Here is a 72089-nt window from a genome sequence, read left to right as displayed (position 1 = left end):
AAAAAGATGAAGAAAGGAAAAAAAGGCTAGTTTATAAAGTGGGGGGCTCGAGTGGGCGTCGAGGTGTTTTAATCTTGACCCCTTCTATGGTAGATACACGGGGGTAGGACAAAGGCAAATGTCTTAGCGTTGGGCAAAGGGCACAGCGACTCTACACTCTCGACTTTTTGTATGGGAGGGTGCATCACGAGTTGGCATTACAGCTTTCACACAAAGGGTGTCGTGACATCGTTTTGATTTTTTTTTAATTAAGTACTTGCAAAACAAAAGACAAAAAAAATAAAATCAGGAATTAAAACATAAAATGTAAAATAAAATTTCAAGTAAAAATAACACTAAATAAACTTACAAAAAAAATATACTTTAGTTTAGAAAACTTGGGTTGCTTCCCAAGTAGCGCTGGCTTTATAATCATTAGCCAAACTTCTTTCTAGTTCATTTAGGGTCGGAAAGGTTGATGGAGGATTGTTGACAATCAATGTCATCTCCCCAATAATCCTTTAACCATTGCCCATTCACTTTGAATGTTTCATTTGTTATACCATCCATTATCTCCATTGCACCATGTGGAAACACCATTGATACAATGAAAGGCCTCGACCATCTTAATTTAAACTTGCCCGAAAATAGCTTCAAGTGTGAGTTCAACAATAACACATGTTGACCAAGCTCAAAATGATGCTCAACAATCTTTTGATCATGCCATCTCATTGTCTTTTCCTTGTAGATCTTGGCATTTTCATAGGCATCAAGTCGAAATTCATCCATCTCATTTAGTTGAGATAGATGTTTCTCACTAGCAACTTCAAGATCAAAACTCAATTTCTTGATGGCCCAATACGCATTTGCTTTAACTCCACTGGAAGATGACATGCTTTACCAAAAACCAATCTATATGCAAACATACCAATTGGTGTTTTATAGGCAGTCTGATATACCCATAATGCATCATTCATTTTTAGCCCAATCTTTTCTTGAGAGAGAAACAATCTTCTCCAAAATCCTCTTTATTTCTTTGTTGGGGACTTTAACTTGTCCATTGGTCTATGAATGATAAGCACTTGCAACTTTGTGTTTAACTCCATACTTAGCAAGAATTGCTTCCAAATAATTGTTGTAAAAGTGGTTGCCTTCATCGCTTATAATTGCTCTTGGTGTGCCAAATCTAGTGAATATGTTATTTTTTTAAGAATTTCAACACCACCTTAACATCATTCGTAGGCAAAGCTGAAGCTTCCATTCACTTAGAAACATAGTTCACCACCACCAAAATGTAACGATTGTTGAAAGAAAAGATAAATGGTCCCATGAAATCTATACCCCATAAATAAAAAATCTCCACTTTGAAGATGCTATTGAGCGATATCTCATGTCATCTATAAATGTTCCTTACTCTATCACAATGCATAACAAAATTGTGAGTATCCTTAAAAAGTCTAGGCCAATACAAACCTAACTGAAGAACTTTCGCTATTATTCTTTCTCCACCAAAATGGCCCCTATAGTCTAAAGAATGACAATGCTTCAAAATGCTTTCAACCTCTTCGTTTGGGACACATCTTCTCAAAATTCTATCTTCACATTGCTTAAATAAAAATAATTCATCCCATACATAAAATCTTACATCATGAAGAAATTTCTTTCTTTGATGGCTATTCAGATTAGGAGGCAGAAGTTTACTTGCAATATAATTTACGTAGTCAGCATATCAAGGTAATTTCCCTTGACCAATAAGCAATAATTGTTCATCAAGAAAAGTTTCATTAATCAGAGTTAAGTCCTTACCTTGGTTGTCATTCTCCAACCTTGACAAATGGTCTGCTACCTGATTTTTCATACCTTTTCTATATCTAATTTTGAGATCAAATTCTTGAAGTAATAGAATCCATCATATCAACCTTGGCTTGGCATCTTTCTTAGTAATCAAGTACTTAATTGTGGCATGGCCAATGTACACAATAACCTTTGTGCTAACCAAATATGAACGAAATTTATCAAATGTATAAACAATAGCTAATAATTCTTTTTCAGTGGTGGTATAATGCATCTGAGTTTCAATCAAGGTCTTACTAGCATAATATAGAATGAAAAATGTTTTAAAATGCTAAACTTTCAAAAGTAAAACAATGGAAGTTTGTCTTCCAATTTCAATTCCAAAGCAATGTTTGATACCTTTTTTCTCAATAATCACCTTCTTCTTCCTTGCAGATTTTTTAGCTAAGCGATTTATAAAACCTTCCAACACCATCATCGTTATTTAGCTTAGTTGTTGGCTTTCATTATTAGTCACTGCTTCAATCTCTTTCTTCAATTTCTGCCACAAACCACTATCATCAACATTTTCTAACTCTTTTAACATTAACATCTTTGATTTTTTTTCAACCTTTCCAAGAACTCAAGAATGGCAAATTTGTTGAGAAACACTATGAAAGATATAATTACTGTGAATAATTTCTCTAAAATCGCTTGTTAATATGAATATATAAAGGTTTTGATTCCTAATTCTAAATGGAATCAAATTACTTTTGAAAGTAGCTTGGTAACAAAGTTTGATTATCTTGACTATTAAACAGTATTGATTTTCTAAGTTTAGTTGGTTCAAGACATATTAGTTTCCCAAGCTTAGTGCATGTAAGAAAAATATATTCATCTATTTAATTTTTTATATAAAGGGTTTTCTCTAATTGCTTATGATATAAAAGCCAGAAAAACAAACCTTCAGTTTTTTTATTAGCCATAAAGTTTTTATTTAAAATAATTTGTAACCCGTTTAAGAAACAAAAGTGTGAATGTCAACTTATATTCCTATATAAATCGCCCTTAGCAATATAGACCTTGCACAAATTATCTTATGTTCTTTCTTTACAAAAAGAAACCAACAACCCTATACAATCCCAAAAGCAACCACATTAATCAACTTAGAAGTAGTATTAAGAAGCAACTGATAAACATGCTAAGCACATCCCTCGAACCCCGCATACAAAAGTAGTGCAAATAATTAATTAAACCTAAATAAAGAATTAACACAATCTTAAGCCAAAATCAATACCAAACATTATAGACTTCTAGCGATAATCACTCACCTAAAAACCCATTAGAGCCCATGTTATATAATTAGAAAGCAACTTTATTCACTGTACCATATCTCCTAGGCACTATATTTATGTGGAGATTACCAAACCGACTAGATACTTTAACCATCCTTTGCCCATCCATCAATTCACAAGTTAGTTGGCATTTCCTTGTTTAATCCATTTTTACTCGCCCTTCTTACCTTCTATTGACTTTTTTAGCTTTTTCAGCCTTTGAAGCTCTCTCCACCACCTCCATGACATTCTTAAACTCCTATAAATCACCTTCCATTCAAAACATCCCCGTACATATTATTGGGTGAGGGCTGATCATGCATCAAATATAAATAAAATGCAACAGAAATAAATTTAAAATTAAATTACGCCTCATTTTCCTAGGATCTCTTTCATGCCAAGTTCAGTACAGAATTAAATTAAAAAAAATAAAATATATATGATAATATGAAGTTTACCTAAATAACAAAAGTTGATGAATCTTTTGTTAAATAACCAAATCAGCATTTAAAAAGCTTAACCACTTCAGCTCGGATGTTGCAAAGCAAAGCTGTCCGAGGAATCCTTGTGCAGCCTTTAATGGTGATCCACACTATTGAATTAGAAAATCCTTCTTTAAGGATTGAGAGTGCTATGCCTTGATAATGTGCTAGCAAAGATGAGTTTCATAAACTCATAATCCACACAAAATTGTGCAGTTAAACACACAAAAGAAATCAAGTGATTGAAAAATTATTTTTCTTCACACAAGGAATGGCAAGACGAAAGGAATTTCTCATGTGCCATTCACTTAATTTTTCAACCGTTCTCTCTCATTTTGTTTGAAGGCTATAGCAAGGTATTTATACCTTGGATTAATTTTAAAACCTAATTACAAAACTATTTTGTAATTGCCAATTAATCCAATAATTTGAATAAATAATTTAATTAAGTCCTTAAGAAGACCAATTAACTTAATTGTTTAATTTAATCAAATAGGTCCAATAACTTAATTAAATAATTTAATTAATTAAGCTCAACAATTTAATTAAATAATTTTAATCAATTAGGCCCAATGACTTAATTAAAATAATTTAATCAATTAGGCCCAATGACTTAATTAAAAAAATTTAATCAATTAGGCCCAATAACTTAATTATTTAATTTAATTAATTAGGTCCAATGACTTAATTAAATAATTTAATTAATTAGGCATAACATAATTAAACAATTTTATTCAAGTGCTTGAGAAGCTCATAACTTCTAATTTGATTAAGTCCAACTTAATTATGTCAAACCCTATTCTTAAAATAATTACGACGTCATTTACATGCTCAATAGAATGTTTGCAGATTTAGAAAGTTCGAGGAATCGTTAAAAGACGATATTGCCCCTAATGGTACTATTGAGTCGATTAAGCCTCGAACTAGTTCAAATAGGAATTTTAAGGTGCAATTAAGAGTTTCACAGTTCATGGATGACTCAAAATGGTAATTCGGAGTTCGAGGATCAATTTGGAGTCAAACCAAAATTTTCACTATCCAGGGGTAAAATGGTCATTTGCCACTTGGGGACAAAATGGGAATTTTTAGAAAAGATTTTTTTTGGTCCATTTGACTTATTGGAGTATTATTTAAGTATTGGAGTATGATTTGAAGTTTAGAAGTGAAAAATTTTAATTCCGGTATAATTTGGAGTATAAGGGTGAAATGGTAATTTTGTCACCCCGGGGGTAAATCAGTAAATTTTCACCCTCGACACTTTTCAAGACCAAGGGATTTTATTCATCATGGAAATGGATAAACATGAGAAATTTGTGGTGGAGAATTAAAGAATTAAAAGTCAAATATTTAAAATTTGAGCCAATAAAGAAATGCCATGTGTCATGTTTTTATTATTTTATTATTTCTTTATAAAAAGGCAAAAATATCAGCCCATTTCTCCCATAGTGATCAGCCAAACCAGAAGAGAAGAGAAACCAAGGAAGAACAAACCCTAGGTGGGAAAAATCAAAGAGAAAGTGTTGGAATTCAAGGATTTGATCAAGCAAAGGTAAAATTTCTTTGATTTTGCTAGTGATTTACCTTACCCATGCATTTTTCCTTAATTTCCATGGTTAAATTACATGTTTTCATGATGAAATTATGGCTGGTCAAAATGGGTGTGGAGAGAGAAAGATGTTGGAATTGTTTGATTTTGAGTTATGTTGGTGTTTAGAGTTAGTTAAACATGTTTAGAAACAAAACAACAAGAAAAGAATCCATTTTCCCCATGAACCTTCAATAGCCGAAAGTTCCAAGAAGAAAAGTGAAGATAAATTTGCCTAATTGTGTGTTAATTAGTTGTGCTTGGTGAATTGAGGGATTGAAAAAGAAATGGAGAAAGTTGGAGTGAAATTGGACGCATTGGCTAATTTATTGGATGAAAAATCGACTTAGGTCAATACCTGGTCTAGATGGCTACCTGTGCATTTTTCATTTCATATCATGCATATATATCGAGCCTGAAATAGCTTATGACTGTTAGACACAATTTAATTGAAATATGTGCCATGGATTATGGCTAGGTGGTGAGCCATTAGATACGGTTAAAGGACTGTACTCGCGGACTGAAAATAGGAGTATATCGACTTCTAGAACAGTGAGTAAACTTACTATCGTCTTAATTATCTAGAGTAGATTTATTTAATTATGTGATTTTATGAAAAAAATGGTTTAATTGGAAAATTATTGTGTTTTATGGGAAAATGGGATTTTATAAAATTTTTGAAAATTTAATAATGATTTCAAAAATAGAGTAATTGGAGACCTATACTATGATTGTGTTGTTTATCCATGATTTTACATTAAATGGCTTATGATAAATGTGGGTATGACTGGTTATTTTTATGATTTTAAGAATATGTGAACTGCTTTGATTTACCTTGAATGTGTTAAGTGAGCCATGTCATATTATTGTGATTTTATTGGTTGGTGGATTATAAAGTGGGCACTGTAGTGACGGGGGTTCAGTGGGCCAGCCTAATTAGAGGGGCACGGTTCCTAATTATTGAGCTTACCTCGATTGGAGAGGCGCGTAGGATAACTCCCGAGGTAGGATTTGAGTACACTTCACGCTGGCCACCACGTGAAACTGGGACTCAGCCAACGCCGAGGAACGGCTGTGTTGTTAGAGGTGAAATGTGTTTGTGTATGTGACAATAAACAGCTTTGGCGGTCTCGATAAGATGCCTTCGCGGGGTATCCCCGAGAATGAATTTTTGGCAAAGGCCAAGTTTTTGAAAAGTGCATAAGCCATGTTGAGTAATTTGATGAAATCCAATTATTTATATGGGTTGGGATGAATTATTTTAATTATCTCCTATTACTCGACTTTAGATTATTTTGATGATGTCTGTCTACTCACTGGGATTTTATAATCTCACCCCTTCTTCCTATACATTTTTCAAGCTCAGGACAATTTGTTGATAGTTGATTAAGATGAAAATTAATCTCGGAGTTGCATCTTAGAAAGTAAGGGTTCGTAACCCTACATTTTCTTAGTCAGTTGGGGGTCCACGTGTTACTGTAAAAGTAATTTTATTCTTCAGTTATTTAATTTAAAATATGTATGAATATATTTAGCTTTTACACCATGTTTTTGGCGAGTTTCGGTATTTTCGAAGAAAAATGACGAAAATGCCCCTGTGAGCCAGAAAGTAATATTTTATTGTTTTGATTTGGAAATGACTTATGATTTTTTTTTGAAATGTGAGATTTAATAACTGTCGCTCACTGGGGAGATGCAGAAGCTGATGCTAAGCCTTGCGGGGTTTCGATCGACATTCGGGGTAATCAGTGCCTATCGGGACGCCGCGGCGGTTGTCACGGGCTCGATGGGAGTTCCGGGTCTTGACAAATTACCTCTGTCATTTTATTTTCAACATTCATTTTAGGTGTGTGACCCATTAGGCTTCTAACATGTTGGCAATGAACTCAACATATAATTCTTAAGTCAAACTTAGAATTAGATAAATTTAAACTACTCTAAATTTATCATTAATTAGGTTAACTACCTTAAGTCCATAGACCAAGATTGGGATCTAGCAATCTATCATGGCCACTCAAATGTTAGAAGAGTCAAGATAGTTTGACTCAGCCTTTCAGTGATCAGCCTTTCAGTGTAATTCATCCCCTTATCATATATCCTAGAGATGATAAGAGCATGGTGCAGTGTCCACTCTTATTGATCTCCATATTCGTTGTCACGACCCGGTACTCCCCTCGAGCCCGTGACAACCGCTGCGGTGTCTCGGTAGACACTCATTGCTCGGAATGTCAACCCGAAACCCCGCAAGGCTTTACTATTAGTTTCTCATTTCCCTTGTGAGCAACCATTGTCAAATATCGTGTTCTAAAAGATTTTAAACTGTTTCCAACTAAAAATAAATAAAATATTAATTTTTATCTCATAGGGGTATTTTGGTCATTTTTTCTCAAAATTTTCGAAACTAGCTAAAACGTAATACACAAGTACAAAACACATAATTCATATTCAAAATGAGTTTAAAAGTCTAAAATATTCATTTAAAACGAAATTACAGTTATTTGAATATAATAAGAAAATAAAAGAAATATTAAGTAAAATATTCTATTTTCTTATAAAACAATATTTATAGAGTTATACGTGAACAATTTTTATAGCGTAAAAGCTAAATAAATTTATACATATTGAAATACAGTAAGCCAAAATATTTAATTTAATTTACAATAACAAGAGTGCCCCCGAATAAACAAAAGTAAAGAGGACTGTGAACCTACGATTTGGAAAATGCAGATCCAACAGTAGTCCTTGATGAGATCAACTATCTACAGCCTATACTGAACCTGAAATGGGTGGAAAGGAGGGTGGTGAGATTATAAAATCCCAATGAGTAAACAGACATCATCATAAATATCTAGAGTTGAGTACATGGAGACAATAAAATAAATCATCGTAAACTGGGTCACAATATAAGAATACATTTCATTTAAAATATGTAAAGAGGCTTATGAATCTCATAAAAACTAGACTTGTGCCATAAATCCATTCTCGGGGACACCTTGGCCGAGGCATCCTACCGAGACCGCCAAGGCTATTAAAATTCTCATTTCACATAAATCATGTTTTTGTTTTGAAAACATAGCCATTCCTTGGCATTGGCTGAGTTTCCCCTCATATGGTGGTTTGGCGTGAAGTGAACCCTAAGCTTTACCTCAAGAGATACCCTACACGCCTCTCCGTTCGAGGTAAGAATATAATGGGGTTTACCGTGCCTTTCTAAAAGGTTGGTCCACAGAAACCCCCTACTGTAGTGATTAATTAATATATATAATCCACCATACAATAAAACTCAATAACATGATATGGTAATTTTGTAATTCACAGTCTTTCAAGGCAACCAAACAATTTGCATTTCAATACAATTGCTAACTAGCCAATCATGCCCGATTTATCATAAGCCAATCAATTTAAACAATCAAATTGCCACAATTAACAGTCTCCGTGTACTCTATTTTTCAAAATCACTATTAATTTCAAAACAATTTATAATTTAATTTCATTGAAACACATTTATTCATAAAACATGAAAATTTACCTTTTTAAATTCCTTTTTCCATAGAATTCATGAAATCATCTAAAAACCACCCTAGATAATTAAAATGACAGTAAGTTTACTCACAATGTCTAGAATGCAGACTTTTGACGCACTCTGTCTACTAGTCCTTGGATGCAATTTCCTTGCCTTTATCGGAGGACTCACCACCTTGACACAGTACAAAATCGAGAAATTCACTACATTGGTACTAAATTGAAATTAAACTAATTTAGACTATTAATGCATAATATGGAATGCAAAAATGCACTGGTAACTATCTAAACTCGGTATTGACCTAATTTGTCTTATCACCCGATTAAATTACTAACGCGTCCAATTTAATCCCAAATTAATTTTTTTCAGTTTCTATACCTCAATTGGACCCAAATTGACTTAATGTCCCTCAGTGTTGTGCAAATTATCAGTCTCGATGGCAAATTACGAAAATACCCCTAATGGGTAAAAATTCATATTTTTGCTCCGAAAATTTTCATTATTTTTCTAGGCTCATAATTCATCATTTCTTAACCAATTCTCCTAGAATAAAAATCAAACTCATCCTCACTCATACATGGTAAATTCGGCCATTAATGGTTGTGTCAAACCCTGCTTTGTAAAATAATTATAATATCATTCACATGCTCGATAGAATGTTTGTATATTTAGGAAGTTCGAGAAATCGTTAAAAGACGATATTGCCTCTAATGGTATCATTAAGTCGATTAAGCCTCGAACTAGTTCAAATAGGAATTTTAAGGTGAAATTAAGAGTTTCACAGTTCAGGGATGACTCAAAATGGTAATTAGGAGTTCGAGGATCAATTCGGAGTCAAATTGAAATTTTCACTATATAAGGGTAAAATTGTAATTTTTCCATCTGCGGATAAAATTTGAGATTTTGAGAGAATTTAGATCACATTTGACAAATTGGGGAATGATATGAGTATAAGGGATAAAAAATATGTCTATGGACAATTTTTCAGTTTTTGGGGTAAAAATGTAATTTTTGATTTTTACGGGGGCAAAAGTGTAAATATAAAAAATTACTTCACCAAAACTTTGGAAAAATCTGGAAATTTCACTTAAGACTTGGATAAGTCAAAGGGAATGCATGGTGGAAAAAGTAGGACAAATGGATGGCTAGAAAAAAAAATGAATTAATAAAATATTTAAAATATGAATAAAATAATATTATTTCATTAAACAATAAAAAAGGCATAAAAAAATCAGCCCACCCATTCTTCTTCTTCAACATTCGGCCAAGCAAGAAACAAGAGAGAGAAAGGAGAAAATAAAACCCTAGCTAAGAAATTTAAAGGGAAAATAGGTGGAAATTCAAAAATCAAGTGAAAAAAGGTAACATTTCTTAAATTTGTCTTGTGCTTTACCTTTCCCATGCATTTTCCATCATTTTTCATGGTTGAATCATGTGATTTGAGGATGATTTGAATTCTGGTCATATGGGTTTAGAGAGAGAAAGTTGTTAGATAAATTTGATTTTGAGCTATGTTAGTGTTTAGTGTTAGTTTAGCATATTTAGGAACAAAACAACAAGAAAAGAATTTATTTTCCTCCATTACCATTATTGGCTGAATTTTCTAGGGGAATATTGGCTGATGATCTTGATGTTTATTTGAGGAATTATGATGAATAATGATGAATTATGAGTCTAGAAAAATAATGGAAATTTTTGGAGCAAAAATATGAATTTTTACCCATTAGGGGTATTTTCGTAATTTGCTATCAAGACTGATAATTTGCACCACACCGAGGGACATTAAGTCAATTTGGGTGCAATTGAGGTATAGAAATTGAAAAAAATTAATTTGAGATTAAATTGGACGTGTTAGTAATTTAATCGAGTAATAGGCCGAATTAGGTTAGCACCGCATTTAAGCGGTAGTCGGATAAGTTGCATGTCATATCATGCATATATACCGAGCCTGAATTGATTTTATAATGGTCAAGCATTGATGTGGTGAATTATGTATTGTACATTGTGGATAGGTGGTGAGCAAATTACACTGGTAAAAGTACCAACATTGTGCTTGAAGACTGAGATTAGGAGTACATCGACTCCTAGAACTGTGAGTGGACAATTTATCGTCTTAAATATCTAGAGTTATTATACTTGTTTGATGCTTTTATTGAATGGTGAATTTAAATTATAAAATATTATGTTTTCCAATTAAAATGTTTTTTAATAAAAAATGAGATTTATACTGGTTTTGAAAACTAATATTGTTTTGGGAAAATTGAGTATATGGAGACTGTGTTGAAATTTATGATTTTATATGTTATTGAAATTGTGGCTTATGACACTATGATAGCATGATGACTAAATTTTTGAGGTTGGCATGAAATACATGAACAGTTTTGGATTGGTCTTGGTAGACTAGATTACATTTTATTCGCCATATTATGCTACTGAAATTTTTATGGGTCTGGTGGTATATTAAACGGTCACTGCAGTGGTGGGGGTTTCCGTGGACTGCCTATGAGAGGGGCACGGTAACTCAATTATATACTTACCTCCAGGGGGAGATGTTGGGTGAAGTATCTCCTGAGGTATGATTTGAGTGCACCTCACGTTCGGGCCACCACGTGAGAGTGAGACTCAGCTAACGCCAAAGAACGGCTGTGTGTCAGATGTGAAAACATGTTTATGGGTATGGGTCATTGAACAGCCTTGGCGGTCTCAGTGGGATACCTTGACGAAGGTACCCGCGAGAATGATATTGGCAGGGGCCAAGTTTAAAAAAAAAATTCATAAGTCGGGGAAATTTTGATGAAAAGAAATTATTTGGTATAGATTGAAACGAATTTTGTGTTATGAACATTATTGAGATATAACGGTTTTATATTGTCTCCATCTACTCGGCTTTAGATGCTTTTGATGGTAATTGTTTACTCACTGGGATTATTTAATCTCACCCCTCTTCCTATCCATTTTTCAGGCTCAGGACAGTTTGTTGATAGTTGATTAAGACGAGAATTAATCTCGAAGTTGCATCATAGGAAGTAAGGGTTCGTAGCTCTACACTTTCTTGGTTAGTTAGGGGCCCACGTGTCACTGTAAACGAAATTTCATACTTTAATTATCTTTATTACTATATAACTAAATTTATTTTACTTTTATGCTACAAAAGTTATTTTAGGAAGACTTTGAAAATATTGTGTTTTAAGAAAATAGAATATTTTATTTAATATTTTTATTATATTCAAATAGCTATAATTTTACTTTAAATGAATGTTGTAGACTTCAAAATTTAATTTAAATCATGAAATATGTGTTTCCACTTACATATTACATTTTTCGGATTTCGAAATTTTTTAAAAAAAAATTGACGAAAATGCCCCTGTGAGCTAGAAAATAATATTTTATTGTTTTGAGTTGGAACCAACTTATGTTTTCTTGAAATGCGAGATTTATCTAATTGTCGCTCACCGGGGAGATGCGGAAGTTGATGCTAAGCCTTGCGGGGTTTCGATCGGCATTCGGGGTAATGAGTGCTTATCGGGACGTCGCGGCGGTTGTCACTGGCTCGATGGGAGTTCCGGGTCGTGACAGGTTGTGGGAGAAAATAAATTCTTTTCTTGTTGTTTTGTTTCTAAATATGCTAAACTAACTAAAAACACTAACATAACTTAAAATCAAATTAATCTAACAACTTTCTCTCTCCTAACCCATTTTGATCAGCCAATAATTCATCATAAAAACATGTAATTTAAGCATGGAAAATAAGAAGAAATGCTTAAGGAAAATAGATTTCAAGCTTAAGTTGAAAAATCCTACCTTTTTCACTTGTTTTCCTTGATTTTTCACACTTTTTCTCTTGAAATTCCTCACCTAGGGTTTGTTCTTCCTCTCTTTCTCTCTCTTCCTTGCTTGGCCCAATATTTGGAGAGTAATGGGCTGATTTATGCTGATTTTTTAGTTAAATAATAAAATATCCTAAGCTTGACACATGGCATTTTCTTATTGGTCTATTTTTAAAATTTTAAAAATTTAAACATTTTATCTCCACCACATGATTAGTCAAGCGTCAAAGATGAAGATAAAGGAAGACCATGTGCTGGAAAAAATATCCTGATGGTGAAAAATTACAATTTTGCCCCTGGGGTGGCAAAATTACCATTTTACCCTTTTACTCCAAATTATACCGAAATTAAACTTTTTCACTTCTAAACCTCAAATCATACTCCAATAAGTCAAATTATACTCTAATAAGTCAAATGGGGTCAAAACAATCTTTTCTAAAATTTTCATTTTGTCCCCAGATGGCAAATGACCATTTTGCCCTTGGATAGTGAAAATTTCGATTCGACTCCAAATTGATCCTCAAACTCCGAATTACCATTTTGAGTCATCCATGGACTGTGATGATCTTAATCTCACCTTAAAATTCCTATTTGATCTAGTTCGAGGATTAAATCAACTTTGTTGTACCTTTAGGTACAATACCGACTTTTGTAAATTTTTCGGGACTCTCCTAGCATGCAATCATGTTATCATCACATGTACGTCATGAATAGTATTTTATAAGGTCGGGCTTTACATTCGTTCTTAAAGTTTGATCATCAGCTTTATAAAGACTTATGAAACTCATTTCATAATCTTCAAGTCACCTTGACCAAAGAGTTAAATAAGCTAATATCAACCAAGAACAGTTAAGATATGTCCCTTGCATCACTTGGGGTGATGATTCCTATCTTGACCACTCATTTACCCTCACATGCTTCATGCTATACTCAAAATCATCTTGTTTTGGCATCCTTGGTTAAGCACCCATAAGGATGAAATCAAAGCATAGCACTCCACACATAAGACAACCTGGTGTCTCAAGTCTAGGGAGTATTTACACAACTGACACATGAGAAGTATTGCATAGACGCTTGAGTAAAATACCAAATGCACTTCTCATGGTAGGTCATGTTTAGTGAACTTGCTCTCCTAGGCAAACACCTACATTCTGGTTCCAAGTATCTCTATACTTCAACCTATGAGATCGGTTGCTTACTTCTCAAGTAAGGAACATAGAATGTACCAGTCTCTAAGTATCATTGATGTCCAATCTCAATGATACATTGACCAAAAATATTTTGAGATTATGCTTTGATGCATAAGGATCTCATAACTGTAACCCATTACAGTTCCCTTGCAAGGTATATTAATCTCATGGACTTCATCCAATTAGACTTTAACTTGTTGTAATTGATGTCTTATTGCTGAAGGAAAACCTTGAATCATTCAACATGAATGATGTTGTTGCATGATTGGAATCAAGCCTTAACCAGTCCTAATTGGCTACAGGGCTCATCCCAACATCTCCCATTAGCACAAAGCTAATTGTTACCTCATCGTATGTGGATTCAAATCCATCTAGTAATCATGTCTCCATGTAGACTCGCTTGTGCCCTTCAATATGGTTAATTGTTTTTATCTATCTTCGAAATGTCTATGCATCACATCATGTCATATTACTATATCTAGATCCAATGAGACCCAAGTTCTACTATTATGGCTCCATTGTTACATTAACAATATTTAGAACACTTTATTATTTCCATGAACTAATGATCTAAATATCTTCATATTTGAGTCCTTTATAATAGGATGTAGATGACTTTATTTATATACACGTATAATCCTTTTTGCACCTTGGGACCATTCCAACTAAACTATTTTGTATGCATCATATGCATGTGTCACTTAGTGTCATGCCATTTGGCTCTTTTTTATATATATATAGGTCATTGTGCTCCCACTAAATCCAAGATCCTTTGTGAGAGTTGTCACGACCCGATACTCCTCTCGAGCCCATGACGACAACCGCGTTGTCCCGATCGACACTCATTACTCAGAATGTCAACCGAAACCCCGCAAGGCTTTAATATCAGCTTCTCATTTCCCCTGTGAGTAACTGTTGCCAAATGCCAAGTTCTAAAAGATTTTAAACTATTTCCAACTTAAAACAAACAAAATAATAATTTTCGTCTCACAGGGGTATTTTGGTCATTTTTCTCTCAAAATTTTGAAACTGGCAGAAATGTAATATACAAGTAAAAAACACATAATTCGAAATCAAAAATAAATTTGGATGTCTAAAACATTCATTTAAAATGAAATTATGACTATTAGAATAAACTAAAAATAAAAAATAAAATATTCAATTTTTTAATAAAATAATATTTTTGAAACACTACGTAAATAAATTTTTGTAGCGTAAAAGCAAAATAAATTCATATATACTGTAATACAGATAACCAAAGTATAAAATTTAATTTACAGTAACAAGTGGAACCCCCGAATAATCAAAAGTAAAGAGGACTGTGAACCTACAGTTTGAAAAATGCAAATCCAATGGTAGTCCTCGATGAGATCAGCTATCTACAGTCTATACTGAGCCTGAAATAGGTGAAAATGAGGGTGGTGAGATTATATAATCCCAGTGAGTAAACAAACATCATTCAAAATATCTAAAGTCGAGTAAAAGGAGACGAATAAAATATTGCATTTAAATATGTATTTCATAACATAGATATTCATTTCATTTAAATAAACAATATGGCTTATGAGTACCTTAAAACTTGACTAATGCCAAAATCATTATCATACTCAGTTATCAAGGATAACTTGGCCGAGGGCTATCCCAACTGAGTCCGCCAAGGCTATTAAAAAATTATGTATGCATAAATCATGTTTTTATTTTAAAAAATATAGCCGTTCCTTGGCATTGGCTGAGTTCCTCCTCACGTGGTGGTTTGGCATGAAGTGAACTCTAAAAGTTATACCTCGGGAGTTACCCTACTCGCCTCTCCAATTGAGGTAAAATATATCAGGATTCCGTGCCCCTTTAATAGGCTGGTCCACAGAAAACTCACCCCTTGCAGCAGGTTAAACCCACCATACAATAAAATTTTGACAGCATGATAGGGCTAATATATTATTACCCAGCCTGCAATGGTAAAATAAAACAATTCACAAAACACAGCCCAGCTAGTCATGCCAACACAATAACATAAGCCATCAATTCAATCTTAAATTTACAACATATCAGTGGTCTTCAATTACTCTATTTTTAAAATCGTTATTTTGTTTCAAGACAATTTATAAAATCTTTTCATGTAAACATATTTTATTTGTAAAATACAAAGATTTACCATTTAAACTCATTTTCATAAAATTCCACCAAAACCAAATAAAAACATACTTTAGATAATTAAAATGATGATAAGGTTACTCACAATGTCTAGAATGGGGATTTTCGAAATACTCAGACTACTGGTCTTCGAGTGTAATTCCCTTGCCTTTATCGGAGGACTCACCACCTTGACACAGTACAAAATCGAAAAATTTACTTCATTGGTACTAAATTGAATTTAAACTAATTTAGACTACTAATGCATGATATGGAATGCAAAATGTTTGATTAATCGCTTAAATGTGATATTCGACCTAAGTCACACTATACTCGATCTAATCGGCTAAAATCTCCAATTTAACTCCAAATCAATTCTTCTCACTTTTTACACTCCAATTATACCTAAATTACCTCGGTGACTATGAATGAGATTCAATTTATCAGTCCCGAGTCAATATCACACACGTCTATACGTTGAGCAAAAATTCAGATTTTCACACCAAATTTTCCCATTTAATTTCTAGCCTCACCAAACATCAAATATCACCAAAATATCATGAAATATCATCAATTTCAGCCACAATATCCTCCCTAGAAAATTCGACCAATGAAGAATACATAAGGAATGGGTGATTTTCAAGCTTGATTCTTACACAAAACACCATAAATCATTGAAAACATCCATATAACTTAAAATCCAACCAAACCATCACCAAACTCTCTCTCTCTCTCTCTCTCTCTCTAAAATTCAGCCTTCATGGGTTTCATCATGCCAACTAAATTTTCAGCCATGGAAATAAAAAAATAAAGCATGGGTATGCTAGATCTCAAGCAAAAATTGAAAAACCATACCTTATCTTGCTTGATTCCTTGAAATTTCCACAATTTTTCTTGAAATTCTCTTATCTAGGGTTTGTTCTAGTTTTTCCTTTCTTTCCTTTTGTCTTGACCGAATATGGAGAAGAAGAATGGGATAAATATGGGCTGATTTTTATAGAAAATAATAAAATATCCTTGCTTGACACGTGTCACATGCTTATTAGTCCATTTTTCTTTTTATACTTTAATAATTATGCTTCCATTCTCCACCACATGATTAGTCAAAGGTCAAAATGAGGATAAGAGAAGACCATGTGTTGGACAAGTGTCTTGGTGGTGGAAAATTATTGTTTTGCCCCTAGGGTGGCAAAATTACCATTTTACCCCTATGCTCTAAAAAATACCAAGATTACAATTTTTCACTTCTCAACATCAAATTATGTTCTACATAGTCAATCTTGATCAATCTTAGTCAAAAATTTCATCCAACACTCACATCTTAACCTCGGGTGGCAAAATGACCATTTTCCCCTCAGGTCATGAAAATTTTAATTTGACTCCAAATCGATCCTCGAACTCCAAATCACCATTTTAAATCATTCTTAGACTGTAAAATTTTCAATTTCACCCTAAAATCTTTATTTGATCTAGTTCGAGGCTTAAATCAACTTTGTTATACCTCTAGGTACAATACCGACTTTTGTAAATTTTTCGGGACTCTCTTAGCATGCAAATATGCTATCCATCACATGTATGTCATGACAAGTATTTTATAAGGTCGGGCTTTACAAGAGCAATATCCAAACTCTTTTGAATATGCCATTATGTATATACGTTTCAATGTATGCTTGGAATTATTTTGGTTTGGAATATCATAATGGGCTTTTATGTTAGAGAGATATGGACCAAATCATATTGCAATATGAAGTTGCTTTCTTTCTTGAACATTCATCTTTATGTTTTGCTCTTAAGAAAGTTCCATTTTATATGAATCAATATTCAACCTTTGGATCAATTGAACATAATTCATAATTGATCAAATATCATTGCATGGATAATTAAATATGACATAATTATTCCAAATAATTAGTCAAACTTGAAATATATAAGCTTCCACATCCAAATGCTAAAGACAAATGTTTCACTAGCCATTCCCATGGCAATCACATAATTAATGTTTTAAAAACATCCAAATAAATTATTCAACATGTTGAGAAAAATAGAAGTGTAACCATCTAATGTAACATTTAATATTTTAAGTAGTCCATCCATATGGTCACCTTCTCAGCCAAGATCCTACTCATCTTTATCTTTGGCCCCTGCAATATGTCAAACATATGAGAACCAACTTTGAGGTATCATATACCTTTAATATATAAAGTAGAATCATTTAGCAAATGGTACCTGAATAAGAAACTTCAATAAGTTTCTTTTTCTTGCTCACAGTAGCTAGGTACTCCTTGCAGTTCCTCCTCCAATGCCCAAGTTTGCCACAATTATGGTAAATGTCCTTCTCTTTGTCCTTTTTGACACCTCTTTTAGGCTTTAGTGCCTTTTCATTTTAAGAGTTTACCTTCTTCCCTTTTGGGGCTTTCTTCTTCTATTGCTTCATATGAGCCTTGGAAGAAGAAACAAAAAGCAATGATCCCTTATCTTTCCTGATGGACCTTTCTGCCATGTCTAGCATATTCAGAAGTTCAAAAAGCATGGCTTCCAATCGATTCATATGGAAGTTCAACACGAACTGACTAAAGCTGTTAAGAAGAGATTGTAGAACTAAGTCTATACTTAGCTTATGATCCATTGCTGATCCCAATTGTCCAAGTCTCTCGATGAGTCCAATCATCTTTAGTACATGGGGTCTAACAGAACTACCTTCTGCCATCTTGCGTCGGAATAGTTCTTTAGAGATCTCATAACTTTCAATGTGCCCCTCCTTATCAAATAGTTCTCTAAGGTGAAGAATCATGGATTGGACATCCATGTGTTCATGCTACTTTTGGAGCTCAGGGGTCATACTAGCTAGCATCACACATGCTACTTGATCATCGCCATCTTTATGACGTTGATATGCTTTTTTATCCTTAGCACTAGCATCAGCAATAGGGACTGGTGGAATAGGAGTGTCAATGACATAGGATTTCTTTTCTTATTTCAAAACGATCTTGAGGTTCCGAAACCAATTGAGGAAGTTTAAGTCAGTGAGTTTGTTTGCATCCAAGATACTCCACAGTGACAGATTATTAGCCATATATATATAAATTATGCCTAAATAGATAAAATAAAGCAACAAGTAAAAATCATGCATAAACTATTTAAAACAAGATTTTAAAATTTTAAATAGTTCTCCCGTTATTTTCTACAAGATGATAACCCTCTATATCACCTTGAGAGATCTCTACTAGGATTCTCTTAGTGGGCTAGGATCTCATCCATCTAGTCATGGCCTTGAGTGTGCTCAACAAACTATAATAAGTGGATTAGGTAGGTAACTGAGCTTACCAATTATATCTCTATACAACTCTTATATCAGCTAGCTGACAACACATTGCCTAAACATATCATATATGTTTCGCCTAACCTTGGCCTCTAGTTTTCATAATAATCAAGTTTTCAAGCATCCAAATTTTATGAAACTAGTTGAGTAAAACTCACTAATAGCTCAAACATACTCATGTAAAAGTGTGGCCTTGAATGTGCTTAACAAGCCTCCAATTAAAAGAGCAACTAGGTTTTCTTGCTATATGGTAGAAGGTAACTTAATCATACGTGGTATGTGACTCAATATTTACTGAGGGATTTTATCCTTTTCATTTTATTAAGGTCTCATTTGATTAGCATGCATAACATTTAATATATCGCATAAAATTAAATCTATCACATGCTGTTCTATGAAGATGGTTACGAACTTTTCTACTCTAGTTTCCTTGAGCCATAGAAGGAACCGAGTTGGTCAAATCTTAAGGGATAGCATACATTAAGCACTTCATGCCTTAGCTTGCATCCACCTTTAGCTCTTCATGGCATCTTTGATTTCTTTCTTCTGATTTACAAATTTTTTTTCCTAATCTAATCCTATTTCTAATTACAAATGAATGTAGAAACCTTGTCACGACCCGGAACCTCCCTCAGGCCCATGACAATCGTCGCGACGTCCCGATTGACACTCATTATCCGGAATGCCAATCGAAACCCCGCAAGGCTTACATATCAGTTTCTTTCCTTTCCTGTGAGCAATCGTTGTTAAATATCGAGTTTTTAGAGAATATACATTATTTTAGATCAAAAACAATCAAAATAAATTTTCGCCGCATAGAGGTATTTTGGTCATTTTTTTCTCAAAAATTTCGAAACTGGCTAAAACGTAATATACAAGTACAAAATACATAATTCATATTCAAAATGAGTTTAAAAGTCTAAAATCTTCATTTAAAACGAAATTACGGTTATTTGAATATAATAAGAAAATAAAAGAAATATTAAGAAAAATATTCTATTTTCTTATAAAACAATATTTATAGAGTTATACGTGAATAATTTTTATAGCGTAAAAGCTAAATAAATTTATACATACTGAAATACAGTAAGCCAAAATATTTAATTTAATTTACAATAACAAGAGGGCCCCTGAATAAACAAAAGTAAAGAGGACTGTGAACCTACGGTTTGGAAAATGCAGATCCAATGGTAGTCCTCGATGAGATCAGCTATCTACAGTCTATACTGAACCTGAAATGGGTGGAAAAGAGGGTGGTGAGATTATAAAATCCCAATTAGTAAACAGACATTATCACAAATATCTAAAGGCGAGTAAAATGAAGACAAGTTTAAACAACAAATTTCAACCCATTTCATAATGTTTCCAATTTATTTCTTAAACTATAAAATATTTGTAATTTACCAAAACAGTTGTTAAGGCTTATGTCTTTTATTAAAACAAGTCTCAAGCCAAAACTAATCCTCGGGGATACCTTGGTCGAGGCATCTAACCGAGTCTGCCAAGGGTGTTAAAATATTCACACGTGAAACACATTTTTATTTTTAAAATAAGTCGTCCCTTGGTGTTGGACGAGTTACATTTCACGTGGGGGTTCGACGTGAAGTGAGCTCTAATACTACCCTGGGAGTTACCCTCCTCACCTCTACAACCGGAGTAACTATATAACTGCGTTTACCGTGCCCCTCCAATAGGTAGTCCACGAAAACCCGTCACTGTAGTGACTAACCCACCAATTTTAATAAAATTTTGACAGTATAACGTGACTTTTATTTATTTATCCAGCCTGCATAGTAAAAACAACTTACATAAATTTCCCAATGCACTCACAAAATATAGCCACATATACTCATTTCTCATAAGCCATTCCTAGGAAAACATATATTTTTCAAGTCAATTTGCAGCCTTCAATTACTCAATTTCATAATCAATACAATATATTTTTATTTGTCACATTTATTCCTAAAACATCAAAAAATCTCGTTTTAATCTCGTTTTCATTTCATAAAATACATAAAGGGTATTTAAAAATAAACTCTAGATAATTTACAATAATAATAAGTTTACTCACTGTTTGTACAAAGTAAAAGCTTTCTAAGCGCCCTGATCACTACTCGTCGGGTACGACTTCTTTGCCTTTTCCGGAAGGCTCTCCTCCTAGACACATTACAAAAATTTACACAATTCATCACATTGATCCTAAATCACTATATAATTAACTTAAATCCTATACTAATGCATGGTATGAAATGCAATAGCCTAAAACGGCTTAAACGCGGTATTAACCTATTTTTGGCACTTTGCCCGATAAATTGCTAACGCGCTCCATTTTAGCCCTAAATCATCCCATTCTCTCCAACATTTCTAACCATTAAATATCAGCCAATAACCTTCTAAAAACAACAAAATCAGCTCACTCCCTTCCTTGGAAAATTCGACCAAAAATGGGACATTAACTCGGTAAATTTTCTACTTTGTTTTTCTATCACGTTTAATCGTTTTTCATCATTTTCTCTTCATTTCCCTTAGAATAAAATCAATTCATCATCATTGTAAAGCATTGAGCATCCAGCCAAGAGTGGTTATTGTGAAAATTTAATGATTTCTTGCCCAATTTAATTTCTAAACACATTTAACTAACTTAAACTATCAATTTAACTAAAAATCAAAACCTAAAAATTTCAATTTCTCTCCCCTAGAATTTCGTCCAGCCCTTGATATCACTTTTTGATCTCTCTCCTCAAGCATGCTAAATGGAAATAAAGGAATAGGAAAGGTAGAAATCAAGCTAAAATCGAAAAATCTTACCGTTAGACACGTAAACGGTCGAAAATCGCGAATTCCCCTTTGAATTTTCTTGTTTCTCTTTGGTTTTTCTTTTTTTCTTCCTTTTCTCTCTATTTCCTCTCTTGTTCTTCCTTATGGCCTGCCAGCACTTAAAATGGGGTTTAAATGGGCTGACTTTTCATTAAAATAATATTATTTTATTAAAAATACCACGTGTCACTTTCCCATTGGCCCATTTTTAAAATTTCATCCATTTGTTTCCAAATTTTCACCATACACTTATCCCACATATGCATAGCTTAGATAAAATTCTCAGACTTATCCAAAGTCTCAGTGGAGTAATTTTTGAAATTTACACTTTTGCCCCCATAAAAGTGAAAAATTACATTTTTACCCAAAAAATTGAAAAATTGCCCATAGATATATTTTTCATCCCTTATACTCATACCATTCTCCAATTTGTCAAATTTGATCTAAATTCTCTCAAAATCTCAAATTTTATCCACGGGTGGTAAAATTACGATTTTACCCCTACACTCCAAAAATCACCAGAATTAAACTTTTTCACTTCCTATCATTAAATTATACTCCAAATAGTTAATCTTGGTCAATAATTTCACTCCATGATCAAATTATTATCTTAGGTGACAAAATGACGATTTTACCCTTGAACATCAAAATTTCCAATTTTACCCTAATTGAACCCTCGAACTCTGAACAATCATTTTTAGTCATTCCTGGACTATAAAATATTAAATTTCATCCTACAATTCCTATTTGAACTAGTTCGAGGTTAAATCAACTCAAGTGTACCGTTAGGTACGATATCGGGTTTCGTCTTTTCTTAGGTGCTTTCCTAGCATAATAACATGCTACTCAGTGCATGTATGTCATGACATGTGTTTATAAGGTCAGGTTTTACGAACCTCGTACAAAGTCCGACCCTATAAAATACTATTCATTACATACATGTGATGATAGCATGATTGCATGCTAGGAGAGTCCCGAAAATTTTACAAAAGTCGGTATTGTACCTAGAGGTACAACAAAGTTGATTTAATCCTCGAACTAGATCAAATAGGAATTTTAAGGTGAGATTAAGAGTTTCACAGTCCAAGGATGACTCAAAATGGTAATTCGGAGTTTGAGGATCAATTTGGAGTCAAATCGGGATTTTCACTATCTAGGGGCAAAATGGTCATTTGCCACCTAGGGACAAAATGAAAATTTTAGAAAAGATTTATTTGGCCCCATTTGACTTATTGGAGTATGATTTGAGATTTAGAAGTGAAAAATTTTAATTTCGATATAATTTGGAGTATAGGGGTAAAATGGTAATTTTGCCACTCTAGGGGCAAAATTGTAATTTTCCACCACTAGGATATTTTTCCAGCACATGGTCTTCCTTTATCCTCATTTTTTACCTTTGACTAATCATGTGGTGGAGATAAAATGTTTAAATTTTTAAAATTTTAAAAATAGATCAATAAGAAAATACCATGTGTCAAGCTGTCACGACCCGGTACTCTCCTCGAGCCCGTGACAACCGCCGCGGTGTCCCAGTAGACACTTATTGCCAGGAATGTCAACCCGAAACCCCGCAAGGCTTTACTATCAGTTTCTCTGTTCCCTTGTGAGTAACCATTGTCAAATATCGTGTTCTAAAAGATTTTAAGCAGTTTCCAACTTTAAACAAATAAAATATTAATTTTTCGTCTCACAGGGGTATTTTGGTCATTTTTTTCAAAAATTTTGAAACTGGCTAAAACGTAATATACAAGTACAAAACACATAATTCATATTCAAAATGAGTTTAAAAGTCTAAAATCTTCATTTAAAACGAAATTATGGTTATTTGAATATAATAAGAAAATAAAAGAAATATTAAGTAAAATATTCTATTTTCTTATAAAACAATATTTATAGAGTTATACGTGAATAATTTTTATAGCGTAAAAGCTAAATAAATTTATACATACTTAAATACAGTAAGCCAACATATTTAATTTAATTTACAATAACAAAAGGGCCCCCCGAATAAACAAAAGTAAAGAAGACTGTGAACCTACGGTTTGGAAAATGCAGATCCCACTGTAGTCCTCAATGAGATCAGCTATCTACAGTCTATACTGAACTTGAAATGGGTGGAAAGGAGGGTGGTGAGATTATAAAATCCCAATGAGTTAACAGACATCATCATAAACATCTAGAGTTGAGTACATGGAGACAATAAAGTAAATCATCATAAACTGGGTTATACAATTAGAACACATCTCGTTCAAAATACATAAAAAGGCTTATGAATCTCATAAACATTTAGGTTGTGCCATAAATCCATTCTCGGGGACACCTTAGCCGAGGCATCCTACCGAGACCGCCAAGGCTATTAAAATTCACGTTTCACATAAATCATGTTTTTGTTTTGAAAACATAGCCGTTCCTTGGCGTTGGCTGAGTTCCCCCTCACGTGGTGGTTTAGCGTGAAGTGAACCCTAAACTTTACCCCAGGAGATACCCTACGCGCCTCTCCGTTCGAGGTAAGAATATAATGGGGTTTACCGTGCCCCTCTAAAAGGCTGGTCCACAGAAACCTCATACTGCAGTGATTAATTAATATATAATCCACCATATAATAAAACTCAATAACATGATATGGCAATTTTGTAATTCGCAGTTTTTCAAGGTAACCAAACAATTCGCATTTCAATACAATTGCCAACTAGCCAATCATGCTCGATTTATCATAAGCCAGTCAATTTAAACAATCAAATTGCCACAATTAACAGTCTTCGTGTACTCTATTTTTTAAAATCATTATTAATTTCAAAACAATTTATAAATTAATTTCATTGAAACTCATTTATTCATAAAACATGAAAATTTACCCTCTTAAATTCTTTTTTCCATAGAATTCATGAAGCATCTAAAAACTACTCTAGATAATTAAAATAACAGTAAGTTTACTTATAATGTCTAGAATGCAGACTTTCGAAGCACTCTGTCTACTAGTCCTCGGATGCAATTTCCTTGCCTTTATCGGAGGACTCACCACTTTGACACAATACAAAATCGAGAATTTCACCAAGTTGGTACTAAATCAAAATTAAGCTAATTTAGACTACCAATGCATGATATGGAATGTAAAAATGCACTGGTAACTATCTAAACTCAGTATTGGCTTAATTCGTCTTATCACCCGATTAAATTCCTAACGTGTCCGTTTAAACTCCAATTTAATTCTTTTCAGTTTCTATACCTCATTTGCACCCAAATTAACTTAATGTCCCTTAGTGTGGTGCAAATTATCAATCTCGATAGTAAATTACAAAAATACCCCTAATGGGTAAAAATTCGTATTTTTACTCCGAAAATTCCCATTATTTTTCTAGGCTCATAATTCATTATTCCTTAACCAATTCTCCTAGAATAAAATCAAACTCATCCTCACTCACTACATGGTAAATTCAGCCATTAATGGTTGGGGGAGAAAATAAATTCTTTTCTTGTTGTTTTTTTCTAAATATGCTAAACTAACTAAAAACACTAACATAAATTAAAATCAAATAAATCCAACAACTTTCTCTCTCCTAACCCATTTTTTCAGAATTGAATTCATCATGAAAACATGTAATTTAATCATGAAAAATAAAGAGAAATGCTTGGGAATAAGAAAACTCAAGCTTAATAGAAAAAATCTCACCTTTTTCACTTAATTTCCTTGAAAATTCACACTTTTTCTTTGATTTTCTCTCTCTAGGGTTTTGTTTTTTTTCTCTCTCTTCTTGCTGGTTTGGCCGGCCATGGGGTGGAAGATGAGCTGATTTTTGTGCCTTTTAAAAAGGAAAATAATAAATTAATAAAGGCATGACACGTGGCATCATGTCATTGGTCCGTTTTTAAAATTTTAAAAATTTAAACATTTTATCTCCACCACATGTTTAGTCAAGGGTCAAAGATGAAGACAAAGGAAGACCATGTGCTGGAAAAAATATCCTGGTGGTGGAAAATTACAATTTTGCCCCTAAGGTGGCAAAATTACCATTTTACCATTTTACTCCAAATTATACCGAAATTAAAATTTGTCACTTCTAAACCTCAAATCATACTCCAATAAGTCAAATGGGGTCAAAAAATCTTTTCTAAAATTCTCATTTTGTCCCCAAGTGGCAAATGACCATTTTACCCCTGGTTCGTGAAAATTTTGATTTGACTCCAAATTGATCCTCAAACTCCAAATTACCATTTTAAGTCATCCATGAACTGTGAAACTCTTAATCTCACCTTAAAATTCCTATTTGATCTAGTTCGAGGATTAAATAAACTTTGTTGTACCTCTAGGTACAATACCGACTTTTGTTAATTTTTCGGGACTCTCCTAGCATGCAATCATGCTATCATCACATGTATGTCATGAATAGTATTTTATAAGGTCGGGCTTTACACAAGCTTGGGATAATTTAATATTTAACAAAAAAATCAGCATAAATCAGCCCATTACTCTTCAAATATTCGGCCAAGAAAGGAAGAGAGAGAAAGAGAGGAAGAACAAACCCTAGGTGAGGAATTTCAAGAGAAAAAGTGTGGAAAATCAAGGAAAACAAGTGAAAAAGGTAGGATTTTTCAACTTAAGCTTGAAATCTATTTTCCTTGAGCATTTCTCCATATTTTCCATGCTTAAATTACATGTTTTCATGATGAATTGTTGGCTGATCAAAATGGGTTAGGAGAGAGAAAGTTGTTGGATTTATTTGATTTTAAGTTATGTTAGTGTTTTTAGTTAGTTTAGCATATTTAGAAACAAAACAACAAGAAAAGAATTTATTTTCTCCCACAAACATTAATGGCCGAATTTACCATGTATGAGTGAGGATGAGTTTGATTTTTATTCTAGGAGAATTGGTTAAGAAATGATGAATTATGAGCCTAGAAAAATAATGGGAATTTTCGGAGTAAAAATATGAATTTTTACCCACTAGGGGTATTTTCATAATTTGCTACCGAGACTGATAATTTGCACCACACTGAGAGACATTAAGTCAATTTGGGTGCAATTGAGGTATAGAAACTGAAAAAAAATAATTTGAGATTAAATTGGACGTGTTAGTAATTTAATTGGGTGATAAGACGAATTAGGCCAATACCGAGTTTGGATAGTTACCAGTGCATTTTTGCATTCCATATTATGCATTAATAGTCTAAATTAGTTTAATTTCAATTTAGTATCAATGTAGTAAATTTCTCGATTTGTACTGTGTCAAGGTGGTGAGTCCTCCGATAAAGGCAAGAAAATTGCATCCGATGACCAGTAGACAGAGTACGTCGAAAGTTTGCATTCTAGACATTATGAGTAAACTTACTGTCATTTTAATTATCTAGGGTGGTTTTTAGATGATTTCATGAATTTTATGGAAAAAGGAATTTAAAAAGGTAAATTTTCATGTTTTATGAATAAATGTGTTTCAATGAAATTAAATTATAAATTGTTTTGAAATTAATAGTGATTTTGAAAAATAGAGTACACGGAGACTGTTAATTGTGGCAATTTGATTGTTTAAATTGATTGGCTTATGATAAATCGGGCATGATTAGCTAGTTGGCAATTGTATTGAAATGCGAATTGTTTGGTTGCCTTGAAAGACTGTGAATTACAAAATTGTCATATCATGTTATTGAGTTTTATCGTATGATGGATTATATATTAATTAATCACTACAGTAGGGGGTTTCTGTGGACCAGCCTTTTAGAGGGGCACAGTAAACCCCATTATATTCTTACCTCGAACAGAGAGGCGCGTAGGGTATCTCCTGTGATAAAGCTTAGGGTTCACTTCACTCCAAACCACCACTTGAGGGGGAACTCAATCAACGCCAAGGAATGGCTATGTTTTCGAAACAAAAAACATGATTTATGTGAAATGTGAATTTTAATAGCCTTGGCGGTCTCGATAGGATGCCTCGACCAAGGTGTCCCCGAGAATGGATTTATGGCACAAGCCTAGCTTTTATGAGATTCATAAGCCTCTTTACGTATTTTAAATGAAATGTATTCTAATGCTGAGACTCAATTTACGATGATTTACTTTATTGTCTCCATGTACTCAACTCTAAATATTTATGATGATGTCGGTTTACTCATTGAGATTTTATAATCTCACCACCCTCTTTTCGACCCATTTCAAGTTTAGTATAGACTGTAGATAGTTGATCTCATCGAGTACTACCGTTGGATCTGCATTTTTCAAACCGTAGGTTCACAATCCTCTTTACTTTTGTTTATTCGAGGGCCCTCTTGTTATTGTAAATTTAATTAAATATTTTGGCTTACTGTATTTCAATATGTATAAATTTATTTAGCTTTTACGCTATAAAAATTATTCACGTATAACTCTATAAATATTGTTTTATAAGAAAATAGAATATTTTACTTAATATTTCTTTTATTTCCTTATTATATTCAAATAACCGTAATTTCGTTTTAAATGAAGATTTTAGACTTTTAAATTCATTTTGAATATGAATTATGTGTTTTGTACTTGTATATTACGTTTTAGCCAGTTTCAAAATTTTTGAGAAAAAAAAAGACTAAAATACCCCTGTGAGACAAAAATTAATATTTTATTTGGTTTTAGTTGGAAACAGTTTAAAATCTTTTAGAACATGATATTTGACAATGGTTGCTCACAAGAGAAATGAGAAACTGATAGTAAAGCCTTACGGGATTTCGGGTTGACATTTCGAGCAATGAGTGTCTACCAGGACACCGCGGCCGTTGTCACGGGCTCGAGGGGAGTACCGGGTCATGACACCTCGAGTTACATTCGAGGGGAGTTAGATGAGAAGAGAATTTTACAAACCCAGAATGTAAGAGATAAGGTAGGGTTCGCAAACCCTACTAGAAAAAATTTCCATAAATAGTAGTTTAACTAAATATCCACAATCATATTGGGTCTATAGTCCATAACCATCAATAAATATCCACAATCTAGTTATAAACATATAAAGTAAACATGCTCAATATGATGATCTTGCATTTCATTTGAAAAATGTCACTCAACCATTAAGGATCATAGTTCAAATCATTTGGTGCTTAAGTTTGAAAAGATTTAGTAATTTTTAAAAAATAATTTTTTTTAAATTACCCAGTAAAGGAATTGATCATATCTATGCCTTTAGCTAGCTCAAATCATATTTGAATTAATTCTATTAGTAAGTTATTTCTAATTAAACTTCTTTAATTAAAAACCTAAACCAATTTGGGAAACTTCCTAATTTGAGTCTTTATCATAAACCATTTTAAAAGGTTTCATGATCCAAATCATGTGTCCTAAATATTTAAGGAAGGTCCTTATCCACCTTGTAATCTTGTATTATCCATTCACTAATTGTAGAGTTCTAATCATTATTAGAAGTCTTAAGTTATTAGTAAATTTATCTTACTTACAATCTATCCTAATCGGATTAGGATGTCATCTACTTAAGTTGACTTTCCATTTTAATTAAACTTATCTAATCCTAATCTAATTAGATGTGGATAAATTTAAATCATAATCCCTTATCTTAGGGAGTCTTCATAAAATGAGGAAACCTAACATTTTTGGAGATTTAATATTAATCAATTTAAAATTGATTGATTCCACCAAGAATTCAAACTCCTTGACTTTAGGCATGTATCCCTACCATTTAGGAGCCAATGATTAGCTAAGAAAAGAATCCTTCATGATCATTGAGTGTCCAATTTCTCCAGCAAACAACCTCTTTCCATAAAGCGGTTGCATCCATGGCAATGGGAGGTGCAGCATCCATGTGTGGCGGCACCATGCACAACCTTTGTCATGAATGTCGTTTCACATGTAAAGGAACCTTTCAAATGAGGATAATATTTTGAAATTTTCAGAATTAATTTTGCAAGATTATCTTGCCATTCAAAATCAATTTCCAAGCTATAACTATTCTCTAAACTGTTTTCAAACTTTCAATAATTAATAGCATAAATCAGCTTGTTTGGCTGTGAAAATTTCAAAAAATAATCCTCATTGAATATTTTAATAAAAATAATTTTTCTAGAATTTTTCAGAATTAATTTTCAAGAGTTTCTTGTCAATTAAAATTGAAATTCATGCCAAAACAGTGAGCTGGATAGATTTGTATTTGCACCAATTTTCTTGCTTGAAATCAGCATATTTGATCATGATATTTTTTGAAAATAATCCTTATTGAACATTTTAATAAAGATAATTTTTTTGGAATTTTTCAAAATTAATTTCCAAGACTTAACTCTGATACCACTATTGGGTGAGGGCTGATCATGCATCAAATATAAATAAAACACAGTAAAAATAAATTTAAAATTAAATTATGCCTCACCTTCTGAAGATCTCTTTCATGCCAAGTTAAGTACAAAATTAAATTAAAAAAATAAAATATGCATGATCATATCAAGTTTACCTAAATAATAAAGATTCATGAATCCTTTGTTAAACAACCCAATCAGTCTTCAAAAAGCTCAATCACCTCAGCTCGGTTGTTGCAAACCAAAGCTGTCCATCGAATCATTGTGCAGCCTCTAATGGTGATCTACACTAATGAATTAGAAAATCCTTCTTTAAGGATTGGGAGTGCTATGCCTAAAAAATATTGTTGGTCCCTATAATATGTGCTAGAGGGGGGTGAATAGTATAATTTGGCTCTTAACAATATTAGAAACTAATTTCTAGAACTTAAGAAAATAAAAATAGAGTATAAGATGCACAACAATTTAGAGTGGTTCGGTCCAATACCTACATCCACTACCTTAATTGTCCAACCAAGGATTTTCCCACAACTTCACTAAGAACTGATGAAATTCACAAGCTTTCACCAAGCTTTACAATGGCTTTTACCAGGCTTAGCCAAAACCTTTCACAATAGTTTTTACCAAGATCAACTAAAACCCAAAGTGATTTTTCAAATGCTCAACCACAACCTTTCACAATGGTTTTTCATGAGCTCAACCAAAACTCAAAATAATTTTTCAAAGACTCAACCACAACCTACAACAATGGTTTTTCAAGGGATCAACCAAAACCCAATAACTAACTTTTCAAGGCTAAGTTAGAACCTTTAATACCTTTAAGCAAACCTAACTTGAAACAACCACTTAGAGTGACTCCCTCACTCTAAGAATACAATAAAAGAGGTAGAGGAAAGTACCTATGATCACAAGTTGATCTAAATGGTACAAGGTTGAGTGCAAATTACAAATACAAAGGATGGGCGTTTAAGTGTAATGACGTGAAGAGAGAATTTTCTGGTTTTTCAGCTTTTAATTGCTCAAAACTCTTCCAAAAATTCCAAAAAACTTGTTTCTAATTGTTGGAAGACCCTTTTAAACTTGGAGATGCAACTTTGATGGCAGTTTGGCAGTTTATGGTCGTTGGAAACAGTTAAGGATGAGTTCTAGTCGTTAATTTGTCTTGTAGTGCTCTGGTTCAAATTGCAGACAGAGAGCTCTTAGTCGACTGATTTGGTCGACTGAGTTGATTCTGTTTCTAGTTTGCAGATCTTGGCAGAGAGCACTTAGTTGACTGACTTGGTCGACTAAGTTGGTTCTGTTTCTCAAACTCTTCAGCTCGTCATTTCTCCAATTTGAAACTTGGTCAACCAATATTCTTTCTTGTTTCACCAATAGGTTTCCTCCTTGTTAGACAGTTACTTCGTGTTATTTTTATCCCTCTTTTTCTTTTGACATACTCTTTGAAGAGTTAATTAATTAATTTCATATATTAAATTTCCTGCACACTCAAGTAAAGGTATTAGACACAAATAAATGAGAATGCTTTATTATCATCAAAAACTAATGGAGCCAACAAATATGCTAGCAAAGATGAGTTTCATAAACTCATAATCTACACAAAATTTTGGGGTTGAACACACAAAAGAAATCAAGTGAATGAAAAACTATTTTTCTTCACACGGGGAACAGCAAGACAAAAGGAATTTCTAATGTGCCGTTCATTTAATTTTTCGGCGGTTCTCTCTCATTTTGTTTGGAGGCTATAACAAGGTATTTATAACTTGGATTAATTTTAAACCCTAATTACAAAACTATTTTGTAATTACCAATTAATCTAATAATTGGAATAAACAATTTAATTAAGTCTTTAAGAAGCCCAATTAACTTAATTGTTTAATTTAATCAATTAGGTCCAATAACTCAATTAAACAATTTAATTAATTAAGCCCAACAATTTAATTCAATAATTTTAATCAATTAGGCCCAATGACTTAATTAAAAAAATTTAATCAATTAAGCCCAATAACATAATTATTTAATTTAATTAATTAGGCCCAATGACTTAATTAAACAATTTTAATCAAGTGCTTGAGAAGCCCATAACTTCTAATTTGATTAAATCCAACTTAATCACCTCTCCTATTTTATTTTCAACATTGATTTTAGGTGTGTGACCCATTAAGCTTCTAACAAGTTGGCAATGAACTCAACATATAATTCTTAAGTTAAACTTAGAATTAGATAAATTTAAACTACTTTAAATTTATCATTAATCAAGTTAACTACCTAGAGTTCATAGACCAAGATTGGGATCTAGCAATCCATCATGGCCATTCAAATGTTAGAAGGGTCAAGATGATTTGACTCAACCTTTCAGTGATCAAATTTTCAGTGTAATTCAATCCTCATCATATATCTCGAAGATGGTAAGAGCATGTTGCAGTGTCTACTTTTATTGATCTCTATATTCGTTCTTAAAGTTTGATCATCAGCTTTATAAAGACTTATGAAACTCCTTTCATAATCTTTAAGTTGACTTGGCCAAGGACTTCAATAACCTAATATCAACCAAGAACAGTTAGGATATGTCCCCTGCATCACTTGGGGTGATGATTCCTATCTTGACCACTCATTTGCCTTCACATGCTTCATGCTATACTCAAAAGCATCTTTTTTTGGCATCTTTGGTTAGGTACCTCGGTAGAGATGAAATCAAAGCATAACACTCCACACATAAGACAACCTAGTGTCTCAAGTCTAGAGAATATTTACATAATTGACACATGATAAGTATTGCATAGACGCTTAAGTGAAATACCAAATGTGTCAAGCCCGACCTTATAAAATACTTTCCATGTCATTCATATGATTGACAATATGCTTGCATACTTGGAAAGCCTTGAAAGAAAAATCGTTAAAAGACGACAATGTACCAAATGGTACAATTAAGTTAATTTAAGTCTCGAACTAGATCACATAGAGAATTTTAAATGAAATTAAGAATATTAAAGTCCCAGAATGGTTTAATATGGTGATTTGGAGTTCGAGGATCAATTTGGAGTCAAACCGAAATTTTTACTATCTAGGGGCAAAATGGTCATTTGCCACCCAAGGACACAATGGGAATTTTTAGAAAAGAAATTTTTTAGCCCCATTTGACTTATTGGAGTATGATTTGAGTATTGGAGTATAATTTGAGGGTTTGGCAGTGAAAAAGTTTAATTCCAGTGATTTCTAGAGTGTAGGGGCAAAATCGTAATTTTGCCACCCACGAACAAAATTTGAGATTTTGAGAGAATTTAGATCAAATTTGACAAATTGGAGAATGGTATGAGTATAAGGGATGAAAAATATGTCTATGGGCAATTTTTCAATTTTTGGGGCAAAAATGTAATTTTTGACTTTTACGGGGTAAAAGTGTAAATTTTAAAAATTACTCCACCAAGACTTTGGATAAGTCTGAGAATTTTACCTAAGATATGGATATGTGGGACAAGTGTATGGTGAAAATTTGGAAACAAATGGATGGCTAGAATTTAAGGAATTAATAAAACATTAAAAAAATGAATAAAATAATATTATATTATTTTAGCCTTTAAAAAGGTAAAAATTCCGGAATTCTCATCTTCTTCAGCTGTCCAAACCAGGGGAGAAAAGGGAAAAAAAAAAAACAAGAATCCTACCTGAAAAATTTGGAGAAAATCAAGAGAAATCAAGAAATCAAGCATTAAAAAGGTAAATTTCATTGATTTTCCTTGTGATTTTCACTACCCATGCATTTTTTTCTCATTTCCATGCAAAATTAGAAAGTGGGTATGGACACCCATGCTGGCCAAACCTCCATGGATGAGTTTTGAGCTTGATTTTTGGTTGATTTTAATTGAATTAAGTGATTTTAGTTAAGTTATATTGAAATATAGCAAAAATAAGCTAGAAATATAAATTTTTCCCATTGAAACCCATTATGCTGAATTTTCTAGGGGAATATTGGCTGCTGATCTTGATGGTTATTTGAGGAATTATGATGAATAATGATGAATTATGAGCCTAGAAAAATAATGGAAATTTTCGGAGCAAAAATATAAATTTTTACCCACTAGGGGTATTTTCGTAATTTATTATCGGGACTGATAATTTGCACCACACTGAGGGACATTAAGTCAATTTGGGTGCAATTGAGGTATAGAAACTGAAAAAAATTAATTTGGAGTTTAAACGGACGCGTATATCAATTTATCGGGTAAAAGACCGAAATAGGCTAACACCGCATTTAGGCAAAAATTTAGACATTTTTGCATTCCATATCAAGCATTAGTAGTCTAAATTAGTTTAATTTCAATTTAGTACCAATGTGGTGAATTTCTCGATTTTGTACTGTGTCAAGGTGGTGAGTCCTCTGATAAAGGCAAGAGAATTGCACCCGAGGACCAATAGTCTGAGTATTTCGAAAATCCTCACTCTAGACACGGTGAGTAACCTTACCATCATTTTAATTATCTAAAGTATGTTTTTATTCGGTTTTGGTGAATTTTATGAAAATGAGTTCAAATGGTAAATTTTTATGTTTTGTAAACAAAATGAGTTTAAATGAAAATATTTTATAAATTGTCTTGAAACGAAATAACGATTTTGAAAATAGAGTAATTGGAGACCACTGATATGTTGTAAATTTAAAATTGAATTAATGGCTTATGTTATTGTATTGGCATGACTGGCTGGGCTGTGTTTTTATGAATTATATGAATTGCTTTATTTTACCCTGCAGGTTGGGTAGTAATATATTAGCCCTGTCATGCTGTCAAAATTTTATTGTATGGTGGGTTTGACCTGCTGCAGTGGGCTGGATTCTGTGGACTAGCCTATTAGAGGGGCACGGAATCCTGTTATATTTTTACCTCGGTTGGAGAGGCGAGTAGGGTAACTCCTGAGGTATAACTTTTAGAGTTCACTTCACGCCAAACCACCTCGTGAAGGGGAACTCGGCCAACGTCAAGGAATGGCTATGTTTTCAAAATAAAAACATGACTTTCTAATAGCCTTGGCGGACTCAGTTGGGATAGCCCTCGGCCAAGGTATCCCAAATAACTGAGTATGATAATAATTTTTGGCATGAGCCAAGCTTTTTAAGAAATTCATAAGCCATATTGATTACTTGCTTTAAATAAATTGATTTCATTTGGTTGAAATAAGTTGAAAGATGATAAATTACAGTTTGATGAAATGTTTTAATAGTCTCCTTTTACTCGACTTTAGATATTTTGAGTGATGTTTGTTTACTTACTGGGATTTTATAATCTCACCACCCTCATTTCCACCCATTTCAGGTTCAGAATAGATTGTAGATAACTGATATCGGCAAGGATTACAGTTGAACTTGCCACATCCAAAGACTGTAGGTTCATTTCTTTTTATACTTTTGGTCATTCGTGGGCCCACGTGTCACTGTAAATTAAATTCTATACTTTGGTTATCTGTATTACGGTATGTAAGAATTTATTTTGCTTTTACGCTATAAAAATTATTTATGCAGTGTTCTTAAAATATCGTTTTATGTGAAAATTGAATATTTTATTGAATATTTTTATTTTATTATAACAGTCATAATTCCATTTTAAACGAATGTTTTAGACATCCAAAATTATTTTTGATTAAGAAATATGTGTTTTCCACTTACATACTATATTTTTAGATGATTTTTGAGATTTTTGGGATAAATGACAAAAATACTCCTGTGAGACGGAAATTATTATTTCATTTGTTTAAGTTGGAAACAGTTTAAAATCTTTTAAAATGTGGTATTTGGAAACAGTTACCCACAGGGGAAATGAGAAGCTGATATTAAAGCCTTGCGGGGTCTCGGTTGACATTTCGGGTAATGAATGTAAATTGAGACGTCGCGGCGGTTGTCACGGGCTCGATGGGAGTTCCGGGTCGTGACAATTAAGTTGGTATCAGAGCTGTTGGTTTGAAAGATTAGAGTTTTGGGTTTAAAGTTATTTTAAAGCTGTTTTAAAAAATTTACAATGTCAGTGTGGCCCCGAGTTAAGTTAGGTTAGGTTGAATAAAATACATGCATAAGCATATAGAGCCTGAGGTTGCCTAAACTCACTTTGTTCCCTCTTATAGATTATTATGTCTCCTCGACGCAAACAACCACCTTTCACTAGATCAGCTGGGAGGGGAAGAGGTTGTTTTCAACGTCGTCAGTTAGGTGCAATAGAGGAGGAATCGACTGCATCCACCATTCGGGCAGCACCTGCTGCTGAACAAATCGAGACTCCTCCACATCCTCCACCTCCTCTGCCACTTACTAGTATTCTTGCTATGCCTCTTGAGGCAGTTCAAGCATTAGCAGCCTTCTTTACTGCTATTGCTGGCCAGGCTCAGGCTGGTCAAGTTCTTCCTACAGTTCCTCTGGCTGCTCCTTCAGTACCACTATCCCCACCTCCTGTCCCACCACCAGTGCTGGATGTTTCTGATTCTAAGAAGCTTAAAGAGGCTAGGCAACATAGTTGTGTTTCTTTTATGGGTGAGTCGGATGCAACCGTGGCTAAAGAGGTGGTGCGAATGGCTTTAAGAGCCGAGAAGCTTGCGAATGAAAATAAGAGTCTGCGAGCTGAGTTAGCAAAAAGGAGAAGTCTAAGTGTATCTTCTAGTCAGCCACCAAACAGGGGCAAAAACTCCTCTGTTTCAGGAAGTTCACGTAGATGCAGAAATTGTGGGAATTATCATGTTGGGCCGTGCAGAGGGCCTGCACGATATTTTCATTGTGATCAACTGGGTCACATTAGGAGAGATTGTCCACAGTTAGGACGGGCTACGGTAGCTGCTCCATCTCCACCAGCTCATACGGATATATAGAGGAGAGATTCCTCTGGATTGCAACCGAGACAGGGATGATTTTGACATACCACCAAGGGTAGATTAAATAAGTTGAAATTAGTGCTCTAATAAAGTACGTATGATAGAAAGCTAGTTTGTAAGTTGTAGTTTTCATGATCATGAAATATATGAAGATTATCAATATATGGACATACATTTGGAGTTGTAATTTACAAGTTTGAAGTATTTAAGATATGATTAAATGGAATTAGCATTAGTTAGGGTACGTAAATCTTTTAATTAATTTCTATGGAGTATCCATGATAGTAGAATGGAGGAACATCGTGCAGTGATGCTATATGGTGAAATCACTATACAATATGGAAAGGGTATTTTCGAGTGGGATTTATTGACTGATGATAAGTGATGAGCAATTTGAGATACATGTAGCTATGAATAAATTTGGAGATCTTTGCTTAAGCAAACTCGTATTAAATGTTATGGTAAAGATATATGAATGCTAGTGACAAAAAAAAAATACGTTAAATCAATGTTTTGATTTCACACTTGTGATAGAAAGTTAGTCTTGCTAATTGTGGTATAGACTCGAAGGGAAGCCACACGATTGTGAATAATTGAGGTAGTAGCTTTAAAGGTGGAAGAGTTGCTAAGATAAAGTGAATTCAAACCGTTGCAACGCCACAGTACTGACTATCAAACGCTGTCACGTTAAGAACCCCTAATGGCTAGAAAGCAGAGCAAATTGAGAGTGGCATGAAGATGAAACACACGAGTTGAAGAATGGTCATTGGTTTTAATGCTAAGCTTTATTGTTTGGAGTCTTAAGTGCATTGGGAGGTATTAAGATAAAGATGATGAGTGAAATTGCAAAGTTTTTTTTTATTATTGCCTTATATATATATTGGCATGTAAGAGAAAGAAAAGTTAGAGAATTTTTGAGATGGCTACATAAAAATAAATTAACATGTGGAGTGTTAAGATGAATAATATGATGACTGAAGTCAAATCTTAAGAAATAAAGAAGACAAGAGATTAAGTCTTGTTAAAGACTAAAGAGGAAGCGAGCGAAAGGTTAGATGAATGTATGAGATACTGATAAGAGATGTCAATAGCAAGTGAGGAAAATGTAAATAAAGATTTCAATAATGATATAGCAAATGAGTTTATATAGAATATTGTTATGAGAATATACTGATCTTGTCTTGACCTTGTTGAAAGGAAAGAATTAGTAACAACACAAGTAAACTAGGTGACATGCTAGAAACCCATGGAGATAAATTGAAGCATGAGTAGTTGGGCATGCCTTTATGGAAATGATATACTTGGTGTATAAAAGAGTAAATAAGTGATTAAGTGTTTCAAGAATGTTTACACGCCCTTGAGAAAGAATTATAAGTTATACATGATGGGCATAAGATGCGTGACTTTGAAACTTGCTAAGGAGCCAAATGGCTAAGTTACGGGTTAAATGATTATATGTTGTGAGACATAAATTTAAAATAAATATCCCTAAGGAAATACTCAAGAGAAGTTCTGCCATGGATTTTGTGAAAGCAAGCACTAAGTTATGTAGTTATAAAAAGGAAGCTATAAGCTGAGAGTGGTATAAGTATTAACATTAAAAAGTAATTGAGGAGAATTTAGTTTCAAGTCTTGTAATTTCAAGTACAATTTGTAAATTAGTTAAGGAAGAATGATGTTATATTCATATGAAAGAGTGGAATAAAGGATGATAGAAGTTAACCTTGATAATGAAGTCAGATAATGAAACTTTCTTAATATATTATGGGAATTGGAATTCGAAAATGCGTGAGGCATACATGATTCAAATGAATCTGAGTTTTAAGTGACAAATCAATATCGAAATGCAATAAGGATACAATATATAGGAGACATGAAGGATAATCGAGGAATAAGGATGACTTTTAGGAATTGTAGTATTGCATAAGATGCAATGATCAAGTCAAGATAAATTTTTGAGATACCAATGGGATTATAAAACATACACGCATAATAGATTATAATTCAATGGAGATGACATTGTGATGCAATGATATACAGTACAAGGAAACTTAAGCATATAATTGGAAACGATAAGAAGAGAATATAAGTATATAAATGATGAGGAACTATACACAGGCATGATGAGAATTTGTATGAATTATGAAGCTTATTCTATTGAATCTTGATTGTGGATGGGAATGAATTAAGAGAAATTAGTCTGAAGGCATTTGAAAACAGAGACTCGTATACATAATGAGGAATATAGACATTTGAATGTATATGTATATGTATGTGTGGAGTAGTGATGTACCCAACTAAATGAATAATGGTTTTAGTGGTTCAAGATTTGAACTCAATATATTTGATGAGTTGTATAGATAATGTAACGATTAAGAATCTTATCAGAAGACGATTTATGGTGACCTAAGGAATTTTGGAGAAATAGTTAAGGGAATATAATCTATAGTACGATTAAGCCATATGAGATGGATTAATAGGATTAAGAAGATTGAAATTTCCTAAATGCAAAGTAAACATGAAATAAGTAGAAATAATTAAAGCCATTAATTTTCCTGAACGCTGAGTATATGTACAGGAATGAGTATGGCGTGTTAATGATGTTGTAAACTACACAATAGTGTATGAGGATAGGATGAATGAATGAAAGTCGAGAAGTTTGATATGGAATGAAGTAATAAGATAGTGATTGGTATACCTAAATAAGAGTAAAATGCGATCGAAATTGGTATGATTGAGATGGAGTTATGGTTCAAGCTTAATGATAGTAATAGAAGCATGCTTAATGTCTCAATATAAGAGATCATAATTGTGAAGGTTATTATGATATGATTTTAAAGGATAATAATAGACATAAGCGACGTACTTGAGTTGAATTGGAGGTAAATGAGGTGAACAAATCGAAATTCCCTCTAAAGGGGAGGACATAAGAAGTCGAGCATTAGATGAGAAAACAATACCCCCACATTTTCTCTGAGTTCAGTACATGAAATTTTGAGGTCAAAATTTTATTTTAAGGGGGGTAGTGTTGTCAAGCCCGACCTTATAAAATACTTTCCATGTCATTCATATGATTGACAATATGCTTGCATACTTGGAAAGCCTTGAAAGAAAAATCGTTAAAAGACGACAATGTACCAAATGGTACAATTAAGTTAATTTAAGTCTCGAACTAGATCAAATAGAGAATTTAAAATGAAATTAAGAATATTAAAGTCTCAGAATGGTTTAATATGGTGATTTGGAGTTCGAGGATCAATTTGGAGTCAAACCGAAATTTTTACTATCTAGGGGCAAAATGGTCATTTGCCACCCATGGACACAATGGAAATTTTTAGAAAAGAAATTTTTTAGCCCCATTTAACTTATTGGAGTATGATTTGAGTATTGGAGTATAATTTGAGGGTTTGGCAGTGAAAAAGTTTAATTCCAGTGATTCCTAGAGTGTAGGGGCAAAATCGTAATTTTGCCACCCGCGAACAAAATTTGAGATTTTGAGAGAATTTAGATCAAATTTGACAAATTGGAGAATGGTATGAGTATAAGGGATGAAAAATATGTCTATGGGCAATTTTTCAATTTTTGGGGCAAAAATGTAATTTTTGACTTTTACGGGGGTAAAAGTGTAAATTTTAAAAATTACTCCACCAAGACTTTGGATAAGTCTGAGAATTTTACCTAAGCTATGGATATGTGGGACAAGTGTATGGTGAAAATTTGGAAACAAATGGATGGCTAGAATTTAAGGAATTAATAAAACATTAAAAAAATGAATAAAATAATATTATATTATTTTAGCCTTTAAAAAGGTAAAAATTCCGGAATTCTCATCTTCTTCAGCTGTCCAAACCAGGGGAGAAAAGGGAAAAAAAAAAAACAAGAATCCTACCTGAAAAATTTGGAGAAAATCAAGAGAAATCAAGAAATCAAGCATTAAAAAGGTAAATTTCATTGATTTTCCTTGTGATTTTCACTACCCATGCATTTTTTTCTCATTTCCATGCAAAATTAGAAAGTGGGTATGGACACCCATGCTGGCCAAACCTCCATGGATGAGTTTTGAGCTTGATTTTTGGTTGATTTTAATTGAATTAAGTGATTTTAGTTAAGTTATATTGAAATATAGCAAAAATAAGCTAGAAATATAAATTTTTCCCATTGAAACCCATTATGCTGAATTTTCTAGGGGAATATTGGCTGCTGATCTTGATGGTTATTTGAGGAATTATGATGAATAATGATGAATTATGAGCCTAGAAAAATAATGGAAATTTTCGGAGCAAAAATATAAATTTTTACCCACTAGGGGTATTTTCGTAATTTATTATCGGGACTGATAATTTGCACCACACTGAGGGACATTAAGTCAATTTGGGTGCAATTGAGGTATAGAAACTGAAAAAAATTAATTTGGAGTTTAAACGGACGCGTATATCAATTTATCGGGTAAAAGACCGAAATAGGCTAACACCGCATTTAGGCAAAAATTTAGACATTTTTGCATTCCATATCAAGCATTAGTAGTCTAAATTAGTTTAATTTCAATTTAGTACCAATGTGGTGAATTTCTCGATTTTGTACTGTGTCAAGGTGGTGAGTCCTCTGATAAAGGCAAGAGAATTGCACCCGAGGACCAATAGTCTGAGTATTTCGAAAATCCTCACTCTAGACACGGTGAGTAACCTTACCATCATTTTAATTATCTAAAGTATGTTTTTATTCGGTTTTGGTGAATTTTATGAAAATGAGTTCAAATGGTAAATTTTTATGTTTTGTAAACAAAATGAGTTTAAATGAAAATATTTTATAAATTGTCTTGAAACGAAATAACGATTTTGAAAATAGAGTAATTGGAGACCACTGATATGTTGTAAATTTAAAATTGAATTAATGGCTTATGTTATTGTATTGGCATGACTGGCTGGGCTGTGTTTTTATGAATTATATGAATTGCTTTATTTTACCCTGCAGGTTAGGTAGTAATATATTAGCCCTGTCATGCTGTCAAAATTTTATTGTATGGTGGGTTTGACCTGCTGCAGTGGGCTGGATTCTGTGGACTAGCCTATTAGAGGGGCACAGAATCCTGTTATATTTTTACCTCGGTTGGAGAGGCGAGTAGGGTAACTCCTGAGGTATAACTTTTAGAGTTCACTTCACGCCAAACCACCTCGTGAAGGGGAACTCGGCCAACGTCAAGGAATGGCTATGTTTTCAAAATAAAAACATGACTTTCTAATAGCCTTGGCGGACTCAGTTGGGATAGCCCTCGGCCAAGGTATCCCAAATAACTGAGTATGATAATAATTTTTGGCATGAGCCAAGCTTTTTAAGAAATTCATAAGCCATATTGATTACTTGCTTTAAATAAATTGATTTCATTTGGTTGAAATAAGTTGAAAGATGATAAATTACAGTTTGATGAAATGTTTTAATAGTCTCCTTTTACTCGACTTTAGATATTTTGAGTGATGTTTGTTTACTCACTGGGATTTTATAATCTCACCACCCTCATTTCCACCCATTTCAGGTTCAGAATAGATTGTAGATAACTGATATCGGCAAGGATTACAGTTGAACTTGCCACATCCAAAGACTGTAGGTTCATTTCTTTTTATACTTTTGGTCATTCGTGGGCCCACGTGTCACTGTAAATTAAATTCTATACTTTGGTTATCTGTATTACGGTATGTAAGAATTTATTTTGCTTTTACGCTATAAAAATTATTTATGCAGTGTTCTTAAAATATCGTTTTATGTGAAAATTGAATATTTTATTGAATATTTTTATTTTATTATAACAGTCATAATTCCATTTTAAACGAATGTTTTAGACATCCAAAATTATTTTTGATTAAGAAATATGTGTTTTCCACTTACATACTATATTTTTAGATGATTTTTGAGATTTTTGGGATAAATGACAAAAATACCCCTGTGAGACGGAAATTATTATTTCATTTGTTTAAGTTGGAAACAGTTTAAAATCTTTTAAAATGTGGTATTTGGAAACAGTTACCCACAGGGGAAATGAGAAGCTGATATTAAAGCCTTGCGGGGTCTCGGTTGACATTCCGGGTAATGAATGTAAATTGAGACGTCGCGGCGGTTGTCACGGGCTCGATGGGAGTTCCGGGTCATGACAAAATGCACTTTTCATGATGGGTCATGTTTAGTGAACTTGCTCTCCTAGGAAAACACCTATATTCTAGTTTCAAGTATCTCTATACTTCAAGCTATGAGATCGGTTGCTTACTTCTCAAATTAAAAATATAGAATGTACCAGTCTCTAGGTATTATTGATGTCCAATCTCAATGAGACATTGACTAGGAACATTTTGAGATTGCGCTTTGATGCATAAGGAACTCATAACTGCAACCCATTGCAATTCCCTTGCAAGGCATATTAATCTCATAGACTTCATCCAATTAAACTTATAACTTGTTATAATTGATGTCTTATTGATGAAGGAAAACCTTTAATCATTCAACATGAATGATGTTGTTGCATGATTGGAATCAAGCCTTCACCAATCCCAATTGGCTGCAGGGCTCATCCCAACACATATAGCCTTTGTCATCCCTAAGCAAAGCCATCTTGTACAATCCCATCCTCATATCTTTTCACAACCCTCATAAACATCCTAATATACCTTTTATGTTTCACTGGTCATCTTAAAATAGAACTTGCATTCAACTTTCATAAAACACCCCACATTCCATCCATCAATAGAGCATTAAAGTTTTCTTGACCGCTTGTTTGTCACTGGCTTGATTCCTCTAACTCTATTAAAACTTTTCACTATCTCTTATTTGTTTTCCACCATTTCTGTTCCTAACCACATTGCATACATCCTTCAAGCCTAAAAATACAAACAAGAAATAATATTCTTTATGATTTGGCATTTTTTATTAATCCTTGACGTCTAAGATTCACTTTCCTAGTAGCTACTCATGCATTTTCTATTGTTAGTAGCTACCTTATCTCTCTCTATTTATGTGTATCTCTGTATAATTTCTTTTTCACTTCTTGTGGCTATAACTCCCAAAGCTTTTCCTACCTTTTAACACTCTTTTGCTTTTATTCAGATAATGTTATTTTGATTCTTGATGTCACTATCAGTCAATGAGATGTTTACTATTTTCTCCTATTTTTTCTTTTTCCCCTTTTTGCTTCCCACTCCCCCTACTCTTACTTCAAAATCACTTAATAAACCCATTTTTCTATTTCTTAATTTTCCAAACTAAGGAATTTTGCCTAAGATTTCATCCTCTCCTCATTTTCCTTCGAACATAGTCACATACTTTCTTTCCTCTTTGATTGTTCATCTCTCATTCTCTTCTATCTCATTTTCATTTAGTTCCTCTCTCTCCCTTTTTGTTTCAATTTTCTTTTTCTCTTTCTTTCAAATTTTCTTTATCTCTCATATATGTTTTGGGCTCATCCACCTCATCTAGGCTTTCTTCACTCTCCATGTTTAAAATTTGGGCTTTATAATATACTATACGATCCTTTCCTAAATTCTTCATGCTTTGGCCTATGTTCTTTATTGTCTAGGCTTTAATTCTACCTATATCAATCTCTTTTACATCAATTACCTCATTTCCCTTCCCATTATTTTCTAACACATCCTCTTTCTTTTTTACTTCATCACCATTCTCGTCACTTTTCTCTCGTTCTTTATTTGCTCAAACCTATCATGTCTTGGTCACCACATCCCTTTCCTTCCTCACTTTTAAGCCTTCTTCCATATCCTTTTTTCTTGAAAATTGTACTCTTTAACATTTATTCTCTTCCATCTCCTCTTTTATAGTCAACATGTCTAATAAGAAATTGAAAGTTGAACTTATTTTTCCTCTCATTCCCTTCTCTTCTACTAGCTTTTCTCTTGCCATGTCAACTTTTGCTAGCTCATCTTTTCTATCCATGCCACCTTCATCTTTTTACGCTCTTTTATTGTTTAATGACTCCTTTGAATTAGTCTTCTCCTATGGTGAACCAGTTTTGAGTTTATCCCCAACCTCTAATCCCTCCATTTTCATTTCATTTTCCATCATCTAAATTTTGTTTGCTAAAAGCATGAAGTCGTTGCCATTCACCTCCATCATATGCTTTCTTTTATTTTTGGGTCAAATTGTCATGATCCGGAACTTCCATCGAGCCCGTGACAACCGCTGCGACGTCCCGATAGACATTCATTGCCCGGAATGCCAACCAGAATCTCGCAAGGCTTTAATATCAATTTTCTCACTTCCCTTGTGAGTATTAGTTACTAAAATCATGTTTTAAAGTGATATGAACCAATTTTAGTTCAAAAACAATCAAAGAGAAATTTGTACTACACAGAGGTATTTTGGTCATTTTTCATTGAAAATTTCGAAATCAACGAAAGATGTAGTAAGTAAGTACAAACCACATAGTTCATAATTAAAAATAAGTTTAAGCATCTAAAACCTTTATTTAAAATAAAATTAGAATTATTTGGATATAAGAAGAAGATAAAACAAAATATTCAATAAAATGTTCTATTTTCTTATAAAACAATAATTTTAGAATTATACGTAAATAATTTTTGGCAATGTAAAAGCCAAATAAATTTATTCATTCACACTGTGACACAGTAAACCAGAGTATTTAAATTAATATAATTTACAATATCAAGTGGGCCCATGAATAACTAGAAGTAAGGAAAACTGTAATCCTACAGTTTGGAGGACGCAAATCCAAGGGAAGCCCTCAATGGAATCAGCTATATACAACCTACTCTGAGCCTGATATGGGTGGAAAGAAAGGTGGTGAGATTATAAAATCTCAGTGAGTAAACAAATATCATTTAAAATATCTAAAGGCTAGTAAAAGAAGACTATTAAAACATTTCATCCAAATATGTTTTTCATAACATAAATATTCATTTCATTTAAAAAACATTAACATGGCTTATGAGTATCTTAAAACTTGGCTAATGCCAAAATCATTATCATACTCAGTTATATGGGATACCTTGGCCGAGGGCTATCCCAACTGAGTCTGTCAAGGCTATTAAAAGTTATGTACGCATAAATCACGTTTTTATTTTAAAAATATAGTCGTTCCTTGGCATTGGTCGAGTTTCCCCTCACGTGGTGGTTTGGCGTGAAGTGAACTCTAAAAGTTATACCTCGGGAGTTACCCTACTCACCTCTCTAACCGAGGTAAAATATAAAAGGATTTACTGTGCCCCTCTAATAGGCTAGTCCACAGAAACCCGCCCACTACAGCAAGCTAAACCCACCATACAATAAAATTTTGACAGTATGACAAGGCTAATATAATACTATCCACCTTGCAAGTGTAAAATAGAACAATTTATACAATTCATAAAACACAACCCAGCCAGTCATGCCAACACATTATCATAAACCGTCAATTTAAATCGTAACTTTATAACACCGCAAGTGGTCTCCAATTACTCTATTTTCAAAGTCATCATTGAATTTCAAAACTATTTATAAATCATTTTATTTAAACACATCTTGTTTACAAAACCCAAAAATTAACCATTTAAAATCATTATCATACAATTTCACCAAAACCAAATTAAAACATACTTTAGATAATTAAAATGATGATAAGGTTACTCACTATTTCGGGAGTCAAATTTCTAAAGTACTCCGATTATCGATCCTCGAGTGCAATTTCCTTGCCTTTGTCGGAGGACTCACCACCTTAACACAGTACAAAATCGAGAAACTTATTACATTGGTACTAAATCGAAATTAAACTAATTTAGACTACTAATGCATGATATGGAATGCAAAATGTCCGATTAATCGCTTAAATGTGATATTCGACCTAAGTCACACTATACTCGGCCTAATCAGCTAAAATCTCCAATTTAACTCCAAATCAATTCTTCTCACTTTCTACACTCCAACTATACCTAAATTACCTCAGTGATTGTGAATGAGATTCAATTTATCAGTCCCGGGTCAATAATCATACATGTCTATACGTTGAGCAAAAATTCAGATTTTCACACCAAAATTTCTCATTTAATTTCTAGCCTCACCAAACATCAAATATCACCAAAATATCATGAAATATCATCAATTTCAGCCACAATATCCTCCCTAGAAAATTCAGCCATTGATGGGTGATGGGGAAAATGAATTCTTTTCTTGTTGTTTTGTTTCTAGACATGATAAACTAACTAAAAACACTAATATAACTTGAAATCAAATCAATCCAATATCATTCTCTCTCCATATCCATTTTGACCAGCCATGAATTCACCATGAAAACATGAAATCTAACCACGAAAAATAAGGAGAAATGCTTAAGGAAAATAGATTTCAAGTTTAAATTGAGAAATCCTACCTTTTTCACTTGTTTTCCTTTATTTTCCACACTTTTTCTCTTGAAATTCTTCACCTAGGGTTTGTTCTCTTCCTTTTTCCCTTTGTTCTTGGTGTGGTCGAATATGGAGAAGAAGAATGGGATAAATATGGGCTGATTTTTATAGAAAATAATAAAATATCCTTTCTTGACACGTGTCACATGCTTATTAGTCCATTTTTCTTTTCATACTTTAATAATTATGCTTCCATTCTCCACCACATGATTAGTCAAAGGTCAAAATGAGGATAAGAGAAAACCATGTGCTGGACAAGTGTCCTGTGGTGGAAAATTACTGTTTTGCCCCAAGAGTGGTAAAATTACCATTTTACCCCTATACTCCAAAAAATACCAAGATTACAAATTTTTCACTTCTCAACCTTAAATCATACTCCAATAAGTCATATATGATCAAAATCTTTCAAAAATTTTCCCATTTTGTCCTCGAGTGGCAAAATTACCATTTTGCCCCTAGATAGTGAAATTTTTGGTTTGACTCTAAATTAATCTTTGAACCCCAAATCACCATTTTAAGTCATTCTGAGAATTTAAAATTTTCAATTTCACCCTAAAATCTCCATTTGATCTAGTTCAAGGCTTAAATCAACTTTGTTGTACCTCTAGGTACAATATCGACTTTTGTAAATTTTTCGGGACTCTCCTAGCATGCAAACATGTTATCCATCACATGTATTTCATGACAAGTATTGTATAGAGTCATGCTTGACATCTTCTCCCCCACTTGGATCAACCATATGATCCTTCTTCATAACTGATTTCGACATCCGGTTAAATATTAATATTTTACTATTATTTTATTCTAAAAATTTTATCTTATCTCCTTAGTTCTAAAAATATCTTATTATGCCTCAATTCACATCCGATAAGCTTTATTTGTCACCATATCAAAGTATGGGGCATTTCACAAGTACCTTAACCTCTCTAAGTTTTTGCCATAATTCCACAGAGGTCCAAATAAAGAATACCTTGATAAATTATTTTTTATTAATTAATATATAAATTAATAAATTATTAATTTATCGATCAAATAATATCTCGATTAATTAATAAAAATTTATGATCCTAAGGATATTAATTTATAGAGGTTTAATTGTGTTTTTTTTTTGTTTCCTCATGTAATTGGAATTCATAAACATTTTAGTAAAAATATTACCTTTTTATTAATGAAATTTAAAATTTTATATATTTTGTTTAATCTATGTGGGTGTATAGTAATTTTCACGTAATTACTTTCAAAGTAAACCTAACAATTAGAGAAAATATTAAAATTTAAAAAGTTACTATTGAGTATTTTTTATGGATTTTTGAAAAAAATTTTACGATTTAATAATATCCAAAATTTCATAATATTAGAAATGTTAAATTTATTTTCAATGAAAATTTTCCTTTACTAACAAAATTCTACCAATATCAACGAAATTTTTCATTTTCAACAGAAAGCGTTATCAACTTACGTATTATCATTAATAAATTCCATTGACAAAGAGAATTTTTGATAAATTTAGAGTGTTTTTCTGACGAATTATTTATCAGAAAAACTTCTTTTTTCTCGTAGTGTTATTGTGTCAATACACATTATTTACAATTTAGTGCTAATTATGCATGTTTAAGATATTATGTTCCTTGTTTGCTAGAGAATCATGATTTAAGACTTTAAACATCATTGGCTATGCATTAACTAAGGATGTTTATGATTGAATTGTATGTTTAATTAGAAAGTATGATATGATTGATAACATGGTTGGGTAATTTTTGCATTTGATTGATATGAATTGTCATCCTCTAAAAACTTTTTTAATTTTTTTTTTGTTGTAAAGAATAATTAGATAATAGTAAAGACCAAGCTTCATGGCTTGGTATAAAAGGAGGCTAAAGTTCTTTATGTAACGTCCAAGTGTTATGGGAAATGCCTTGTAAATCTATAAAGGGACTTCATCCCTTTTGCATTAATAAAAATGCCCCTACCTCCAATACGCTAAAATTAATCTCACTTAGGGTTTGTCATGAAAGAATATAATCACTCCTTAGACATGATCTTTACAAAATACTCTATCTGATTTTAATAAGTACCCCAAGTTATTGAGAAAAGAAATAGCAAAGGAAATGAAATTAACATAGCCACTTGCAAAATAAGCAATGCGAATAAACTAAATATTAACATTTTAAAGTATTGCATGAACACAATTAAACAATTGTTCACCAAAAAGGATAAAAAAAATAGAGCACTATTAAGAGCCTGTTTGGCTTAGCTTTTCTCTACCTTAAAAGCTATTATAAAGCTCTTATGAAAAATAATAATTTTTTAAATTAAGCTAAAATTGTTTGGTAAATTTTTTTTTATAAGTTATAATTTTGGTTAAAATTATCATAAAATGTTTTTTTTAGAGGATAATATTGTAATTATTTTTAACAGATAAAGATATTTTTGAAATAAAAATTAAAATTCTCTTGCATTTTCAAAAGAATAGAAGAAAAAGCTCCTCACAAGAGCTTTTCCTGAAGCTCTTTTTATCAAAATTTTATTTTTAAAAAAAAGTTACTTTTTTTTAAGAGTTTTTTAAAATTTATGTTTGGCCTGATTTTTACTTTTAAGAGATAGATAAATTGAAAAAAAAACAGACCAAACAAGCACTAAATAATCAAATAACAATTATGAGAATTGAATAAGGATGGCAATGGATTCACTTTTATTGAATACCCAATTCCCTTAACACGATTTAGATATTCATAGACGAGTATGAGTAAATTTGGGAGAGTTAAGTAATAATCAATACTATTTCAAACTAACTTCAATTTGAAAATTAGAAAACTCGTTCGTTGAAATAGATTATTTATATGAATAATGAATACAAAAATATTAAATTCTCGTAGTTGCATGACTTCAACCCTTTTGAATTTTCACCCAATTTCTCAAACACCTTACCAACAAATCAAAGTATTGAGAGCTTTTCTCAAACTTCACAAGTGAAGCTAAAAGTTAATTATTAATTTTTTCATTATTTAACTTAAATAAATATGTGACAACTTTCTAATCCCGCTTGTAAAGTTTAAGAACCCATGACCAATGCATAAAGAAATTCCTTTGAAAACTTTGTATGCACTGTAGATGCTTATTCTTATTTCACAAAATAAAAAAATAATTACGGTCGAATTCAAATCAGACTTTTACATGAATTTCAAGCTCTTCTAATCTTAAATTTTAATTTTAAAAATTATTTTCACAAGACGAATTTAAACAAAAAAAATCCAGACGTAATTTAAAATTTCATTAATCGAACCTTCTAACTTGAAGTACTCTTCGGCCCTAGGGGAAGGGTGAAGAAGTCGAACATTTAATGGGCTCATTTGTCAGGCCAAAAATGAGTCACTCTTGTGAAATCCCCAAACATATTTGATGCTGGGAACAAATCAAAATCCTGTTCATCTTTTCCCTCTCTCGTCTTTGCCTTGTTTTTCTTTGTCTCTATAAAACCTTCAAATTAAGTATCAAATCATCCGAAAGTTTGCTTCTTTCAGATCAGAATTCATAACCCACTAAGGTAGGCAAGTTGATTTTGATTTTGGGATAACTTTAGGGTTTCGCTTATGCCTGCAAAATTGTTCTTTGATTTTTGAGCCTTTTCAGGGGGGAAAATGTCAGCATACGAAAATGTAATTGGTGGAAAGCTGAAGCTCAAGGGAAAAGCCTTGGATGTTAAGGCTGGTGGAATCAAGAAGAAAAAGAAGCATAGGAAGCATCAAGATCAAATTACTCAAGCTACCCAGAATGACCTCTCTGCTGGTTGGTTTTCTACTTTTCTTTTTCTTGGAAACCCTCATTTTTCAATTTTCCTAATTTAATTACTAATATTTAACTTAATTTTATCTGATGGGTTCTTTTCTTTTCTTTTCTTTTTTTTTTTTTTTTGGGTTTCTTGTGGTGATTTCTAATTATATAACAACTTTTTCTTTGCTTTACTTCAATATATGTTGCACTCTCTTTGTTGAAATGATGAAGGAAAAGCCCACTTGTCAAAAATTCTTTGTGTTTGAGCTTTAGTTCCGGGCTACTACTTGTACGACCATAAATGGCGATGGAGAGATTGGCTAAATGGCTTTTTATACAGTACATTAACTGAGCCCCAAATCTGTGTGGCTGCATCCATTTATTTTTTGGTTCTTCTACTTGACTAGTTTAGTCATTCTGTTATTTATACACTGTTAAGTATTTGGTTCAACCTGCTTCAGTCTGCCCATTGTTTAGTGCATCATAATTGTGTCATAGACCTCATGATTTTGGGCGGTCCCTGATGCAGTTGGAAGCGCAGAAGTATCTGTTGATCCCACTGAAGAAGATATCAATGATGCTGACAAGTCAAGTGGGGAGGGGAAGGCTCCTCATTATGATGATCATCTCACACCGGCAGAGAGACGATACATTGAGCAGAGGGAGGAACTTGATGTGCACAGGTTGGCCAAGGAAGCTAATAAATCTCACCGTGACAGAATTCAAGACTTCAACCAGTATCTGGCAAACATGAGTGAGCATTATGACATTCCTAAAGTTGGCCCTGGTTAATTCCCGCAACATCAAGGAGATCACCTCAGTGTTTCCCATTGGGACTTCTATGTGTTAGGTACCAAAGTAAAATTGCTTTGAACAACAGAGTAACTGCTTTGTTTTATGGAGTTTGTTGATGGCGTATCACAGATTATGCTTTTAATTTGAAGCTCTGCTATATTCGAACATTGTCACAACTTATTGAGAAACATCCTTTATAGTGGCTAGGTATTTGATGAGTGCTTCCTCTCTGTACCTGTTTTGACTGACCAGTTGCTCTGTTCCTCGTCATAGGATGAACTGATGCACTAAATTCCTAAAAAAAATTGAAGGCAAGACATCAGAGGTATTAGTAACATTGTTATTTCTGAAGGTTTGAAAATGTTGGATGGCAAATTCTAAATGGAGCTGATGGACATCAACTTTATTTCATCTGAATATTTAGTTGATACCCAGATTTTAAATGTTCCATTTTTGGATCCGCATAGCTTTCTCTTTCCATTAATTTTTTCAAGCAGTACTGTTGATCAATACTTATTACTGGCATCAAATGAAGAATTTTTTTCCCACGAGGGAATCTGTAAAGTAAGAAGTGACTTGATAGCAGATTTGAGAATCTATACTGCTAGTTAAGGCCTGACTTTTATGAAACTAGGTCATGTTATGGTAACTTGATATGATGAATCTAGTTACAATATTAATTCTGCAATAATATTGTGATGGGTAATTAATTTCGTAAAGTTTCATGAAATTTCTGGTGCAAAACATTCATTGGAATAGCAATTACATAGCATATAACTCTTATCATTGTTTACTGGTTGTCAACGGTACTTTCGTACTAAATTATTATAGGGAAGGAGAGAACAACTAACGAGAGAACTTAAGAGTCTGCAAGCTGGACCTTTAGAGACCTCATTTTAGCTTCCACCTGATCAAAAGCATAGCCTGGATTGGTTGCAATTATCCGATGGGTCTTTTGATCTACAGTAATCATTCTTGTTTGAATTTCAGGAATGATATTCTCAAATTCTTGTTCGAATTTCAAGAATAATATTCTAAAGATTGAGGAGGTTTAAATATGGTTAATTATTGATTTTTCGATTGGTTTAGTTATGAATTTTGGATTAAAAAACCAATAAAAATAGCTAAATAAATTACTCTTCTTAACTGATTAATATGAAAATAATAAAAAAAATCAAATGGATTAATGCTCACCCTTGCATCCTATTATCTCCATCACACACCTGCATCATGCTCATTTTTTTGGCTGTTTCGGATGAGCTCTTTCTTTGCAAAAGGTTTCGAATAACAAGTTACAGCTTAGATTGAGATTTCATAATGGTGATTAATTGTGATGAAGTTAGTTACTTTCCTACTGCTTGGGTATTGCTCTACTAAGTGGTGCTGGAGGGGAGGAAAATAGTGTGGCTCACATAATGAGGATTGGTTAATGTGAAACTATTGAAAACTATCTTGGATGAAACTCTTCGAGACTTCCACAAGGCCCAGTCTGACAAAGCAAGTCTCTGCAGCCAAAACGGAGTCAGTTGGGAGATTAGTCTGTCTTAGAAATGTCAGGACCTTGGGGAAGAAGGAATGGAAATGTCAAGGTGAAAAGTAGACCTCTGAAATGGTCAGTAAAACACCATATAAATCTCACTAGGCATCTCATTGAGGAACGCAGGCTTTGTAGGCTTAATCCTCCCTCACCAAAAACACAATCCTAAGAACCTTTTATCGACAAAAGGGTTGGCAATTACACCTTTTCTTTTTGTTTTTTATCTACCATCTTCTCAACCAACCGCTTATTACAACTTCACATTTCACAAATATGTCGTCCCACCAGAAAGTGATCAAAGCTAGGAGCCTTCTATCCACAGCAGCCTCCATAGCAGCCACGGCAATGCTCATTCGGACCATCGCCAATGATTTCATTCCAGCTGATGTCCAAAACTACTTCTCTGTCAGTTTACAGAATCTGTCTCGCCATTTCTCCTCTCAGCTGACAATTGTTATAGAAGAGTTCAGAGGATTATCCATAAACCAAGTGTTTGAAGCTGCTGATGTATACTTAGGCAGCAAAACAACCCCTTCAATTCAAAGACTTAAGGTGGGCAAAAGTGAGAAGGAAAACAAGTTAGCTCTATCCATGGATAGAGGTGAAGTACTGGTTGATGTTTATGAAAATGTGGAGATGAAGTGGAAATTGTTTGTGCGAGAGTTGAATCAGTACGCTTTCGGAACCCAAACCAGGGTGATCTTAATGGATCTCTGCGGTCACAAGTTAGACACTATGAGCTAAGTTTTCACAGGAAAAACAAAGATGTAGTGCTGAATTCGTACTTGCCATACATTTTGCAAAGAGCAAAGATGATGAGAGAAGAGAATAAAGCAGTAAATACCACACGGTTTGTTATGGAAGGTGGGATGAGAATGAGACCAAACTTAAGCACCCAATGACATTCAAGACACTCGCTATGGATTCGGAGCTGAAAAAGGCAGTGATGGAGGATCTGGAAAACTTTATCAAAGGGGAACAATACTACAAAAGAGTTGGGAAAGCTTGGAAACGTGGTACTTGCTGTATGGTCCTCCAGGGACAGGCAAGTCAAGCTTGATAGCTGCAATGGCTAATCACCTGAAATACAACATCTACGACTTGGACCTGACTGCTATCCAAACCAACTCCGATCTTCGATTTTTGTTGCTTGCCATGCCTAGCCGATCCATTCTAGTGGTTGAGGATATTGAATGCTCTATCGAGCTAGAAAATCGAGAATCTGAGAATGAACCTCGGAGACGGAGATTCAACGGAGGTGACAATCAGGTGACACTGTCGGGACTTCTGAATTTCATTGATGGCCTCTGGTCATGCTGTGGTGAAGAACGCATCATTATTTTTACAACCAATCATAAAGAACGATTAGACCCAGCTTTGCTGAGACCTGGTCGTATGGACATGCACATTCACATGTCATACTGCAATGCTTCTGTGTTTAAGCAACTCGCCTTTAACTATCTGGGGATTTGCGATCACCAACTTTTCCAACAGCTCGAGAAGCTCTTGGAGGAGGTGGATGTCACTCCTGCAGAAGTTGCTGGGGAGTTGATGAAGAACTCCAATAGAGAGGCTGCCTTTCATGGCTTAGTCAAATTCCTATATGAAAAGATTAGTGAACGAGATACGAAGCAAGAAAATGGTAACAAGAATGAACAAGAAGACGAATGAAGGTGTATTATAAAAGGGTAACCAGTATATTGAAATCAGTGGAGATTTTCTGCCTGTGTCGGCATTCATATTCTTTTGTAGCTTCAGGAGCACAATGTAATCTACAAAACATATATAGCGCTTTCAATATTCCTGGGCGCTCTGAATGTTTTTTCAAAGTCAACTGTTGATGCCAATCAAAGATGAGGAAATTGTGAGAGAATGACGGATTTCATAAAAAATCAACCATATAAAGTTATCTGTTTCTATCCAAAAATAAACATGAGTAGACCAAAATGCCCTTAAAAACATCGTTTCAAATAAATGCTCAGCTGTTTGAGCTATCTGCCTCTTGCCAGAGAGAAAATGAAAAACATTAAAAATAAATGCGCACAACTGTTTGGGCTCGGTCATCTTTCTCTGTCTCAACTCTAGCAAGTCTCTGTTGAGCACCATCATTGTCAGCTCTCTCAGATCTCTGAACTGTATGAACTCTGTCAACTCTCTGTTGAGCACCATCGTCATCGGGCTGTGGTCTATCTCTCGGTATCTGGCCACATTGTCGTAGATTAACACACCCTATAGCAGAGATGACATTAAGGTACCTGTTATTGGGTTTATTTCTGCAACACACTTAAATTTCTGAAACATTTGGTGTAAATGATAAGATGGATTAGAAACATTGCTCAAAGTTGTTACACGCCATGCATCTATAACATGAGTGAAGAGTTATTTTAGCGTGTCACGGCTGTTACTGGCGTGTTGTGGGTTAACTAGTTATTTGGGTTGTTAGCGTGTCATGGCTGTTCTTGAGGTGTGGTGGGCTAACTGAATTTATGGGTTTTTGGCGTGTTATGGCTGTTCCTGATGTGTCGTGGGTTAACTGGTTTTTTGGGTTTTTAGCGTGTCACGGATGTTGGTGTAACCAGTCAATAATTACAGTGATTAGCGTGTCATGACAGTGATGCATGGCGTGTCACAACAGTGATGCATGGCGTGTCACGACATTTGACTTGATATGCATGGCGTGTTACAACATTTTACGTCATTTGCATGGCGTGTAACAACACGACTGACAAATTTTTGATCACGGCATGTATTGTGTAAAATGATTGACAATTTTTTTTTCAAAATTTCAGTGGGGTTCCAATTGTGCGACTTGTGATAAGACACGGTGGTCAATGGGTGGATGGCATTTACAAGGGTGGTGAGTCACGAATGCGGGGGGTTAGGAGTGATTTGTCGTTTGTGGGCTTGATGAAGCTGGTTGAAGATGTTGTTGGGGTAAACTCAGAAATTGACGAGATTGAGTTACATGCATTGATCAGTACACCCGGAGAGCTATCACAGCCAATTATCAAGGACGATGAGGATGTTGTATTAATTTTGCTAGAACAGAGGAATGTTCCGGCTGTGTATGTTAGCATTAAGGGACGCCAAACAAATGTTATGTCACATGGAGAAGTTGGACAACATGGTAATCAACTCAATCAAAATAAGATTTACAATGCTTCACATATACCACAGCATTCGGTCCGTAACCCACAACAATGGCAATTGAGGTATGCACAAGAGTTTGTGCAGCCCAGTAGACAGACGACATTCACAGAACAGTTGACTACACAATTTCGATCAGGATGTGCATCAAACCAATTTCTTGCTTCTCTTGAACAAATGCAACGATCGGGTGAAATGTAGAGTGTGAAATGCCATTATCAAATGAGAATAAGACAGTTGAGGACAACAATGTGAGGTTGAAGGGTGACACTGCGACACTGGAGTATAATACTGCATTTGATGAGGGAAATGAGGATTTGTTCGCTGTCGGTGAAGATAGATTTGATCACACTTCAGATGATGGGCTTGAACAATCGCAAGATGACAGTTCAGACGATGACTGCCTTTATGACAGTGACATTAGAATTTGCAACAATGTTGAAGGTGAAACGGAACCTGTTGGAGGTGTTGATGTAAGAGATGTTCAGTGTGATGACCCCATATACAATAACCCCATCGCTGGTGAGAACGGGTATCGTTCCCCTGATACATTGCTCAATGACAGTGATCAGGAAAGGGGAAATGCAAGGATATCTCGTACGTGGGCAATTGCAGGTGTAGAAAGGTTCTCCTTCCAAACAATTACCACTGAGGAGTCGACATGTGCCGAAGATCGCTTATACAAAGGAAGAATGTTTTCGTAGAAGGCCGAGTTGAAACGAGCTTTGAACATGTTGGTTATAAAAGAGAAGTTTGCGATAAGAGTAAAAAGGTCATGTAAAGCTCGTTATGAGGTTGGTTGCAAGGACAAGGCATGCAAGTTCAGTGTTCGTGCAACGAAGTTACCTGATAGAGGAGAATATTAGAAAGTTCGGACATTCCACAAAGTACACACCTGTACCGTTGATGGTTTGCAAGGGCGGTTTCCAACTACGAGTGTGAAGATGATTGGTGAACTTGTGTCAAACAAGATTCGGGCTAATGGAGTAGCATTGAGACTTAAGGACATAATTTGTGAGATGGGGGTTTAGTGGGGATTGGAATGCTTATATGGTAAGGCTTGGCAAGCGAAAGAGCATGTGGAGAGGCTTGTTTTCGGTCGATCGGGGGAGTCATTTCAACTACTACCATCGTATTTTTATATGTTGGAACAAGAAAATCCTGGCACAGTGACTACAGTGGCTACTGATGAGGAAGAGAGATTCAAATATTATTTCTGGTCATACGGGGCTTGTATTCGGGGGTTTAAGGATGTAAAGCATCCTACGGTTGCAATTGATGCGACACATCTGAAAGGCAGGTCCAAAGGTGTTCTATTTGTTGCTATATGCAAAGATGCGAACGAGTGCGTATATCCAGTTGCGTTTGGCATCGGCCATGTTGAGGACGAAGACTCGTGGACGTGGTTTCTTAGCAAGCTGCGTGATGCGGTTAGTTGTCCTGAAAACGCTATGTTCATTTCTGATCAGCATCTCAGCATTAAGAAAGCAATTCAAAATGCATACCCAGAAGCGCACCATGGTTTATGCGGTTACCACTTGAAAAAAAAAACTTTAAAAACAAGTTCAAGCACGACGATGTTTGTATGCTTTTCACCCTTGCTCAAGATTGCTATAAGGTGGCCGATTTCAACAAACATATGAACCAGATACAGCAGATTCACTTGGGAGCCCACGCGGACCTTAAGAGAATAGGGCCTGAGAAATGGGCACGTGCATGTTCACCGGCAAGGCGATACCAAATGATGACATCCAACATTGCGGAATGTGTTAACTCATGCTTGAAGCATGCAAGACAAATGTCGATCACTGTTTTGATCGAGTTCATTAGAGACATGTTCTAGCGTTGGTTCCCTGAACGGTACGAGGAGGTCGTCAAGGTGACCACGCCCCTCAGCCCTTGGTTTGCTAGGCAGTTAAGTAAAAGGTTTAATGATGCACATCGCTTTCTAGTTAAGCCTATCAATCGAGTGGAGTTCGAAGTTAAAGACGGGAAGATGGATGGACTTGTAAACCTGTCCAGGAAGACGTCTTCATGTTGTGAGCTCCAAACAGATTTACTGCCATGCAGCCATGCCATTACAACAATAAGGTTAGAATATCTTTATTTCTTATTTGAACCGTAACTGACATAGCATTTACATTGTGCTTGAAGATTGAGTTTTTAGTGTTTTTCAGTAAATGCAATCGCGAAGCCATTGAATTCTGCGCTGACTACTACAAGACAACCATTTTCGTGGAGGGTTATTCAGGATCCATTAGGCCGGTAGGGCATCCTAATGAGTGGGACATCCCTCCTCATGTGAAACAAATTGTCGTCTTACCCCCACCTTGGCGAGGCCAAGTAGGAAGACCTAGGAGGAGAAGGATTCCATTAGTTGGTGAAGGCAGTTGAGCACGGAGATGTTCGCAATGCAAGAGGTACAGGCACAAAAGACAAAACTGCCCATACCCATTTGTAGTTCCATCCATAAATTCGGCACCATCTCCAAGTCAATCGGTGACTCCACGACTGCGCCAACCCAAAGCATGTTCAAGTTGCAGACAAACCGATCACACATGCAACAACTGTCCAATACGAAGGACAATGTTTGAAAATGTAAGCTGTGTTGTGAATGAAGACAGCCTGATCGCCTAACTAAATGTGTCTGAAAATTGTAGTTGAATTTGTTTTGCTTTACGAATTTGTCTGCTCGGTCATTCGATAAGGCACTTTTAGTTATGAACTTTGTTGCCAAACATTTCAGGCAGATAAGCATGTCAAGGCCTCTATCTAATCAAGATTGTGTTAAAGTTCATTTTTACATTATTTGTAAAAATGTTTCTGATTACAATCTCCTTCAGACAGGAGCCATGTATTTGCTTATTTACCTGAAATATTTGGCAACAAAGTCCGTAACTAAAAGGACCTCATAGAATTACCGAGCAGATAAAATGTCAAGATCCTCATACTATATGCGTTGGATTTGCAAAACATGGGACAGATGCACCAGTGAGTTAAGCCATAATGTGCAACAAGGTATACAGAAGAAATAAATAAGGAATAAATGTGAGACACGCCATGCATAACAAGTTAAATGTTGTAACACGTCGTGCATATTAAATAAAATATTGTAACACGCCATTTGTAACAAGAAAAATGAAATGACACCCATGCATAACAAGTAAACTATTGTGACACGCCATGCATAACAAGATAAACTGGGTGACACGCCAAGGATAACAAGCAAGTGTTCTGACACGCCATGCATAACAAGTAAAAGGTTGTGACACGCCAAGGATAACAAGCAAAATGTTCTGACACGCCATGCATAACAAGTTTTGGTGTGTAAATTTAGACGTACGATTTTATATTGGCAAGATAGAATTTTGGCCTGGAAACAACTGGAAAAATAAAGGAGGATGGATACAGAACAATTTCATGCTGGAAGCAATTAGATGGATGGAAAAATCTATATATTCAATGTTAATAAATGTAATGTTGGGTTGGTGCAGCCGGTGTGCCTGGAAGAGAAAGACGACGAACCTGGAAATTAATTAATGCCAACCTGAGGTGACACACGACGACCCAATTCTTATGACACGCCAACTGGAAGTAGATTAATGGCGTCACACGCTGAGTATCTGGAGATTTATAGAGTGACACATCATGGCCCAATTGTTCTGACACGCTGAGTGGAAGCAGATTTATCTGCTAACACGTCGAGTGTTAGTGGATTTACGGCGTCACACTTTGACTTATTGCAGAATTTTGGGGTGACACGCTGAGTGCAAGCAGATGTATGTTGGGACACCCTGAGTGGTATCATGTTTAAGGCGTCACACGCTGACTTCTTCCGATTGTGTATCAAATTAAATATATTGTATATAGAAAAGGAAAAAAATTATTGGTATCAAATTAATTATGTATAGGTAAAAAAATTAATTGTGTATCAAATAATTGTACAAAGTATATTGTGTATACAGAAAGAATTATATCTGTTTACAATGAATTGTATACAATTAAAAGTGTATACAAAAAATGTGTATAAAATGAATTGTATAAAAAAATATGTGTACCAAAAAATTGTACAGACAAGAGCCTATATGTTCAGGGTTCGCTCTCACAACTGTTGGAAAAAATTTTCAGAGGATATTGCCGACGCATTTTTGCAATCATATTCTGCTTAATTTCGATCTTTTCTGATTGCAAAATATGCTCGATGTACCCTATCATGAACATACCGCAGCTGACACTATCATTCTGTCGATGCACTTTAGCTTTTGGTAAATGAATATCCAATGGCATCGGCGTCAAATCCCGTCTCTTCCTACGTATGTTGTTGAAATAACCGGCTTGGTGGCAGATGAATGGCATCATTGTCGTCAAGGGTGTCATCTGACCTGCACGAACTCCGTTAGCCTTAGCATCCAAAGTTCTTGCTGAGTCCGCGACCTTGATCGTCCACCTCACCAAGTCGATCTTCGCAACCACCCAATGCCAACCAACGTTGCAAGGCACGAGGATGAAATCAACATCTTCCCATTTTTTTGGCGTACGTTGGCTTTTCACCCTCCACATAGCCCCGCAACTCATTTGGAATTTGTATTTTAGCTCAGGCATCTTCTGTTGGAAATTCTGTGTGTAGCATACGGATGGTGTCCTGTGAAACATGTAAACATTAGCTTACACTTCATGCAATCAAAAACTTAGTATTTATAGAATTGAACAATTTTAAAATAAACTTACGAAGAATATCGTGTCAACCATGCATGCACGGGTAGTGTACAGCTTCAACTTCGGCCCTGTCATTCGCTTGCAGAGTAGGCTGAGGCATGCGTCGATATGTTCACTTGTCATTTTCTCATTGGGATCCTCTAAGGTTATGAAAAAGTCAGCCCCTTGATCCCCTAAGATACCGACGTTACGCCTACATATGTAACATAATTAATTTCATAAGTCTTAGTGGATAACTGTTTCATTAAAAAACAATATTTGTAATTTTATTTATGAGCTTACCTCGCGGACTCTTCTTTCTTGAAAGCTTCGTAGTCTTCTACGATTTTATCCCTCATATCTTGACGGGTCACTAAGGGGTCGACGAATGGGCTTGCCATGTATTTGCTCGCCATTTTTAGTCGTGCCCACTCAGTTGGGTCTGAAATTTCTGCTGCATCATAATGGACAGCAGATGACTCTGGTGATGACAACCGTATCTCAACTACATCAGGAGTGCTCTCACGATAAAGAACGATAGCTCCTGCTACTGCGTCGACGAATGCATCGGCCGGAGGAAGATGCTCTCCTTCAGCATCATCTGATTGAAAGGTGACATCCACTGCCACAGCTTCTTCGACGACGTCATCTACATGAGTTTCGTGCTCTCCATCAGCACCAAGAACGTCATCGTCAATGTCAACACCAAGTTCATGATGTTGTCCATCATCAGCATCATCGTGCTCCAGACTAGCACCGTGAGATGGACCGCCCTACAAAATTGGAAAAATCGTTAGTTAGCTTATAAAATACCGCAACCCATAAACAGTAAAATGTTGTGACACGCAGTGCATACCAAGTAAAATGTTGTCACACGCCATGCAAAACAAGTAAAATGTCGTGACACGCCATGCATAATAAGATAAACTTGGTGACACGCCAAGGATAATGAGGAAAATGTTGTGACACGCCATGCATAACAAGATAAACTTGGTGACACGCCAAGGATAACAAGGAAAATGTTGTGACACACCATGCAAAACAATTAAAATGTTGTGACACACCATGCATAACAAGATAAACTTGGTGACACGCCAAGGAAAACAAGCAAAATGTTCTGACACGCTATGCATATCAAAATCAAACGTTGTGACACACCATGAATAACATATATAATGTTGTGACACGCTAAAGCTGACACGGCAACAACTAACTATAATAAAAATGTCCTGACTCGCTAATGACCAAAAATCAATTAAACCACTACCACTTAACCCCAAAAGCCATTAAAACCATCAAGAAAACACAGTCTAAACAGTTGCTAAACTTAAACTATCAAAATACAAGCGAAGATAGAATAGCGTACTTGTGATTTAAGGCCATCAAGAATCCGACCAACGATACGGTCCTCAATCGTCTGCATTGCTACACTCAATGACTGAATTGAAGCCTTCAACTCCAACATATCTTTTTCATGCTTGCGCATGATCCGTCGGAGCTGGCGGGTTGTGATTGCTCCGTCATTGACTGTTCTCAACTGGGTCAACTACAATAACATATTTAATTGTGTTATTCAATAATCATATATGGAATTGTTGAACATTAACCGTTACAACTTTAATATCTTAACCGGCGGCTTGTTAGTAGTCTGCGGTGGAGCTAGACCGATTGGTGCTTCAGGACCTATTGTCGCTTCCGCATACTGCAATTACATATTTAACTATGTTATTCAATAATCATGTATGAAATTGTTGAACATTAACTGTTACAACTTTAATATCCTTACCGCCGGCTCGTTAGCAGTCTGCGGTGGAGCCGGACCGATCGGTGCTTCAAGACCTGTCATCGCTTTCGCAAACTGCAATTATATATATAACTATGTTATTCAATAATCATGTTTAGAATTGTTGAACATTAACCGTTACAATTTTAATATCCTTACCGTCGGCTCATTAGCTGTCTGCGGTTGGGCTGGACCGATCGATGCTTGAGGACTTGTCCTCGCTTCTGTAAACTACAATTACATAAATTACTCTGTTACTCGATAAACATATGTGGGAATGTAGAACACAAACTGTTAGAATCGATCTTACCGACAGGTCGTTTCCACTCTACATTTGAGGAGGATCGGTAGGTGGTTTTGAAGCTGCCGACCCATGGTCCAATTGCAAACACAGAAATGTTATTCGATAATCACAAATGGAATTAGAGAACACAAAACCGTTACAATTGTCCTTACCAGCTGTTCACTGCCTTGACCATGGTCGTCCCCTTTATCCATCATCTCATCAACTAAAGCAGCGGCGGTGCGTATCCGCTTCGTGCCACCAGAGGCTCTTTTCTCCTTCAAGCTTCTCTTTTTTTGCCTCGCACCTAAGCCCCAATCCGACTGATCCTCCATGTGCCCTATTGGCACGTACTCGTTGCCTTCTGATAACGGGACATTAAGGTCCACAAAATACTCCCGGAGGGCCTCATCCGTGGTGGGTTCCAATGTCTTCAGTGCCCACAACTACAAATAAACAAATAAAATGTTGTCATTATCGAATAGGGAAAATTATTTTACAAATATAACGCAAAAATTAGCAGTTGTTCACTCACTTGGTCAAATGACTCTAACTTCTGAATTGTCTTGTAGAAGTCTTTTGGCTTTTGATTGCAATCCCATCTGCACATTCGTGGGTGGACGTTGTCCTTCAGACTAGAAGGGGCAACTATTTTTCGAAAGACCGAAATTGCCTCTATTGTCCAAAACTGCATGTCAAATATAACCATTATCAGACCGTCAATCGTAAACGACTGCACCCATAAATTTTTTGTTCGAAAGGAAACTGAAAAATGTTACGTTTTAGTACCTGTATCACCCATGCGAATCCGTAAATGTTGTAGTGTAATCGAGTTTCCTTTGTCACGCTCAAGTCAAGAACTTTGAACCCCTTCAAAAGGTAGTCCAAGGTCAGTTTCCAAACATAGTGCCCCCATGGAAAGACATTCCAAGCATCGATGTCCTCCACCAATGACAGCAACCAAGGCGTCACCAGTCTATGGTAGTCTTGACCAAATAAAATGTTATTCGCGATCAAGACGAGTACCATCTTGGTCGCGTCTCTTGGTCGTTGAAAGTTGCCCCCGCGGAAGGTATCAAGCAAAGCCTACAACTTAACGCTGTCCTGCCCGTTCCAGTATCTTGCATGAATTCCATCCGCAGCAACCTCGTACGGTCGTCTGAACACATCGGGCATTCGACCAAACTTCAGCCCGGTGATGAGGCAGAACTCCTGCTTTGATAGTCTCGCCTTGCTCTTGCTAATGGCAAACCATAGCTTGTGGTCCATTGACTGCCTCTCAGTGATTCGGTGAATCATGATGCTGTGCAAGAGACCGACGTAAAAGTACCCCTATAGATATACGTCCAGGAGCATTCCGAAGCAGGTACACTTAATTGGATCGTACTCCCCCTTCTGTTGGAGAGTTTTTGTGATGTAATGCAGCTGCGACCACTTACAATGAGTGTTAATTACAACGTTGAACGCCCACTTCTCCCTCAGCACGATCAGCAAACTGTCAAGATCCTCATACTATCTGCGCTGGATTTGCAAAATATGGCACACATACACCAGTGAGTTAAGCAGTCATACACTGAACACATAAATAAGGAATAAATGCTGTGACACGCCATGCATTGCAATCAAAATGTTGTGACACGCCATGCATAACAAGTAAAATGTTGTGACACGCCATGCATATCAAGTTAAATGCTGTCAAACGCCATGCATATCAAGTTAAATATTGTCAAACGCCATGCATAACAAGTAAAATTCTGTGACACGACATGCATATCAAGTAAAATGCTGTCAAACGCCATGCATAATAAGTAAAATGCTGTCAAATGCCATGCATAACAAGTAAAATTCTGTGACACAACATGCATATCAAGTAAAATGCTATCAAACGCCATGCATAACAAGTAAAATGCTATCGAACGCCATGCATAACAAGTAAAATTCTGTGACACGACATGCATATAAAGTAAAATGCTGTCAAACGCCATGCATAACAAGTAAAATGCTGTCAAACGCCATGCATAACAAGTAAAATTCTGTGACACGCCATGCATATCAAGTAAAATGTTGTCACACGCCATGCATATCAAATAAAATGTTGTCACACGCTAATAACTAACTATAATAATAATGGCGTCACACGGTAAACACCCAAAACCGCTAAAACCATTACGACTTAACCACAACAACCATCAAACCAGCAAGATAACACAGTCTAAACATTTGCAAAACAAAACAAAAAACCTGAACATATCAAACAAACCCAGGAAAAAACAAAAAAATTAACGAACACAAGAATGTTGCGGATTTGAGACTCACTGACCTCTTCATTCATGGCCGACATTTTTGCTGGTGTTGTGGTTTCGTTCCGCTTGTAAAGAGCCTTCTTGACCACTCCGGTACCGACGGGAATGAGAAATGACTCACACAAACGTTACGAATTTTGAATAATAACTGTTTAAAATGAAAAATGGCATCTAATATTCTTATTTATTCTGAAAAAGGGAAATTAATACAGTGAAAGTACAAAGGATTACCACGTTAACTGCCCGCTTTTTTTTCTCTCTCTCTATTTCAAACCATGGCGTGTCAGCTTTTCAAGCAATGCCGTGTCACACACTCTAAACATGACCATGGCGTGTCACCAACTCTTAACTTTGGCGTGTCACAGATTCCCTCCATGGCGTGTCACCAACTCTTAACTCTGGCATCTCACAGATTCAATCAGTGGCGTCTCACCAACCCTGAAAGCTGACGTGTCACAGATTCCCTCCATGGTGTCTCACCAAGCCTGAACGCTGTCGTGTCACACATTCCCACCATGGTGTGTCACCAACTCTTAACTCTGGCGTCTCACAGATTCCCTCCATGGCGTCTCACCAACTCTGAACGGTACCGTGTCACACACTCCCAACATGACGTTTCACAAACTCTAAATCTTGCCCTGCGACAGCCATCTAACATATGGCCTGCTATAGCAGGACCATTTCTTGCTTTGGATTCACATCTTTCTCCTTTCAATTCACCACCGTATCAAGGATTTCTGGTTTCACATCATTAGCCAAGCTTTCCATTCATGACGACCTGTTCCTCGTTCGATTTAATATCTCTTCTCCTATTATCTGAATGCCATGTCCCAAATCTCTCAAAATTCATCTCATGCAACATTATTTTGTTTTGCACAACCTCCGAGAAAAAAATTTGGGTATTTTGCACAACCAATCTTTGCATATTTATTTTTTTTCTCTCATTTTTCACCTGTTTGAGAGTGTACGCTAACGAAGACGGCTCATTAAGGGCATTTTTATCCCAAAATCTTTTTTGATGGCTAAAAACAGTTAAAAGTATCCTGTTGGACTTTTTCAAAAACACGTTATTTATAAGGGCCTAAAAAAAATCCCCATCAAAGATTGTTGTTTATAAGATGATTCAACAATAACTGAAAAACCCAACTACAGCTAGCCTTCATTCTCCACTTACACTGGGTTGTTTGGTGATAAGGAAACAGAATGGAAGGCCAAGGTGGAGGTAAAACTATTTTCCTCCAGTTTGAAAGGGGAATAGGGAGGAAAATGATGAATCTGTATATTTAGATTCCCTGAAAATCCAATCCATCCAGAAGAGTGGACCAAAAAGAAAAAACGAAAGCAAACCACCCTTTAAAGACAAGTCAAACCATTATGCTTCTACCTTCGGTCATATTTTCCTGTTGTTTCCAATCTCTTTAACCAAGGATGAAGAAGGAAAATGCTTCCTGCTTTGTTTCCTTTTCCTTTCCTCATTTATTTTCTTAACCTTATTTTCCTCGCCTTTCCTTTTTTTTTAAATAATAATAAAGGCAAAGATAATAGAATTGAAATTTAAACTATTATTTAAATAAATATTCATAACTATTTTTTAAAGGTCAAAATTCTTGAGAAGTCCTTATACCCATGCATTTTGTTTAATTTTGTCCCTGTACTCAAAATCGTAACATTTTAATATCTTAATTTTGAAAATTATTTTAATTTAATCCTTCCCTTTAACGATATCTAATTTTACTATTAAAATGATGACATTAGCATTGACATCAACGTTGACGTGACACATTTTGATAACATGACATCTACATAATGACGTGGTATACCACGTGGCACTGACGCTATGACGTGGTAGTGCCACGTGGCACTACTATAATGACATGGCAATGCTGACGTGACATTAACATGCTGACATGTCAGTGTCACGCGACAAATCAAAAATTTTCTAACAAAAATTTTTTGTGCCACGACATAGGGACTAAATTGAATAAAAATATATAGTATAGGGACCAAATTGAACAAAATTGAAATGTTAAGAGACTAAATTGAAAAAAATATTTGAAAAATGCAAACTTTAAATAGATGATTAATAAGCCAAAAATTTAAGTGTAAAAAATTTATAATGTTAAAAATATATATATATATATATATAAATATTTTTTTACTTGATTATTTGATTCTAAAATATATACATTAATTTATTTTTTTTTATAAAAATTAAGTTCGAATTCTCCCTTTATAAAGCAATTTCAAAAAATAATTCATACCTAAAGTCAAATTTAAATGAATAATTTACATTGTGTTGAAATAAAATAATATAAAAAGATTAAATAATTTTTTTCTTTTATTTATAATAGTACAAAAATTTGAAATTTATTTGATTTAGTTTTAACTTGAGTTGAACTTAAATTAGCAAAATAGATTGATTTAGTTTTTCTTTTAAAATAATGAAGAAGAGAAATATGGAGTTAGCGATGATTATAAAAATAATTCTTCATCCTAACTTGCTTAATTTGGCCATTACAAACCTATTATTATAACATAAAATCTAAGTTACTCCAACCCTTCAATTGCTTATTTATTTTTTATCTTTTTATTTTATTTAATATTTCATGTTATATTTTTTAGATTGAAATTTCTTGGATTAAAGATTGCATTTATGGTTGATAAAGTTAAATATAACTGTAAATATTTGTAAAATTTTATTTTGTATTTACAAATTTTTTGTAGATCCAAATTAATAATTTAAATTTAAATTTAACAGAATTTGATTGTAATATTTGAAGTTAAATAAAATCGTTTTATAAGAAATTTTGAGTAAATTTAAATAAAAGATAAATTGAGTAAGGGTTGAATAATTTCAAAAGAATAGTTATTTGTAAATTGTAAATATTGTAACTAAATTAATTTATTTTTTTTAATTTGAATTCAGCTCAAGTTAAAAATTAAATCAAATAAATTTTAAATTTTTATACTTTTATTAATCGAAGAAAAAAAATTATTTAGTTATTTTATATTATTTTATTCTAACATAATGTAAATTATTCATCTAAATTTGACTTTATGTATGAAATTTTTTTTAAAATTTTTTTATAAAAGGAGAATTTAAACTTAATTTTTACAAAAGAAATAAATTAATGTACATATTTTACAATCAAATAATTTAAAAAATATTTATATATATTTTTTAACACCATAAATCTTTTACACTAAAATATTTAATTTATTAATAAATATATCTATCATCTACTTAAAATATTTACATTTTTCAAATATTTTTTTAATTTAATCTCTCAACATCTTAATTTTGTTCAATTTAATCCCTATACTATATATTTTTGTTCAATTTAATCTTTATAATTGACAAAAAAAAAAAATTTTAATTTTAAAAAATTTTTAATCTGTCACATGACACTGACATATCAACATATCAATCTCACATCAATATTATCACGTCACCATAATAGTACCATGTGACACTATATCATCAAAATATATCACATCAATATTGAAGTCAACGTTGACGTCATCCTTTTAACAACAAAATTAAATGTTGTTAGAAAAAAAAATTAAATTGAAAAAAATTTTCAAATTAAAGAATTAAATTATTACGATTTTAAATACAAAAACTAAATTAAACGAAATACATGAATACATAAATTTCTCCGGTATTTTGATCATTTTTTAAAATTAGATCTAATAAAATGGAATAGAATAGTTATTTTTATGCATTTCTTGTCTTTGTTTTTAAAATTTCAATTTTGTCCGTAAGGTGATCGGAAAGTGCCAACTAAACCACTCCGACGTCTAGGTAATTTACTCAAATCCAAATCTTACATTCTCTTTCTACTTTCTTACCAAATATAAAAGCTGCTAAAGATAATAGAAAAACGCAAAAGCTTCTAAAGATACGAAGAAAACCTAAAGGATCAGAAAAATATGCATATAAATTATCCAAAAAAGAAAAAAACTAGCATGTACATCACATATCAATAGCAAAAGCAGAAGCCCCAATTGGCAGCTCAGCAAAGACAAAATGTGATGCTAAAAGGCAATAAGCGCATCCTACTGAATACACATCTTATTAGTCTCATTTTCCCAGCCTAAAACATAGGAAAAATACACATCTTATTGCATAAATACATAAATAGGAATGCCTTGGTTCTCCTGCTGCCGAAAAGGGAAGGGCAGACAATAATACATAATGAATTCATAGCTATAGCACTCTCAAGACTTCTGGCCAACAAAAGCTACGACGCGGCACAACATGCATCTACCAAGACCGAATTTTCATACACTCAAACAGAGAAAACCCTAGTGATCTTACCCCCAACTACCGAAACTTGGACTAGGACCAGGAAATATCAAATCTTGAAAACTTACATTCACCTAGTCTCATCCTCCAATGCACGGAAACCAGCTGTCAGATCCTCATAAAGCTTTTTGAGCTTTGCCACAAGAGCTTCTTCTCCTTCTGCTGGGTCCTCGAATTTTTGTGACCTGTGATGTCAAGAAATTTGACAATTTAAGCACTGCATCCTAACACACTAAAACATTTTTAGTCATTTTTTCCCTTTAATCTTTTTGTTTTCTTTGGTCCATTACCAGCAAAGTTCTAAACTTACACTAATCGATAAAAGAGATCCCCCAGACGATGCTTGATAAGACTGTAAGTTATCTTCTGACCATCCATCCCGGCTGCTTTCTCTACTGCCTGCACACAACTTGCATTACTAATTTCACCCACGCCCCTCCAATTGGTCGACATAACAAAGTACAGTATACCACAAAGTATAACATAAAGAATAGAAAGAACAGCACCGATGTTGAGTAGACACCAAACTGGTTAAAATATACAAATCTAGAGGCAAGGTGACTCGGATGTATATCACTCAAAGAAACATTTGCTTGACCTACTTATCTAGAAGCCCAGAACAAAAAGAAGGGTAAAAAGCTGGAAGCAAGGTTTATAAATAGATCTCTTTTTTCTAGAACCTGCTATCATACTTAATCTTGTCAGCAATAAAATGAAGCATTACACCAGCACCTGAATCTTACCCCATAGATATTTCAGAATTTATATTACTAATTTTCATCCTCAACTTTTCTTTAAGCAACAAAGAATAGTAATAACCCACTTAAAATAGTTGCCATTTTCTTTCCCCCTACTTTTCCAAATATCTAAAAATAGCCATAATAGAATTTATTGGAAAATGTGGTTGAATTGATCAGCAGTTTAAAGAGTAGCAGAAAGCATGGGATGCATTACCTGGTTGGCCAAAGTATTGAAATGAATAATGTTGCGCATCATCCAAACAGACTTGTAAAAGGGGCAGAACTTGTCATATCTGTCACAACAGACCCAACAACATGCGCACAGAAGGATTACCATATAAAGACAAGGACATTGAAATATTGATAGCTACTGGTACTCAGATAATTTTCTGATATCACATTGCAAGAGCTGAAGCTTACGGAGTAAATGCATTCTGAGCAAGATAATCTTCCCTTAAAAGCTTAGCAGTTTCTAGAGTGATCTTATCTGTTTCAGCTAAAGCATCCTTTCCTACAAGCTGTAACAATATAAATTCAAAAGATGCTGAAGTGAGACGAGATAAAAGTATGTGCCATGAATGTGCCATGAATTTGCAGTAACAGGCACATAAACTAAAAATAACATTACAAAAGGATATATTAGCAAAAGCAAAAGTAGGGGACAAGAGAGAGATTGCAACATTATGCTGTGTCTAATGATTTAGTGCTTGGTCAAAAATGACCTATTAATTCACAGCTTTCACAGCTCACTATTCTCCCTCTTATGCCTTCAAAGTTTAAACAGTTAAATAGCTTGATTATAATTCATCAAAAACCCATACCAATATAAAACAACATACCTGGACAATTTCATTCAGATCATCTTCCCTCTGAAGCACCTCTCGTGCCTTTGTCCTAATGTAGATAAAATCTTGATCAAATTTCTCATAGAAAGATTCCAATGCCTGGATACAAGAAGAGAGACAACCAATTAATATGGAAACTGGCATCAATTGGTAAAAGGCCTGCTAAGTAATAGAAACAAAAAAACATTTTAGAATAATTACAAACAATGAGGGATCAGATTATGAACATACCCCTGAGTACTTTGAGTATGAAATAAGCCAGTTGACAGAAGGGAAATGCTTCCTCTGAGCAAGTTTCTTGTCAAGACCCCAGAAAACCTAGAATTTAAACCAACAAGGAAGGTGGAGTACTAAGTTCCAATAAATAACTATAACCATCATACACAGCTAAAAAAGGCAGCAGCACTAACACAGCTGGCACCTTTA

General features: G+C 34.2%; 5 protein-coding genes, 2 long non-coding RNA genes and 1 pseudogene across 9 annotated transcripts in view; 4 read left to right on the top strand and 4 right to left on the bottom strand.

Moving 5' to 3' along the window:
* Window positions 1–435: 435 nt before the first annotated feature.
* LOC108662420 (uncharacterized) lies at window positions 436–873 on the bottom strand. The gene has a single exon (XM_018122777.2). The coding sequence runs from the start codon at window positions 871–873 to the stop codon at window positions 436–438; it is 438 nt and encodes a 145-aa protein (XP_017978266.2).
* A 17372-nt stretch (window positions 874–18245) lies between these two features.
* Window positions 18246–18629, bottom strand: LOC108662419 (uncharacterized). The gene has a single exon (XM_018122775.2). The coding sequence runs from the start codon at window positions 18627–18629 to the stop codon at window positions 18246–18248; it is 384 nt and encodes a 127-aa protein (XP_017978264.2).
* Window positions 18630–33833: 15204 nt separating this feature from the next.
* LOC148762040 (uncharacterized) lies at window positions 33834–36449 on the top strand. Of its 2 annotated transcripts, XR_016027224.1 has the most exons (4): window positions 33834–33935; window positions 34585–34668; window positions 35525–35592; window positions 36327–36449. It is a non-coding gene; the product is annotated as an uncharacterized LOC148762040 (long non-coding RNA). The 2 variants fall into 2 exon arrangements; XR_016027223.1 differs by lacking the exon at window positions 36327–36449 and having other exon boundaries at window positions 35525–35722.
* A 4454-nt stretch (window positions 36450–40903) lies between these two features.
* LOC148762039 (uncharacterized) lies at window positions 40904–42792 on the top strand. Its single transcript, XR_016027243.1, has 3 exons — window positions 40904–41005; window positions 41655–41738; window positions 42595–42792. It is a non-coding gene; the product is annotated as an uncharacterized LOC148762039 (long non-coding RNA).
* Window positions 42793–50821: 8029 nt separating this feature from the next.
* LOC18595599 (7-dehydrocholesterol reductase-like protein) lies at window positions 50822–52253 on the top strand. 2 transcript variants are annotated; one of them, XM_007023627.3, is made up of 3 exons: window positions 50822–50999; window positions 51086–51241; window positions 51756–52253. In XM_007023627.3, the coding sequence occupies exons 2-3, from the start codon at window positions 51094–51096 to the stop codon at window positions 52016–52018; spliced, it is 411 nt and encodes a 136-aa protein (XP_007023689.1). In that variant the 5' UTR covers window positions 50822–50999; window positions 51086–51093; the 3' UTR covers window positions 52019–52253. The 2 variants fall into 2 exon arrangements, with proteins under 2 accessions (XP_007023689.1, XP_017977994.1); XM_018122505.2 differs by having other exon boundaries at window positions 50870–50999; window positions 51077–51241.
* A 1463-nt stretch (window positions 52254–53716) lies between these two features.
* LOC18595598 (protein HYPER-SENSITIVITY-RELATED 4 pseudogene) lies at window positions 53717–55311 on the top strand (annotated as a pseudogene).
* A 5341-nt stretch (window positions 55312–60652) lies between these two features.
* Window positions 60653–63542, bottom strand: LOC148762038 (uncharacterized). Its single transcript, XM_088807559.1, has 8 exons — window positions 63494–63542; window positions 63343–63414; window positions 63187–63258; window positions 63031–63102; window positions 62767–62946; window positions 61704–62173; window positions 61434–61614; window positions 60653–61347 (listed from the first exon to the last, which is right to left on the bottom strand). The coding sequence occupies exons 3-8, from the start codon at window positions 63244–63246 to the stop codon at window positions 61300–61302; spliced, it is 1011 nt and encodes a 336-aa protein (XP_088663685.1). The 5' UTR covers window positions 63247–63258; window positions 63343–63414; window positions 63494–63542; the 3' UTR covers window positions 60653–61299.
* Window positions 63543–69690: 6148 nt separating this feature from the next.
* VHA-A (vacuolar ATP synthase subunit A) overlaps window positions 69691–72089 on the bottom strand; it is an 8407-nt gene continuing 6008 nt past the window's right edge. The window contains exons 15-20 of the mRNA XM_018123690.2: window positions 71895–71981; window positions 71658–71762; window positions 71239–71336; window positions 71033–71111; window positions 70389–70477; window positions 69691–70263 (exon numbers count right to left, since the gene is read on the bottom strand). Coding sequence (XP_017979179.1) covers window positions 70149–70263; window positions 70389–70477; window positions 71033–71111; window positions 71239–71336; window positions 71658–71762; window positions 71895–71981 — 573 coding nt within the window. The 3' untranslated portion in view covers window positions 69691–70148. The remainder of the gene's footprint in view (window positions 70264–70388; window positions 70478–71032; window positions 71112–71238; window positions 71337–71657; window positions 71763–71894; window positions 71982–72089) is intronic.

Source organism: Theobroma cacao, chromosome 6 (genome assembly GCF_053813885.1).
Source record: "Theobroma cacao isolate CCN51 chromosome 6, ASM5381388v1, whole genome shotgun sequence".
NCBI lineage: Eukaryota > Viridiplantae > Streptophyta > Magnoliopsida > Malvales > Malvaceae > Theobroma > Theobroma cacao.
This window is presented reverse-complemented; position numbering and strand designations above follow the sequence as displayed.

Bases quoted from the DNA above. Each gene is read 5' to 3' on its own strand.
- LOC108662420 (XM_018122777.2), bottom strand. From the start codon at position 873: ATGTCATCTTCCAGTGGAGTTAAAGCAAATGCGTATTGGGCCATCAAG.
- LOC108662419 (XM_018122775.2), bottom strand. From the start codon at position 18,629: ATGGATGTCCAATCCATGATTCTTCACCTTAGAGAACTATTTGATAAG.
- LOC18595599 (XM_007023627.3), top strand. From the start codon at position 51,094: ATGTCAGCATACGAAAATGTAATTGGTGGAAAGCTGAAGCTCAAGGGA. The intron at 51,242-51,755 runs GTTGGTTTTCTA...TCCCTGATGCAG, and splicing joins CCAGAATGACCTCTCTGCTG to TTGGAAGCGCAGAAGTATCT.
- LOC148762038 (XM_088807559.1), bottom strand. From the start codon at position 63,246: ATGACAGGTCTTGAAGCACCGATCGGTCCGGCTCCACCGCAGACTGCT. The intron at 62,947-63,030 runs GTTAAGATATTA...ATGTTATTGTAG, and splicing joins AGACTACTAACAAGCCGCCG to TTGACCCAGTTGAGAACAGT. The intron at 61,615-61,703 runs GTAAGCTCATAA...TTACATATGTAG, and splicing joins AAGAAAGAAGAGTCCGCGAG to GCGTAACGTCGGTATCTTAG.